Source organism: Ambystoma mexicanum, chromosome 10, assembly GCF_040938575.1.
Source record: "Ambystoma mexicanum isolate Mex_15411 chromosome 10, UKY_AmexF1_1, whole genome shotgun sequence".
In the NCBI taxonomy this organism is placed as follows: domain Eukaryota; kingdom Metazoa; phylum Chordata; class Amphibia; order Caudata; family Ambystomatidae; genus Ambystoma; species Ambystoma mexicanum.
The window spans coordinates 1,093,175,210-1,093,247,298 of record NC_090932.1 but is presented as its reverse complement, the minus strand read 5'-3'; the positions used below and the strand labels follow the sequence as shown (position 1 = coordinate 1,093,247,298).

The 72,089-nt window shown below is 42.8% G+C and overlaps 1 protein-coding gene across 2 annotated transcripts; it reads left to right on the top strand.

Moving 5' to 3' along the window:
- Positions 1-31,554: 31,554 nt before the first annotated feature.
- On the top strand, positions 31,555-59,654 carry LOC138492009 (actin, gamma-enteric smooth muscle). 2 transcript variants are annotated; one of them, XM_069618920.1, is made up of 9 exons: positions 31,555-31,654; positions 37,624-37,783; positions 38,510-38,638; positions 39,425-39,535; positions 42,645-42,729; positions 42,926-43,087; positions 51,164-51,355; positions 55,334-55,515; positions 59,416-59,654. In XM_069618920.1, the coding sequence occupies exons 2-9, from the start codon at positions 37,658-37,660 to the stop codon at positions 59,557-59,559; spliced, it is 1,131 nt and encodes a 376-aa protein (XP_069475021.1). In that variant the 5' UTR covers positions 31,555-31,654; positions 37,624-37,657; the 3' UTR covers positions 59,560-59,654. The 2 variants fall into 2 exon arrangements, with proteins under 2 accessions (XP_069475021.1, XP_069475020.1); XM_069618919.1 differs by lacking the exon at positions 31,555-31,654 and adding an exon at positions 31,662-31,791.
- Positions 59,655-72,089: the final 12,435 nt, after the last annotated feature.

Here is a 72,089-nt window from a genome sequence, read left to right as displayed (position 1 = left end):
CATTATTATGAGTTCTAATAGACCTTTATCCATTCCTAGATCATCAAGAGTCCTCCACAGTATATGTCTATCAACCTTATCAAAGGCCATGGAGAGGTCCATTGATGCAATATACAGGGCATGATTACCTTTCGTCTTAGTCTTCTCCTGCAGACTTGTTACTATCAAACCTCCCATATCCGTTCCCATTGATTGTCTAAAACCTATTTGTCTTATATCCAGGATATTATTGAGGTTAATCCATTTATTTATTTCTTCAGGACTATTGCAGTAAATATTTTTGATTCAACATCTGATTGCATAATTGGTTGGTAGTTTAGAGGGCTAAGTCGGTTACTTTTTTTTGAATATTAGGATTGCAAACGACAACTTCCAAGATATCGGAATAGTTTTATCCCTTATGGTCTGGTTAAATAAGCAGTTCAATAGGTTGGCCCATAAGTCACTATTATGTTTTAAAGTAGTGTATGATGAATTATTTGGTCCAGGGGTGGACGACCCTTTTGCCTTTCTAATATACTTCAAGATGTTCTTTGTTGAAATGTCCAAAACCCATGGATGGATGCTATTATAGTTGATCATTTCCTTCACATTCGAACAGTTATATAAATTCTCAAAGTATTTCACCCATACGTCTCCAGCTATCGGATTCATTGAGTAATTTCAGTGCCATTTATGAGTGACCAGATTTTGCGAGTACTATTACCTTCCATAGCTGATATCATTGCTTCACCATCTCTTTGAGCCATATGTGCTCGATGGGATATGATCCAATTTTTATATACTTGTTTACAGTGTTTGATTTTTTTTATAATTTCATCTGAGGTATACTTTGATTTTTTTATACTACGCACCTCTTTACGCAGTTGTGACTTTCTTTCTTTTATTTCTTTATCAAACACATGAATACTCTTACGTGCTATTTTTTGATCATATATTTTCCTTACATTTGTTCTGTCTAACGTTTGTTGTATATAATCTTTGAAAGTTCCACCGGAATAAGTTACCAATTTTCACTCAAGCGGATAAATCTGATAGTCATGTAATAGTAAAGAATTAACCTTTTCTAGGTTATGACTGGTCCATTTAACCAGATTTCCTGCTACATTAATTTCCAAGCATACATCACATAAATCTGTCATCAGCTTTTGTTTATACCAGGGAAAACATGTTGATATCATTGCATGATCACTTTCCTTAATATCATGAACTTTCAGATTACATCTAACTTCAATAAAATGATTGCCTACTATTATATAGTCTAGAATTGAATTAAACCTCTAGATTGCCAAGTACGAGTGGTGTTGTACATTGGTTGCATTCCCCAATTTGAGGCAAATTCCAGCCATAGGCAACCTCTATATACTTTGTTTGTTGCTGAGGTAGAATTAGCTCTTAATGATGCTAACACCCAAGTAGCGTCGGGAATCTCTAGATTGCAGTCAGCGTTCAGATCACCGGCTAATAAAAGTGCCCCCATTGGATATAATTCAAGCCAGTCCGCTATCCTGCAATTTAGGTAATCCAACAGACCGATAAGCTGTTCATTCGTGCGTGACACTGCATTCCAATAAATATTAATTATCATAACATCTATATCTGTTGGAATTGTTTTTAATTTAAAGGTTCCAATTATCACGCAATCCATTATCAGCTGATTGGACATCATGGTGATATTTACATCCGATCTGTACGCCATTAAGAGACCTCCACTGGGGCGACCAGATGAGCCTTTATTCGCTTTCAGATTTATGGCACCATAGCCATCCCACAACAAATTTCCAGTTGCCCATGTCTCTTGTAATAATACAAAGTCGTACTCCTCTAGTGAACTCACAGGTTCCTTATTTGTAACCATTTGTGAGTAACCCCTTGTATTCCAAGAGACAATGCTAAAGTTCTCATATTGGCTAAAGCGGTTTCTTCGCCGATTTTAAATTCTCTATCGATTCTCTAAGTGACATTGCTAGAGACCTCCATTCCTGCATGTCGATCAAGTGAGACCTTGCTTCCACTAGTGCTGTTCTATCGTATTCTTTATCTACCAGTATCTGGGCTCCACTTCTATCATTACCTGAGACCACTGGCACATGTGTGTTAAACTCCTGATTTTTAGGAGCGTCATTATGCACAACATCCTGAAATTGCAGTACATCAAAGCCTCTCTTCTGCAAGGCTCCCGCCTCCTTTAATATTAATGTCCTTACCAGTGGTGAGTTTATAATCAATCTAACATAATCATATCTCTCATTATGAATGAAATCCACAAATTGGATATCAGCAGATGATATTAATCTTAATTCAGGTATTTCGCTAAAGAAAGATAAGAGGTAATGTCTGTTAAGTGAGCTCGGTCCTCCTTCATCAAACACATAGTATATTACAAGGCTTGGTACATTTGGAAAGGCAAGATGTCTTAGATTTTGTATTACAGGTCTCTTAGCATCTTTGTTCCAATAATTGGAATCATACTCTGATGCAGATGTATATCCACCATTTTGCGTGGAGTTGATTACAGGCTCCTTATATAACAAATAATTGTTTGTTCTATGTACATCTGCAGAATGATTTAGATTAGTCACCATGCGTTTTGCTTCACTAAGTTTCTGATTCAAAATATCTTCTATGAGTGTACTTATGTCAGCACTATTTAATTGTGGCAATTTTGCCGCATTAGGACTAGACATCTCACGATGAACACTTGTTTTTTTGTTTGTATTATTGTCTATTGCCTTTTCCTGTACTTGCACAATATTAAATACTTGTGAGTCATCTAGTCTGCCTTCTAAACAGCATTCACTAGTGCTGTTCATACTATGCACATTGCTTTTTGGTGTTTGCATCGTATTAGAATTCTTGCTTTTTGCTTCGTTAAATTTTTGTTTCAATAGATCTTCAATAATTGAGCTTATAGCTTCACCATTGAGTTTAGAATCTTTCATGACAATATTATTCAGAACCTCCGTTGGTATCATTACACCATTTATTGTTACTTTGCTGGAATCTTTATTTACTATGGAGTTACTGCATTTAGATTTAACCTCTGATTCCATAGATTTATTTTCAATTATCATTGAAGAAGGGCAAGTTGATACGTTTACACTTTTATATAGGTGTGGAATGTCATTTCTATTTTCAGTGTTAGAGACCAGCTGAATGTTGGTTACCATGGCTTCCGAATTAATTTTATTAACTGGAGTGTTTGGTCTGGATGAAGCCTCTGGATTTTTGAAGATGTCAAAGATATCTTGCACACCTCTTTCAAGCGCACATAGATTAATATCTATCCTTTCTGAGATAGCTTTATTCTTCATTACCTCAGAAAGCATAGATGTCCCCTCACTGTACCCAGGACGGGGAGATAAACCATTCTCATCAATGATACCAGTCACATTTTTAGTAGAAGCGTCATTAGTGACAGTAACGCTGTTCTTACTTAGGACTTGTACGTTCTTACTTTTATTTGTTGTTTGGCATTCCGGCCATACTTTGCGTATATCCATATTTCTCAGGAATTTACGCAAGGTCACATTACTAGCCTTTGTAAGTTTAGCCTGTTTTTTTCTTTGTTTTTTCTCTTTTCTTTTCGATATTTTCTCAACAAATGTTGAGTTTTCATCGTCACTTATCACAGACACACCACCATTTTCCATGTTGCCAACTCCTATATCTTTCCCAGATACATCTAGCACTTGTTTTATATTCGCTTCAGGGATGGTGTGTGTTGGATCTTTTGTTACATACATGTTTGTTGTTGATTCATTTATTTTTAAGGACTCGCTTGCCAGTGTGTCATCGTACTTATTTTCACTGACTGCTCTACTGGGATTAATTGATGAGCCCTTGGAAACATGCATATAAGTTTGCTTGTTTACTTTGGTCACTTCATGTGTTTTAATCATCAAATCGTTGATGAGTTCAGGTAAAGCTATAAATGCCATCACCATTTCTTTTAGTAAATTTGTGTGTATTTTCAATTCCGACAGAATTAGTGAGTGTTTCTCTGTATTTAAAGACCCTACATCAACTTCATTGTTTACGTTACCAATCAAAGGCTCAATCACAGCTTCAGAAATCATACTCTTATCTAAATGCTATGACATAGCTAGCAGAGAGTTTTCAACTGAATGAAATATTTGCATACTTATGAGTCTCACACTCGTTTTTTCCAGAGTTGCTAGCCAAACCTGCTAGTTGAATCATCCCATTCACAACTCCATCCTCAGCAAACAGTGATTGTGAGCTTTCGCTCAATTGAACATTATCGCTATCATCAGAGATTTCATCTCCTAATCTCTCTTCTAGTGAGCATTGTTGAGCACAATCAAGAAGTTCCTCCGTTAAGAAGGGTGAATCAGATTGCGAGGCAGCAACAGCACGCGCAACACTCATGCGAGTAGCCATCTGATTGATAGGCAAAGCTGGAGCCAACTGTTTGCTGATTACTGATTTCTTAACACTCCTGATTTAGATAGTATATATCTTTACCTCATTTAATTGTAAGTATAATATTTGAGTCAAAACAGTGCAAGCAATTAGTATATATCTTCTTTCCAGCCCCACCAGCCCCACAGCCTAAAGAGGCGCGCAGCCTCGTATTTTTATGGGGTCCTCCCCTTCAGTGGGCGTGGCCTATGATAACAGAATATAATCTGTATTAATATTGTGAACAAATTATGTTATATATATATATATATATATATATATAGTCCTTAATATATATATATTATGTATTCACCAAGTCTTTGTCATGTGTTCACTAGAAAATTGCGTTCCTTTCTTCCTGCATGAAAATAGATGAAACAGAAGGCTGGGAGTCACGGCAGAGTCTCCAGGCGAAACAGGCCACTTGCTGAGGAGCGCTGAGCACTCTTAGATGCTGTAGCACAATTGTCCCAGATGCATGCAAAGATGGAAGAAGAATCAAAAGGAACAGCAAAGGATCAGAGCTGGTTTGCCTATATCTGGCCATGGATGCCCTCCTGGCTGGCTGATGGCCTGAAGGTTATAGTTGGAGGACGGGTAATAGGAGCAGCATCCTTGTGTGGAATAAAGATCTGCATTGGGCGATGCAAGAAGACGGCGGAAAAGGTGGCGGGAATGCAGCTGCTCATGGAGAGGGAGACAGGAGGAGCAATGGGTGACATTTTGAAAGAAAGAGAAAGACTACGACAAAAGATAGCAGAATCGGATATGTTCCCACTTGGAACGAAGGTAGAAAATCCATGCAACCCAAAGAAGTACGTGGGGAAGTTGGTCTATTGCAAGCCAGAGGGCGGGTGCGTCTACATGTACTGGTTCTTCGAAGATCATGTCAGCTACTACAGACACTTGGCAGGAATAACAAAGGCGTGGTACCTGATAGACGACAGAGGAGACAATGGTGGTGTGGTCAACAAGTCGACCAGAGGGGGACTGAAGATGGAAGGTCAGAATCAGCCTTCCGTCCCGAGAGACCCTCCAACCGGAAGAAGCACCAAAGGCAATATGGCCACCAATCATATGAGCGAACATCGATTTCCAATGCTCCCAGAATGAACAGCTACCACAAAAGATATCCCTTAAGCAGGCCCTACAACCCTGCAGCAGTACGAACTCTACCCAGGGTGAACGAAGGTGCACAAGGAGATGGAGATGGCTACATGGACAGAATTGATTGACGTACCGAGAAGCCATGCCACAAGTCGTTAGAGACATCATGACGACATAGCTGCATTAGACAGGAAGCACATGTGCCAGCTGCACATTCGGGACTTTCACGCACCCAACTACACGAAGAACACCCATCTACAGCTCTATGAGTTAGAGGACAGTGACATATACTTACTGTCTGCATGTTTATTATTTTGCCATTAGGCTTGCTTCAGCAACGCAGGAACGCAAGAAGCAATGAAGAGCTTGTGCAAATCCTTGCAGATGCTTACATGCAAATAATCACAATGGTATGACAGGAGCACTCGAGGTACCTGACAGTCGTGACTCACTAACCTATGGACACTATGGAAGACGCATATAGTAGAAGCCAGACTATGGCTTAATAGATCTAGTAGTCCCAGAGGGTCTTAGAAGAAGCCTAAAGCCTCAATGAATGCTGTGTAAGCAGAGCCACTGCAGCGGGAATGAAGCCGCTGCCAAGGTCGCAATCTTGCAAATTACATTCCACACCCAAGTAACATGAACTGCAAGAGAGGCCCACTCCCAGCGCAAATACAGAATAATTCTGAACTCCTGTGCTCCCAAACGTAGTCTACAAGCACGTGATACGGCAGAGCTGATGAAGTGCCAAGATCTGGTGGCTGGTAAGAGCACACTGTTTCACGGACCAGACAACAGTTGCTACAAAATTGTTACAGCCGAGCTACAGTTCTGCGCTGGGAACGGAGTGCGCTCACGGCAGTAATGGTCCAAACACGGTTATGATGCTGACACATAGTTGCACCTTGCAGACACATAATTGCACATACAACATTCACAGGTGCCTTGCGGGCTGGGAACAGAGTTTGTCCCAGGCAAGGGGGCCCGCAGCTCGTCCAATCAAAACTCACGGCCCAAGTGGTGGATAGTGGGGGTCACTGACCAACAAGGGAAGGAGTTAGGCCTTCCATGAATTCAGTATCTGTGGACTCCTAGTACGGCTCTGCGTGCCTGGGGCTCTATCCCTAACAAGTCTAAAGAATTTGTCTTGATTTTAAATGTACTGCAACCCAGTCCGTTCTTGATTATTGTATGAATTTGAGTAATTTAATGTTGTTTGTCTTGATGTTGTAGATTGGGGAATACATGTAGAAGTTGCAGGACGATAGTTCTGTTCAGAATCTATCCATCCTCCCTGTCCAACAATCTTTCAATAACAATAACATTGGAATTGGAGATGGGACGTGGATATTCGAATATGAGTAGAGTTTGGTGGGCCACATCCTGTTCCAATTGTCGGATGTTTTTTTTTTTTTTCTGTTCCTGGGCCTTAGTTCTCGAGTGAAAAAAGAAAAGGATTCAACCTAGGAATCTTCCCGTCCCCTGAGTGTTTGGATCAAGTCCAATACTGTTATTTTTATACATCAACAGAATGTTTAAGGAGTAATACTTCATAAAAAGAAATGTCAATAGACAAAATTATACAAAAACATTTTTTATATCACAAATAATGTGATTCAATTCTTTTGACATGAAATTTACAACATAAAGAAGCACAAATGGTATCAAAAGATCACATCAAGTTTGGAGAGAAAAAAAAATGAAAAGCGAAAAAGGATTTTTTCTGAAGAAAGAGATGTATACATATGGAGTCCAATTCACTTGGCGACGCGTTTCGAGGATACTTTACTCTTCTTCATGTGGCCCAAATTGGATTCTTAACACAAAGAGAAAACATTCATTCAGTTGCTTGACATTACTCCACCTGCCTTTCATCTGGAGTGATCTACCTATTAAAATGCCCTTGTGGAAAAGTCTATGCAGGCCAGACTACACGACCGATCAAACTAAGATTGACAGAACATTAGTCGAATATCAGATGCAATAACCAGTGCTGCCACTTGAATTCACAAAAGCATTCTATTGCACAATTAAAATTTCAGGTACTTGAAGTCGTCAAACGACCCACAAGAGGAGGTGATTACCAGTCCCTCCTATTAGAACCAAATGTGTCTATTTATGTTTATAATTTATTATGTAATTGGGTTATATAGTATTTTTTACTGTTTCATATTGACAAACTGTATGTCTGAATCTATGTAGATACTTAACTCAGTGCTGCTGGACTATGTCCAAAAAAGGTTACATATGTTGCGGAAATAAGGTACATAGTATGATGAATTGTGCTCTAACTTATCTAAATTGAACTTTGAATCAGCCACAATTTTCAATTTTGACTCATGATTGGCTTGACTACTCACCGTTCTGACGGCTTGACAACCCTATTAGAGCTATCATTTTCCTATTTCCCCCACCGCCTCTACTTACGGGAGGGGACATATTATTTTCATCATTTTTTTCAGCCCTATATTACTTTTTTAACATTTTGGATGACCATTTTCTCTTTCTTTTTGACTTCCTTTCATGACCATTTGGTCTATACAGTAATTTATCTTTGCCACTCTTCAGTGAGTATAGCTCCATTCTTCTTTGACCACTTTAAAATGGCCGTACTTTTATCTAGTAATTTTAGTCCTTTCTCTACTGACTTTACTGTTATCCCAGTCCTTTCTTAACTGACACTACCCATGATCCTCCATGGACGCGGAACCGTGAATCTGATTCAGCTCCGAAAATAGATCCCGTACAGATCGTTCTTCCCTGCACTCTAGGTAAGCGTCTCCACATCTTCACTTATGCTAGACACGTATCCGTCTCTAGGATATTTCACTTTTTAAACCACATTCCCTTACTCTGCAGGCGCCTTTGCACGCTTGTTGCAGCGCTCACTGTGACCTGGACTTGCTGTCTCTACAGCAATACTGCTGAATTGATATTCCTCCACCTGTCTACTGAGCTAGACGCACCATTGAGGTACTTGTTATAGCAACTTCTTATTTATTTACCAGAACTGTCTGTGCCAGTTTCATTCACTGACCTCTTGATCCATTTCCTAAACCCATATACATAGGTTGGACTTCTGAATGCTGCCACCATTCGCTGGCATGACATTGAGTTATACCGTGACCCTTTCACTGCTCATCTTTATTTCATCACGTTTCATTTTTTGGTACGTCTATTCGTTTAGTTTCCAGTTAATAGATTTGCTCATTAGTTTTTTGTTTTATACAGACCCTTTGTTCCCCCTTCTTTTGATTTATTTTCAGACATAGTGCATTGTGCGCGGCTTTCTGAATATCGACAATAGTCATCCCCTCCTAACACTTTGTTTGCTTGAGATTGGAACCAGTAATATACACGGTTAATTATATATTTCTTCTTTATATTTCCTTTTTTTATCATTCCTTACTCTATTCAATATTCATGCTTCTATCACAACCCACGGTTACTTAAAACCGGTGACCCTGAAAACAGCAATTGAATGACTCTGTTGCCAGTCCCACAGAATGATGAGTATCCAGCCAATGTTCATGTTTTCATGAACATTATACTAACCTAATCACTATATAAGAATAAGCTATGTAATTTTGAATTTCGGTTGACGAGGAGATTCAGTATTATCAAAAGTCATGGAGTATTACATATGTACATTATGTAACTGTATAATACACTAAAATTGAATAATAGTTTTTGTTTTTTACAAGCAACAGAATGAATGTTTTCTCTGTGTGTTAAGAATCCAATTTGGGCCATATGAAGAAGAGGAAAGTATCCTCGAAACGCGTCGCCAAGTGAATTGGACTCCATATGTATACATCTCTTTCTTCAGAAAAAATCCTTTTTCGCTTTTCACTTTTTTTTCGCTCCAAACTTGATGTGATCTTTTGATACCATTTGTGCTTCTTTATGTTGTAAATTTCATGTCGAAAGAATTAAATCACATTATTTGTGATATAAAAAATGTTTTTGTATAATTTTGTCTATTGACATTTCTTTTTATGAAGTATTACTCCTTAAACATTCTGTTGATGTATAAAAATAACAGTATTGGACTTGATCCAAACACTCAGGGGACGGGAGGATTCCTAGGTTGAATCCTTTTCTTTTTTCGTTTTATGTGTCAGGGTTTTGTGCCATGACTCCAGTTCCTCCCCAACACCTAAAATTATCTGAATATAACTTCAAATTACCTAACAATCTTTATTGAACCAGAGGTGTGCACCTATACTCAACCTTCTTCTATTTTGTTCACTAGTTACCTAGTGTGGAACAACCCATAGGTTGCACCCCAAACATACGTAATTCAAATAACATCCGTCTAGAATGTCCTTCTCTAGACTTAACGAACTTACCGACAAACATGCCACCACGTTAGCCTTCAGTGCAGAAGAAGCAACACGTATCTTAGGACTCATTAAGGATACAGAAAAAACACTGCAAAGTGAGGATAATCCTGAAAAAACTATCCAAAAATTAGAGAAACTTATTAGATGGGAGATTTCCCAAAAATTACACGCGAGTACACTAGTTGAATACTTTAAAGCTAACAAAAATCCCTAGAGGCCTACAAGTCTATTTAAGACCGACGTTGTGCAGTGAAAACAAAGCATTTGTACAGAAGTGGGATCAGATTTTGAATAAGTGTTCTCTGGACCTAATTCGTTTAACTATCGGGGAACTTTCAAAGTCTCTTGAAAGTATTAATCTTGACATCAAAACCCTTCAAGATCAAATAGCAAAATTTAAATCTGCTAAAGATCTCTCAGAAATTTTAGAGGATATTAATTTGAAACTAGCCAACTATAAAACTGATATAGAACAAAGAAAACTACGGAAGTTTAAGAGAGATACTTTCGACTATCCTAACGACATAGTATACAACTGGCAGGAATATTACCGGCAAAGGAACTTTAACCATAGTAAGCAACAAAACACGGGTTCAACAAACTCTGGCAACAGCAGCGACAGTAGCGTAGGTGAACCAATACAAAGACCCTCCGCGGATCAGACCAGTGGAAGCGAATTACCTGAGGACACCACCAGACCAAGAGCACCTACATCTCCAGCTAATAAAGAAACTGAATCCAACGCCTCTGGAGGGTTTTTTTTAGGTACAAGAGAAAGACCAGGAGAGGGAAGAAAGTTACAAACAAAAAAGAGGAACAAATAAAGGGAAATAATCTGGTAGTCAACATCTCCAGCAAGACTTTCACAACAGAGCAACTTAAGATACTGAATAAAGGATTATCTTTTGTGCCCACGTGCAATACCTCATTGTTCCAAGAAAAAATCTGTGTTCACAGGTTATTGAGGAAACTACCATTAAAAATGTTCTTTGACGTCCAACCCGAAATGGATCCAAGACCAACTGAAGACACCATGCTAGAGATACGGCCTAAGAGCACGTTTGACCCCCAAATACAAAATTCTATTCTGAATTTATTTGAGAAAAGTGTTTTACAGGACCTAAGCAAAATAAATTACAAGAGGAAAACACCCATCAACATTAACAATCGTCAACTAGATTTAATAGACGAGCTTGCCAAGAGCGAAGAGATCACTATCAAACCGGCTGACAAGGGCGGGGCAATTGTGATTATGGATACACCATTCTATATTCTATCTAAAAAGATGCACTGAACTTCTCAGTGACACTGACACCTATGCAATACTTGATAGGGATCCACTACCAGAAATCAGAATACTAATTAATAAGACTTTATTGAAAGCAAAGGAGAATTAATGGATTAGTGACAAAACATATCAATTCCTCATTAACTCTCATCCGATTACACCAGTCTTTTATGGGCTCCCTAAGATTCACAAGGACAAACTGAATCCGCCACTTAGACCCATCGTAGCTGGTACCGAGAGCGTGTTTGATCCTCTTGCTATCTACATTGACAAACTACTACAACCAGTTATACAAGCTACGTCCACCTATTTAAAGGACACAACAGATTTCCTGAACGGTCTTAAAGATTTTTCAGTCATCAGTTCCGACTGTATACTCTTCAGTCTAGATGTATGCAGCCTATATACTCCAATCCCCCACGGTGAGGGTATGGAGTCTGTTGAATGGTTACTCCTCAACAATCCTGAGATTAAAGGGAATCCACAATTTATCTTAGAACTACTTGGCTTGATCCTATACAACAGTTACTTCAGATTCCAGGGCAAATACTTTTTACAGACCTCAGGTACATAGATGGCACCCGTCTATGCGAATACTTTTATGTTTCAGTTTGAAAGTCAACACGTACTGGAACACCCAATCTGGTCACCTTACATCATAACATGGAAGAGGTTTACTGACGATATTTTTTGTGTCTGGTGTGGCACACAGGAAGAACTAAATAGGTTCTTTGAATACATCAACCTTGTGCATCCAAGAATCAAGTTTACCATTGAAATTGGTAACCCTTACCTACACTTTCTGGATGTAAATTTGAACATCATTAACAATAAAATTGCTACATCTATCTACCATAATCGAACTGATGCCAATAATTGGTTGCACTATTCAAGCTTCCATCCAAGAGCTATGCTTCAAAGCCTACCATATAGTCAAATCTTGAGACTTAAAAGAATTATCTCGGATCCAGAAGACCTGGACAAAGAATGTACAAACCTTGTCAGCAAATTTCAAAATAGAGGATATCCCCTGAGATCCTAGAAGAAGCCAAAAACAGAGCGGCAGAAATTACACATACTGACCTACTTAGAACCAAATCAAATGCGAAAGACATTCCACTGTTCTTTATATCTAAATTCTCCAGACAAAGCTTTCAGATCTCAAGATATATAAAAAAAACATTGGAACATATTACACAACGATCAAACTCTGCAAAAACTATTTCCTACTCCACCGATGATGTGTTTTAAAAGAGGAAAGAACATCAGAGATAAGCTTGTAAAAGCAGAAAAATTCCCCAAGGATAATCAACAATTCTTAACTACTAAAAAGTTGGGAACCTTCCCCTGCTTGGGATGCAGACACTGGAACAACGTGATTAAAGGTGATGTGGTGACTCATCCAAGAACTGGACAAAAGATTAAACTTAGACATTACTCCACCTGCCTTTCATCTGGAGTGATCTACCTATTAAAATGCCCTTGTGGAAAAGTCTATGTAGGCCAGACTACACGACCGATCAAACTGAGATTGACAGAACATAAGTCGGATATCAGATGCAATAACCAGTACTCACCAGTGGCTCGCCACTTGAATTCACAAAAGCATTCTATTGCACAATTAAAATTTCAGGTACTTGAAGTCGTCAAACGACCCATAAGAGGAGGTGATTAGCAGTCCCTCCTATTACAAAGAGAGGCATACTGGATCGATAAAATTCCTAGGTTGAATCCTTTTCTTTTTTCGTTTTATGTGTCGGGATTTTGTGCCATGACTCCAGTTCCTCCCCAGCACCTAAAATTATCTGAATATAACTTCAAATTACCTAACAATATTTATTGAACCAGAGGTGTGCACCCATACTCAACCTTCTTCCTTAGTTCTCGAGTGTCGTTTTTGTGCTAGAGTCTGAAATATCGGGCCTTGCGAGGCTGCAAGTATGTCATGCCGTTCCAACTGGTCTTTCATTGCCAGTGGATCTCCAATTGAACCATCCAATTATGTATCCGATATTTCTTTCCATGTTAGATCTCTCTCTACATTATAGGTGATCTGAGCTTCTAGGTCTTCATCCGAAATATGTATTGTGGGATCTTCACATGAAAGGTCCATCTCTTCTCTTTGAGGCTCCTTTCCTGTCTGATCTTCCTCCGCTGTATAAACTGAGAGATTCATCAGGATGTCACGTTGTTCCAGCTTGTCCTTCGACCAGCTGGAATGTATTGCCTCTTGTCCTCTCTCAGACTCTATCTCCAGTGGTTGTGATTTTTTTAGTGGGATTTTTTGGAGCCTGATTTATCACAGGAGGAGGCAGATTTAAAATTCTTACGAAGTCTTGAGATCCATTCATCCTTGATTTCGGTCTCTCGGATTGATTTTTTTCCTTTTGTTCTTGATTTTTCTTGGCCGTGATGTAATTTGTTTTCTGTTTGTTTTTCACAGATTCAAAAATGGCAAAAATATCTTGCGTCTGCTCTTTTTGTTGCATTGATTGCTGAAGAATACTCCTGCTTTGAGGTCTATTTCCTGGGGCTATTACAGGAGTTTGGCTCATGGTCAGTTCAATTTGTTGGCAGGTTTTATCGGACAGTCCTTGTTCCACTTTTTCTTGATCGCTTTAAGTTGGTCTCTTAGATACTGCCTCTAATTCGTCTAGGGAAGAAGAATGGTTTTCAGGTCTCTTTGGAGGTCTAGCGGGTTTCTCTTTTGTGGCCCACCTTGGCATCATTATCAATTCTAGATCAATGGTTTGCTGAAATCAGGGTATTCCCTGTTTAGCTTGTCAGTCTTCTTGTTAGTTTTTCTTTTGTTTCTTTTGAGGTTATATCAAGGCGCCCCTTAATAGAATAACTGTTTTGGGTGGTCTTCCGCCGTAATATTTTCATCATGTCCATCAACGCCATTGTCATGCAGGCTTTGTCAGTATGATCATTCCTTGCAATATCAAACAGATGGGCTTGCCGTTGTGCTGATGTCTCGGCTTCTGTATCCAGTCTAAGTTGAATTTTATTTATGCAAGCTTCCATATATATATTTGCTTGGTATGGATAAGTACTAACAGTGTTGCTTCATCTTTCATTGTGTTGCTGTAGGACTCATAATTTGAGAAATGGGGTGAGGGCAATTGTGGAGGCTACCATAAGAGAATGTTGTAGGTCCATAATTGTAGTGGAAATTGATGACTGAGGTTCTTGTGATTTTTGTTCGCGTTGAGGTTGCATGAGGGGCAGTTCTCTTTATTCATTGCCATCCGTTAAAGACTCAGATCCATCTCTCCTCTCACTCTTTAGAGATGTATTGTATTGAAGTCCATTCTGTGCCATGTCACTGTTTTTCTGTGGTGCATTGGAGACAGTTTCAAATATTGTACAGGGCGCATCCTGCAACGGGATAGACATCATGTCTATTTTATTGTTTCTTGGTAAGATCGGAAGAGTGTAACCAAATACTGCATTTCTCTTTTCATGATTAGACATAAGAGATTCAATTTCTGTAAATCCAAGGATAACCGCGCTGCACGCAAGTTCTCCGGGAGTGGGGTGGAATCCATATTCTTTGTCGCACTACTCATTGAGCTGAAATGTTGCTGCCATATAAGTTTAGCTCGTGCTGTCCTGTTCCTTAATGTCGTTAACGGAGTAGTGAGATTTTCGATTTGCTTTACTTTCGTTTGATTGGGTATTCGTTTTGGTACGCAGTCATCCTCTCTGTCAGGCTCCGAGCCACTGACTTCATGTGAGTGCCCTAGAGAAGGCACCTCTTCTATAGACAGCAAGTCTGTCTGCTGTGGGGATGTGTTGCCTATTCGGCTATGGGGAATATCAAGAAAGAGCTCACTCTTTCCGGTGTCTTTATTGTCCGCAAGCATGTTAATCTGGACTGGCGGCTCATATATTGCTTCGAGTTCGTTCAACCCCTCTGTGTTATGCGGGAGCCATGCAATTTCTTGGGCATACATTGGGAGGGACGTGCCGGCAGAATCATACTTGCTCATTTCTCTGTCACTATGGGTCAGCGAGTTCCTCATTGTCTCCACTGCCTCCATTGATTCCCTCTCTGGAAAGTCACGCCACACATGCACCCTCACATGTTGTGGCGTTTCTTGTTGTATCTCATTCTTTGTTGCGGATTCATTCATTCCGCAGTCTGCCGAGGGCAGGACTAGGCAGCTTGTAGTTGGTGCATCAAGTAGTGTTTCAATTGAAAGTATCTTCTTTGCTTGATGCCGCATCCATGGTCCCATTGAGGACACCATTGTTGCCACTCCGCCAAGCTCCAACCAGCAAAATAAAGTTGATGAAGTCAATAACAGGATAGCAAGATCTCGCCACAACGCCACTCCACAAACTCCTGCGCCAAACACTTAGAATTGAATCAAATATTACTTGAAAGGGAAGTGAGCTTGATATTGATTCCAGAACAGTTGTCAATGGTGAAGCGTGTTCCTTTATTTAATTTATATATTGATATCAATGGTCAATAGAAAATATATATTAATCATAACAAATAGACAATTGAATGCACTGTAAATCAGGTGTATGTCAGTAGGACTTAAACTTTTGAATATTGGAGGTGCCTGTCGTTTCCTCAGCGGTAATGGTCTGGACCTTAATCAGTGTGGTCTACGTAATGACCGACATTGTAATCAATACATTGTAAAAATAACCAATTCACAGATACTGCTATTTAATTTTTAGAAAGGCTCACAGTGCAGTGAACTTTTAGTGTATCCCATGAGGAGGTTTTTCTTCAAGGACAAAGTCTAAAATTTAAATACATGTGTAAATTGTAACATAATAGAAAAGTTGACAATTAAATATCTATACCATTATTAACCAAAAAATGCAATCCTTTAATCCCATTACCTATTGGCACACAAGTTCAATAAATTGTGTATTTATAAACATACATTAATTATGCATGTTCACTGATCACCTGTGTGCTGAAATACAGTTGGAACAGCATTGGGAAGTAATTTGCGAGTAAGTCTGGGGCAATGCTGTTTTATTGAACTTTGATAGATCATGCATATCTTCCGAGAAGAGAATGCTGCAGATGCGGAATGTATTGTCCCTCGCGTCCTCCAAGACATGCTTGGCTCTGCTGTCAATCGCAGATACTGGAAAACTACAATTGACCAACCCTGTTCATATCGACGAAATATTCGTGAGGAAAAAAGTGCATAACTGTATCAGGAGTCTTAACATGGCTGATATTAGGGCACCCAAAAACAATACAAGAATGTATTGTTTTATGCTCTGGGAGATCTATTAAAAATGTACAACAAGAGACTAATTATTAAAGTATGACAATGATTGATTCACCAATAACATCCTTGCACAGACAAAGCGTTTTTAGAGTTTGGTACCTGGCAGTAAGCTAGTCTGATCTACCAGGCTAACCACCAACTTTTATGTCAGTCACCTTGAACATCCATTGTGCCACAGAAAGGAAAGAGGGATGACAAAACATTCTACGTTTAAAAAAGACACTATCATGTGATGAATGCAAGATATAATAATACATAGGTTGATAATGGAGAAGTCATTGAGATATAATGAATAGAAAATGTGGATGAAAATGGAGTGAAATGCACTATAACTGTAACAAGCCGAAAATGAGAACACTGTAATAACCAAAAAAGCAATAACCTGTAATAAGGAAAATCTACGCGACTATTCAGCAATGAAGATAAAAAGCAGTGCGATGATGATACCTGTAGTAGACTGCAGAGATGTTTTCTTGCTAATGGGTTCAATTAGTTAATAAACACTTGAAAAAGTGGGTATGTGAATTTGTCACATGCAGGGACTGCCCCTAAATTTTGTTGGTCATTTTTTTTGGGGGGCAGGATGTAGAATCGTTAGCCATATTTGGGTGCGTGTAAAGATTAATGGGGGTGAAGGATGTCAAATTACAAAGAAGAATGTGGGCACCTGCAAACAACTATTGCGAGAGCATGGTCCCAAGTGAGAACTACCATTGATATGGGAGGGAGGGTGGATGTGGATTAAGTGAACGCAATAGGCCTGGCACCTTGTGAAAGGACACAGATATGTTTATTGCAGGGATGGGGTCTTCAAAGGGGAGCATTGATACACTGGGTATGGGGTTTCCAATGGTCCCTAGGGGCCAGATGCCTTTGAGTTTTACATGTTATTTGGCACCTTATGCCTTGCCATCCACCCAGCCCCATTGCGAGTACATGGTCCCAAGTGAGAACTGCCATTGATACGGGCTGGGATGGATGTGTATGAAGCGAGCGAAATAAATAGACCTGGCAACTTGTCCAAGGACACAGATATGTTGATTACAGCGAATGGGGTCCTCAAAGGGGAGCATGGAGACACCGTGTCTAGGGTGGCCACTGGTCCCTAGAGGCTAGACCCATTTACGTTTTACATGGTATTCGGGACCCTGGGCCTTCCCATCCACCCAGCCGCATTGCAAGCGCATGGTCCCAAGTGAGAACTTCCATTGATACAGGAGGGGGATGGATATGGCTGAAGCAAGCACAATAGGCACGGCACCTTGTCAAAGGACACAAAGATATGTTGATTGCCGGGACAAGGTCTTCAAAGGGGAGTACAGAGACACCAGGTGTTAGGTGGACAATTGTCGACAGATGCAAGAATACGTTGAGTTGTACATTCACTTACACTCTGTTGAACCTGCTGGGCCAAAAACAAACAAAAGAGCATTGAAAAAATGATAACAGGGCATTGATAAGGGAGAAGTGTTTGTATAGATCATGACTGAGTGAGAATGATATTGAAAATGTATTGATGGCAGCAACAATCATCTTTGTTGATCTGGATGGTATAGCATACTATTTTTATTAGTATACTTGGTGGTGTAGGTGACTTGCACAATCACTTACATTCACTTATCATACTACTTTATTGCTTTTATTTCCTATGACTGTCAAAGTGTGATTATTTAAAAAAAAAGAGTTGTGTATTCCTAAATAGAATCGAAGGAAATCTAGAGTACCTGAAGCCAAGAAGTAACATGGGAAAAAATTATAAGAAATGCAATTGCCCTTATAATGCAATTACTGAGTATTTTGACTTTAGGGTTCGTGCCTTGTTGTATGTTGTTATTGAAAATATGAGAAAACTTGACATTCACAAGGAAAACTAAAAACTTCAAATGAAACACACTAAATTGAAATAATTAGAAAATAAATGCAAAATGATTAGATGCATATATATTTTTTGAAAGTAAACAATTTAATAAAATGCAATTTAAAAAAAATTTTGATGTTTTATACTAACTACAAATTATATTTATCTGGTAGTGGTACTGTCTGTAAAAATCTTTGTATTGTCCGGAGGAACTAGGAAATTGTTCACGTATGGCTCGAACCACACAGGCAGGTATGTCACGATGAAAGCAGAATCCCAGTCTTCCATGAATACATCATGTAAACGCTCAATACTCCACAAGCATGTACCATCTGTGTAAAAGATAGAGGAATAGTTTTGTTGAATGAATCCAATAATTGCATTTATCTTGTTTGGCCTATCTTGTAAAATACAAGGCATTTGTATGAATTAAAATATATACTTTTAGTCTGGCAGGAAATACAGAACAATACATTTTACTATATATATATATATATATATATATATATATATATATATAGTGGGTGAACTCATATGTACTAGGAGAACAACATAAAAGGCTATAGTACTAGCTTGTCACAAATGGAAACGTACAGACACAATATTTACTCATTGCTAGAAGCCTGAGGGCGAACAGTTACCATAAGCTTGGGCATCTGCACCATCAGCATTCTCAACACGGATCTTGCAAGGCAGGCTGCCCTGAAGTCATGCAGCTTGGTAACGCATAGTGGTGGAGGCTCTGCTTCGGCTATGTAGGCCAAGCAGCCTGAGTATTCTAGGCAACAACTGTTCGTCATCAAAGTTGGCATTACCTCACATCAATGGCAGATACACCAAGTGGAAACATCTTTGATGCGATGAGGATCAGGATCCTGGGTGAGATCGTCACAACTTTGACTCAATTCTCCATATTTTCAGCCCCTTTAGTCTTTGGTATACTCTGACTCGTAAAGATATGGCTAAATGTATGCCCAGTGGTCGAAGTGGGTGGGAGCGGTCGGGAGAGGTGCTCCTATACTTATTTTAATTAGGTTTTACCGTTCATATACTTTTATTTTAAAAAGAAAGCGTTCCGGAGCGATTTCGTTTTCAAATAAAAGTCTAGGAAGAAGTTAAAACTTGCACTTTCAGTGCACTGCACAGGACGTTTTCTTAAAGAGCAGGCACATGTTTTTTGGGGTTTTTATTATGCATGGGAGGGGGCACGGCGATGGGGTCTGTGTGGAGCGGTACAGGCCAGTAGGGCACATAGTTCCACTACTTCTTTTCGTACACTTCGACCACTGTGTATGCCATAATCACTGAGAATTGAACAAGTAGAAATTCAAGTAGGAGAGAAAAATATAAAAAATGTGTTATTTGGAGAAAGTAATGAATTAAGGTTTTGTTTAGAAATTCCAGGTATAAAAATGAGGAGAAGAAACAGACATGTTATAAAACCCCATAGTGCAAAGAAAACAGGAATAGGCCCAAAGTTGGAAAGTTCTCATTGGCACACGGAAAAAAGAACTGATGTTAATATACAATTTAAATGGTTTTTTTTATTGTATTTGGTTTATCAAGAAACCTTTACAAAGGAGTTACAAAAGGAGTTGAATCGGGGTTAAACAGGTCTGCAACCTGGCGGTGGTCCTTTTTAATTTATATATATCAGATCTGGATGCAACTTGGAGTAATGCCATTGTCTATCTCGTGAAATTGAGTTCTCTTATCCTTAACTGGATCGGCTTTGCGGATGACTTATTGTTCTTTGATAGAACACCCTTTGGGCTACAGCACAAACTAAATATGTTTGCAGCTTTTGCTACTAGTCACAATCTCCGTGCAAATCCCCTAAAATCACACATTGTAACCTTTGCAGATGGCAAACGTAAATCGGCAAGATTTACTTGGACCCTTGATGATGTTTTCATTGCTTATTCACCTGCCATACGTTACCTGGGTTACACTCTTATGGATAGGTACTCATATGTGATGTGGAAAGAGCTGTTGAACATCAAAATTAAACCTCTAACCTCGCAAATGAAAATTATTTTGCGAAAATACTGCATGTTTTCCCTCCTCCCGCTCATCCTAATTTTACTTACTAAAAGTGGAACCCATTATTCTATATAGCCTTGACATATGCCTAACAGAGATTGATACATTTCTCGATGTTCTCGAGGGTAGACTCTGGAAAAATGTACTAGGTCTTGCGCTGTCTGTTCCTAATGCGGTGCTTTGTCATTAGATCGGTCTGTTAGCATTATCCACAAAAAAGAATTGGCGTTTAATGAACAATTATATCAAAATTCTAGCGCCGCCAAAACATTCTCTGTATGTGGAGCTTCGGCAAATAGCCATTGAGTCTAATGTACCCTGTATGGAAAAGCTGATAGCTAAAATAAATCTTATACTTGTGGCCATTAATGTATCTCCTGAGGAACTATGTGCATATTTGCCAAGTTGTAAAAAGAAGTTTCAAAGATACTACTGGTGCATGGTGTCAGATAATGTTGGATCCTACCAGTTCTTTTCTGAACACAGTAGATTTCCGAGAAAATGGGGTGTTAGAGCATCATATTTAATGCAATTTCCCTGTTCAAGAGCAAGGAAGATGTATATTTGCTTTGAGCTGAATCAAATACCGACATATGAAAGAATAAAACATTGGGATATCCCATGTTGGGCTGTTGGATCAGGGTCATGTTGTCTTTGTAAAATGCTTCACGTGAATGAATCCCTGAAACATCTTGTCATGTATTGTGCATATTTTGAAGAAAAAAGGCTTAGTATATTTGAGCTATACCTCTCAAATCAATCTGTACTTTCTAGAGAATCATTATGGAACAGTTGTATGTGGGGGTAACAGCAGGGACTCATTTTGAGAGTGGTTGAGCTATTGGGTGTAATTGAGGTGAAATTATTGGAAATGATGATTTAAGGGCAGATGATGCTTACGCTTAGAGTTAATTCTGATCTATTGTAAATATTTATCGTGCTTTGCCATGTTGCAGGCCCCTATGAGTTCTTTGTATGTGAACCTAGATTGGTCTAAAAGTACACAGTGATTTATATGTATTAGTTTATTTATGTTCACATTGTGTTCTAGTGCTTTTATATGTTTTATATGTTTTATGTATTTTATTCTTCTTCTGTTTTTATAGGAATTTTTTTAAGCAATTCCAAACTTGGGTGTTTTCTTTTGTAATGTCATTATTCAGGTTTCAGGTGGGTATGGGATCTGTGAGTGCATTGTCGCGATTATGTCTAATTCTATAAGTAGTATTGACATGCAACATCACGATCATCGCCACCAAGTTACTAGGAAAACCAAGCTTTATCATTTTCTCCTGTAAGAGTTCCCTTCTTATTGTATCAAAAGCTGCTGTTAAATCTAGGGCAGCCATATAGACAGGCCCCAATTTGGAATGTTTAATTTGGGCTTGCAAGTGTGACAGGATAGTCGCCTTAAGAGGACATCCCATGAACTTGCGAAAACCCACCCGATAGTGGGACAGCACGTCGTCCTGATCCATATGGTTTTGCACCTGGTTCAACAACAGGAGGGAAAAGATTTTAGATGATGCATCCATTAAGGCAATTGGTCTAAAATTCTCTGGACGATTTGCAGACCCCTTTTTGTATATAGGTATAATATTGGCAGAGCACCATGTTAATGGAAGTTCTCCGGATTGATAGATCAAGCCAAATTTTATTTTTAAAATTTGAGCCCATTGGACCGGATCGGCTTTATCCAAACATGGTGGTAGCCCATCAGGCCCGGCAGCTTTTGAACTCTTGATCTTGTCGATTGCACCCAAAATATCAAGAGTCCATGGAGAGACATTAGGTCTCGCTGTTTTTGGATCAACACCCTTGATTAATGCAAACCTACAAGGCAGATGATATTTTTCCATTACATACAAGGTCCATTCCTCCGCTGAAATAGCAGGTTCCATAGGGCCATCGCCGGCAGTGGTTATCGTGCGCAATGTAGACCAAACCTGTCTAGTATCATGTTTTAAAAGATGATATATCATCTGTTGATTATCCGTAATGTAAAGCGCTCTTTTTAGAAACTTAATTTTGTTTTATATGCTTGTTTAGTGGCTCTTATTTCTTCATTCAAAGCCATGAAAGGAAGGTTTAGCCTCTTTAAGTGACTTATGTGTTGGTTCTTATCTTTTTTTTAATTGATCAAGACTAAGATTAAAATAGTGCTTATGACCGATTTGTAGCCGCCCTGGCCCGTTACACTCCTTGGTAAGGGAGTACATATGAAAATGAATACGTCTCTCATTCCTTGCCTCAACATCTACTAATATTTGTCCCTCATGACTCACACAGGTTCTGATGTCGGGGTCGAGTCCAATGCGCCTAAGAAACCTTCTACAGACCACAGGGTTCCATCTAACTGTCAAACAATGGTGATCAGATTCTACCAGGTGCAAGGAGACTTCCTCAATGTATCTAGAATGAGATAATTTAAGCACCAGTTTAATAACCATGTGATCGCCATAGGCAGGTTCTATAATAGTCACTGGCTCTAGATATTGGTATAATGCAGTAGACACAAAAAAGTAGTCGATAAGAGAACTACTGTTTCCTCGAGTCCAAGTATAATTGTACGAACTCTCAACTACATTTATCATTTGCATATCCCACTCGAGAAAGAAGTCAATCCATTTTCACCCATTTTGTATAGCACCCCAAATCTCTCCCGTTAAGGGCGGGGGAGACATAACACAAAGAGTTGAAGTCCCCTCCAACCACAATTTTTATGAAGGGGTTAAGAACAAGTGTTTCTTCAAATATGGAGTTCAATTGGTCAAGTATGTTGGCGAGCTCTATGGCCACCTTATTCCAGTATACACAAACAAGTAACAAACAAGTCTTAGGCTCGTCATCGATAGTCATTAGAACAAGGAGCAACTCATCAGAGTTATATATCTCAGTTGAGAGCACTTTACAGGTAGCGTTTATCAGAATAGCAAGGCCACCAGAAGGTCGACCCGCTATGCCTTTATTAGCCAAATGAGTCTATGATTGATAACATCAGTTTTCCCTTCTTTCTCCAGTGGCGTAAACCATTGCTGGAAACTTTTCAAACCACATGAGTTCCAGAACACAATGGTAATAATTGCAGAGCTACGCTTCCGATGACAAATCTTTCTGGGTTACAGAATTATTCATAAGTGGTTCTAACCAAGTGAGCCCCTTGATTGCCCCTTGAATATAGTCGAAATGAATCAACTTTTTCAATGAATACATTCTTATCATTTCTGATATCAATATATTCCAAGAGAAAAGACATTTTTATAATTTTTATAGGCTTATTTGATACAAGCACCATCTGTATCACATAGGCTGGATTTCCTGTGTCTAAGGTTTGATCTATGGCCGACGAGGGAAGTAATGAGTAGGCATGGACAGATTCTGAAAATGTGAAAATGTTTGCCGGATTTGTCTGCAAAAAGACATTAAAGAAACCTTGTACCATCTAATTGTTAGATGTGAAGGGCTTGCCGATCTACGCTTGTTGCATTTTAAGAAACTGCAATCAATATACCTGGCTATAACATATGATCAATAATAATTTGGCATTTATATAGCGCTACTAACCCTCTGCTTATTATTACCCACTGTGTGTGGTGCTCATTTATCGACCTCGGAAGGATGAAAGGCTGAGATTGGTCCAGCCGGGATTCGAACCTGCGTTAGCAAGCTCTGCACAGATGTCAAAGCGAGCTTGACCAGCTTTGGATCAGACCCGCCGCTACTAATAATAAACGCATGATTTGCAATTATAAATCCCAAGTTTTCATGAAATTGATATGGATGCAAAGGGAGGATTTTCTATATATTGGCAACTATGGCAGATCCTTTTTTCTGGATATAGAACCTCAAACAGAATTGCAGTTATTCAATTTTTATATGCCTTGAAACTAAGTGAATAGAAGATTCACACTGAGCATGTAACACAAATTCAAAAGTGAAGCTTGATTATCTATTTGATTTTTAACAATCATCTTCAACTCTGAATTTTATGAAATGAATTATGCATTTTAGCAATACATGATTATGAAATCTTTTATATATTAAACAAATGTTGAATTAGTAAATGTTTTGCTTTTTATATGTTGAAAGTTTATAAATTGTAAAAGTTGATTTATCAGCAAAAACATTTTTTTTAAAAAGCAGTTAGCTGTTTGAAAATGTCCTCATTGATATGAGGAGACACAGCAATCATGGCAGAACAAGGTGAGACCTCCACAGATGGCAGGGGCTTTTCTACAAAAACAGTTGCATCATCAATGGATTTAAAAATGTAAGGGGTCAAGCCAATATATAGAAAATCCTCCCTTTGCAGCCATATCAATTTCATGAAAACTTGGGATTTATAATTGCAAATCATGCGTTTATTATTAGTAGCGGCGAGTCTGATCCAATCAATATCGTCGGATCTTAACGTTCTGAGGGAGGGTATGGCTTGAAAGGCATCAATCATAAAAGTCCTATTTAGCCGGGCATTCCCATTACAAGCCGCGTCACTTTCCCATCCCATAATGGTTGGAGTATCTGCTGTAAAAGTCAGTGACGTAGAGTCACTTGAGGAAGTCTTTCCCCCGCTATCCTGACACCTCGATGAGGGGGGAGTCGGACGAAGGAGAGACCTTCATCACACTAGAGGATGGTACGATCTGAATAGTGCGCTCCTCAAGCGCGGGAGCCCCTGTGGAAACTCGGGGCGATGCTACTTCCTTATGCCCACTAGGTCTTATTCCCAAGTTAACACCCGTCACACCAGGCCTCTGTCCTGTCGAGGCACCAATAATGACATTGGTCGTTCTCTTTAGCCAAATTAGGGATAGAATTTGGATAACACTGTCTGTTTATGCATGACCTTAGAGGGGGAGGCAGGCCCCACGAGGGCCTCCTGCTCACCAGTATTTGACTCTGCCACGTGTGATTCAAATGTTGGTGTTTTTTGTTATTTTTTTCTTCGTTTTTCCTTTATTTGGCTCTTCCTTGCTTGAGCAAGGTCTTGAACCAAGCCCATTAGGTTCATTAAGGTCAAGTAAAGCTTTCGACTCCTCATTCAGTTGGTGGAGATCTATGATCGCGTAACTGTCAGGAATGTTACATATACCTATATTGGTGTTATGTTTGTCGATCTTGAAAGCTGCTTGATTTTTTTTCTTTTTTTCAGTCTTCTCATACATTCTCTTATCAAGGGCTTTACGTTTTTCTGCTCTAACCATTAGTCTTTTCTGTTTGCGTGTCAGCACCACCACAGGGGCTGCAACGCAGGGTGCCTCAATACAGATATTCATCTTAATCTCCTTCTGACATGTAACCTCCTTGGATAAATCGATGAGGTCAGTAAGGGCAGAAAGACTGTCGGGAGCTTTGTTACCATTTACAATACTTGAACCCATCACCCTCTCCTCAATGGGCTGACTGACCAGGGCGGGGATTTGAGACGAACTGAGCTACTTAATTTTCTTAATAAGTTCTTCAATGTTTACTGTGTTGTTGCAAACCATTTGCGGTAGGAGCGCATCAGCCCCTGCACAAGAATTAGGACTCGAATGGGGTTTGTGCGCTACCACCTCGGCAAAAAAAGACTTAGTTTGCGTGGCTATAGAAGTTACACTAACCACTTTAGATTGAGTGTGAGCCGTGATTGCATCATAAGTAAACAGAAGACCCTCAATTTAGTTTATTTTAGCAATGATCTCGATCAAAGAGGACTGCATGGCTCTAACTTCCCAATGGGTCTGTTTGTGACCCTTATCTAGTATGTTAAGAATTTGTGATTACTGGAAAGGCTTTGTTAGGCAAGATAACATCAGCTTGGGCATGGGCAAGTGGGGATCTTAACTGTGAATCCCTGGGGCCGCGACTCTCTGCCAGGAGGCCTGAGTCATGATCCAAGGCGCTCAACTGCTCACTAAATTTAATATCAGCGGTTTCAGAAGTAGGTGACATTGGCTTCTGTGAAACTGCACCTTCAATGGGTCTTTGACCCTTCGATAACCCTTGCCCGACACTTCCACTACCATCAGAACCATCTGTTTCGCAAGCTGAATTGATTGAGTATTTGGGCAAGCTATTGAATAAGAAAACATTTTTGATCCCAAATTTTCATTGCATAACTAGAGTGGATGGACCATGGGCAAGCCTAATATGCTTCCCTAGTTCTGCTTCGATTGCGGGGGCCAACATGGAGAAGTCACATATGTAATTATTAAAGCATTCAAGCCCCATCTTTCTTCTTATCTCCTCTCTATCTAGATTTTCTCCCGAGTCCACATGATCCCTTACCCATGCTTCAAGTACAGTATTGTTTGCTTCTTTAAGCGAGAACGTCAAAGGCGGTTTATGAATGCTGACCACATTTGGACAAAGGGCATCAGGGGCAAGCACCGGCTCAACTTCCACCACATTAGGGAGCACCTCGCAGGGATTTTCGCATAACATTTGTTCAATTGGACCATGGGTAGACCCATGCCCCGAACCTCCCTCGCCCTCATTGGCCATCACCCTTGATAATGTTTTTTGCTCGCTAACTATAGGAGGCTGATGAGATATGTGCGCTTTGGACCTGGTATTAGGATTCCTACCTGAGACGAGGGTAGGATTCATCAACTCGGGAGTCATCATGCTACCCAATGGCTCATTAACCATAGGGTTTGTCAATGCAAGATTAGTGTCCATTTCCAATAGGGACCCCCCCTCCACTGCCTCAATCTCAGAAGAATTCAACAATCCCACCACCGCCAACTCAGGATTAAGGCACGACATATTAGAGGCAGGTGCCACCGTTTCCTGCTTGATAATCAGCTTTCTACCACTTCTTAGGCCATTTACCATGATCACTGATTACACTTTACCTCTTTTTTTTTTTCCTTTCCACTCACTTTGATGAATTACACAAGCACTGTCCACACTACACACTGTACAGAGTCACAATCAGTACAGGTCAGACAAATGCAATTACTTTGTGTTAGATGCTAATCAGATAACAATAGATCCACTAGTATACAAGTACAGTCTTCCCAAAGATTCGTTCTCAAAGGAAGCACTACAGAGTCACGATCACAATCCATACAAAAAGCACCGTTCCCATCTTGTGGAAAACTGAAGAAATTCGTACAACAGGGCTGTTGGCAGTCCACCAAAGCAACAAACACACGTTTTACACGGGTCCGAATAATTACTGAAGAGCAAGTTAAGTTTTAACTGGAAACTTTTCACGAGAGCTCCAATTCTTAATCCTTAATGCTGAAAGCGATAAGGACCACCTCCCACCCCACAACCTAACAGCCCAACAGCCAACACACTTCCTCCACACTTCGAATGGTAAATTGATGTGTTTTTATCTGTGATGCGTTTTATCTGTGTTGATTACAAAAGTTTTAGGATTTGATATATTGATGAATTATGATCTAATCTGTTTGTAAAGGTTTGTATAAACCATATCAAATAAAGTTAAAAAATAAATTAAAATGCTGAAAGGGATAAGGACCACCCCCCACCCCACAACCTAACAGCCCAACAGCCAACACACTTGCTCCACACTTTGAATGCACACGCGAAATGCACGTACCCCCTACAGTATGTAGGGATGCTGGGAGCACAGGGGGCGTAACCAAAAAATGCAAGGGATTTTGGTATATGCAGTCCCAGTAACCCGAGCGGCGTCTCGCCTCAATAGAATTGGCAGTCCTTCATCTCCTCCATACAACATCTCAGTGCAGGCAAAAGACAGTCCAGCAGTGACAAACAGAATCCTCAGCCCAACAGCCAACACACTGCCTCCACACTTCGTTTAGTAAAGACATTTGTCAATGATGTAATAATTCTTGAAATTGAAAGCGCTTACAGAGTAAATTCATTTCAGCTAGTGTAAGTTCCTTTTCAGTTTATTTGTTGTGGTTGTTAGGTAGCTGAACAGAGCAAAGTTAAGTTGTGGAGGCTCAAATGAAATAGGCAGACACTAAGGCAGCAGAAACTCCAATGTTGTCTGATCAGAAAGGGTTTGTTGATGCTTATCGAAGAAAGAGGAGTCTTGGAATTTCCATGGAGACACGTTGATAGATTGCACCCAGAGGACATTCAAATGAGACTTGCACTGCAGTTCAGTGGCGTAGCCAGGAATCAAATTTCTCCACTAGCGACGCCACTGCTGCAGTTGTGACAATGGGTGTAAGCATCTAATGATATCAGCTTGATGGGCGGGTGATCTGATTCACTGCCATGAGGGGACTTGCACTTAGGGTGATGGATCAACGGATAAGATTATCACAAGAGGGCAGTTTCCGACCTGTGAGTTTCGCATGTGCAAATGTCAGAAAATCGAAGGTAAGATACATTGGGAAAAAATTCTGATTGGGTGATAAAAATGCTAAAAGAATACATGCCCTGTCCATTAGACCCATACAATTCCTGAGAGAACTTCTCCTTTAAAGATGGTCGTGTTGGTTTCACCAGCCTGCCCGCTTTTTGTCTCACACATTTTAAAACAACACCAGCATTTTAAATTAAAATGGAGTTTGATTTTGCATGTTGATCCTGCCAGGTTCGCTTTCTGGTAAATCGAATACCTAAGTAATCAGAAGGAGACTTTGATTTTAAAAAGAAATCTTGAATGTATTACTTTAGCGGGGAAGGACGTCCCGTGGCGAGGGCGTCCCACGTCATTACATCTGGTTCCCCGTCTCCATGCACGCTGCGCATCATGATTTGTAGGGCATGCAGCCGGTATTGCTGGTGGGCCCATGTTCTGTGTACAGTACACATGCTATTGCAAGTCATGTAGTCAGCAGGTCTGCACTGAGGCCCAGTGGAAAGACCCCCCAGGTTGGATGTTTCCCCTTATTAGGCGTGCGTTGAGAAAACACTTCGGCACTTAAACCTTTCCCTGCCACACTAAAAAAAAATGGTTTATGTCCAGCGGGAAAATATGATCGGAGACTGCAGTGAAAATGGGCTATAGCTCAGCAGGCCAATGCATGTGGTGGAGTTCACACTGTCCCTTCAGCCTCACCAACGTAGCCTACATCTCTCCCAGACTACCTACCGACTGGCGTGAGGAAGGTTACCAGCCCTACCGCATTTCAGCTGTGGGCCCGATCGTCACATGATGCGACCGAGTCTGCCCCAGCCCTACCGGCCTTTGAAAGGCACTGGTTTTACAGGCAACTGGCTCCGTTGTAGCCCTGCCAGCATTTCAGATGCCATCCGGACCGGTGACGGGCTGCATCCCGAACTGGACCTACGCGTATCATCGCTCGGGGCTTCCTAATACACTGGTCCCAAGAGACTGTTTCGGCCCCAGTCTTGTCAGCCAGCGAGGAGCACTTTGTTGTATAGCTGCGTTGTCCGAGCCTGCAAAGCCGAGGGATAGCACTGCTGTCCGAGGCCTGGGACACGAATAGCTGTGAAACGCATGAGCTTGTTCAAGAACTGTGTTCGTGATGCATCTGTGGAAACGGTGTAACCCGTGGCACAGCTCTGCTATCTGAATGCTCATCCTGCGCGAGTTGTGTGAGCCGAGCACAGCGATGCTGCCTGCATAGCCTGCATAACCAATGGGATAGCTCTGCTCCCTGAGGCCTGAGCCTATAGGATCTGTGTTACCCAAGAGATGGCTCTGCTTCCTAGAGCCTGACAGGCCTCGCTGGTAACATCCATGCCACCCCAGGGTCCGATGCCTTGTCTGAGCCCTGAGCCCGTGTGGAGTCTGCGCAGTATGTGCGATTGTAAAGTATATGTACGTGAGAGGTAGTTCTGCTGTCGGAGGCCTGCGATGCCTCGCGCTACCTCCTCTTGGGGGTACATAAAGGGAGCGCCACTTTAGTTTGGTCCGCACATACTTTGTAATTGCAGTTGGTCGGGAGCATCCACTCACACGTACTACGCCCTAAGGGGGGGGGAGAGACCCCCACCTGACAATCGATACCCCCTCCTTCCCTCACGCCTGCCATGCTCTGGCCAATAAGGCGCTGGGTGCCCATATTTAGGGCACAGGTTGGGTGTCGGCCACACTTTACCCACTTTGTTCTCCTCCAATTGGAGCAATGAAGACCATGTGGGGTATCGGAGCCTGGGCGTCCCCTTTCTTTGCCCTGCCCCTCCTCAGTCCTTCCAGGAATACCCATGTTTGGTGTTCCAGTGTGCTGCCAGCACCCCCCCTCCATCTGATATGCCTGTTAGAAATATACCCCCCCACACCCCCTTCAGAGGCAAGCAGCTTTCTTCTGGCCTGGTTCAAAACTCATTAATTCAGGATGTGTACATTCAAATCTCGCCTCCGCCGTTTTCACCCAGTGTGATCTTGTGCAGGAAATAGATACTGCAACACTGTAGAAGTGGCATCTGATGGAATCCCTCGCCTAAACACCGTCACCTCACCCCCATAATACACCGCCCTGGTACTGCAGCTCTCTGTATTGTCTGGATGTTAGCTAAATCTATATATGTATTCCTCGTGTCTCAGAGCAAATACATAATGTTGAACTGCTGATCCCTATGGACCTGTTGGGCTCATATAAGATACGTCTTGCTGGCAGCGACTGAATGTAAAACCTATAACAACGAGTCCTTTCTCTAAAATGGGGTGAAATACAACCAGAGGAGTAGTGTTGATACCGAGGGGGGCTTTAAATAGCTCAGTTGGTTGAGCATCAGCTGCAGAAAGCTGTGTGCATGCTACATGTCACATGTTCCGTTTTGGGGTCGGGGGGAGTCTGAGAGTCCCTTTCAGAATTCTCAGGACGATCTCTGTACTTCTCTGTTGAGTATTCACAAAGTATAATTGTAAGGGCCAAGAGACAATTCATTTTGTACAGTCTGCTGCATAAATGGTCGGCATTTCACATAGTAACTCAACAGCCATTGTTTAGAAGTTGTTTTCAGATGAAATCACGTGGTGACTGGTGTAACTAGGGCGGTTGTTTTAATGGTGGCGGTTGCAGATGTTCTGGGAGCTGGAAGACTGTGGAGGGGTGCAAGGCTGACACCCCAAGGACCAACCAACGCGAGTGAAGAAAACGAAGAATCGAGTGCGAGAAACAGCTCCGAGGTGAGGAAGCGGGCGGCATCTCTCCCTCCCTGGGGCTTCTCAAGTATGTATGTTTATAATTAATCGTGTGTCACCCTCCTCTCCCAACCCCCTTGCTCCGTTCTTGGCAAGGTGCCTCGAGGCCCCTCCGCCTTGCATCCATCGTATAAGGCCTGCTCGTGGACTTTGTTTACGAGAACTTGCCGGAGTGGACGAGCCTTGCTTCGCCGTGAGCAGCACCCCTTTGGATTCCCCTACCCTTCTCGCCTCGCCTCGAAATGATGAAATAAAGCCCCTTTTATGGTAAAGCGCCCAGTGGGTCTACGGAAGGCCATTTTTGGGTGTATGTTTTGAGAAGCGTGGCCCAGTATTCTCACCAGTATTTAAACCCGGTGCGTACTGAGAGGCGCGTCCCAGTGGAACGCAGCACTCTCGTGAAGGTGAGTTCTGGGCACTCTGGGCGCTACATGGGCAAAGGGCGCGACACGCCATCCTCGGGCTCAATGGAGGCCATTCGTGTTTGTCGCGGGAGGGTTCTGTCTGATTCAGTGACGCGGGTTTGAGGAGCCTACGCAGGGCTTCCTGGCTTCAAATGAGCCGATAGTCGCAGGCTGGAAGGGGCGAATTTGTTCATGGGCTGGGACCGGACTTTCTCATAAAGCTGCCCGTACCCGGACTTCTCGGCAGCAGGGCTCTCACACTGTCATGGGAGGGGGGCCGCACTTCTTAGCAGGCACGGCCTTGTGTTTAAGTGAACAGTCGCCCACTGATCTACACACAGCTACACGTCAAAGGAGACTGCACGAGCAGTTATTAGCATGATTGCTCTGGTGATTATAGGTTTAATCGGACAGAGCTGCACTTTTCTCCAGGGCTGTGGGGCGTTTGACTGGTCCTGAGCTCGCTTTTGTCAGGCTGCAGTTCTTTAAGTGGGGTGGTGTCGGGAGCTCTTAGTATGACAGCTATATATTTCATAGGCCAGTCCTGGCCCCCCACCCCCTTTCTTTGCCCTCCTCCCTCCCGCGCCCTTCTTTCCACCTGAACGGGGCGTCCTCGAGAGGTCCTTCTAATTTGGGGGTTGTGATTGGGGGTACTGCGCATAGTGCAATTATATATGGTTTGATGTGATGCAATATCATTTCTGGCACTGTTTATTGAATGGATGGCACGCTTCTCTAATTTTAGCTCTTGTAAAACATTTGTTTTAAAATGTATTCACTTTTAAATGAAAGCTTTGGTAAAGCAAAGTCCGATCTGGTTATGTGCATGTGAAAACTGTTTAACCCTAGGTTAACTGGCTTTGTATGTTATACTTCATATATGTAATGTTGACATTTGTCTTGTACTCTTGTTTTTTTACATTTTGCTTGACTTGGTGGACGTTTTTTTTGTTTAACACTTTCATGGTCATATACCTATATAGACGCTCCTGCAGACTTCCTGCCCAGGCAGGGGCGCTCCAGCGGGCCCACGTCTCATTGCTTGCTTCCCATTGCGCCCCGCCTGATGGGAGGCAGTCACTGGTATGGCTAGGTGTGCAGCGCTGCAGGTTCGGATAGGGCGCACTGTCTGAAGGGCCGCGACAAAATGCTGGTGTGGGCCAATGTGGGTCCATTTGTACGCTGAGTTCACTTGAGCTGGTGTTTTTGCCAGTGTTAATGACCTTTGTTTTTTTAAATGCTCCAATTGATACACATGTTATACTAAAATGCATGAAAAGGTCCTACTCAGTTTATCCTGAAAAAAGATTGTATTGCAGCCTGGGAATGTTGGCCATTTTTCCAAGGCATGTTTGCCTGGCCCTGGTCCCAGCCAAGCTGTGGGATGTGGCGACCACAATTTCGCATGATCTTGGGCAAATGCATTTTCTTCTGCGAGTTTTAGGGTTGGCGTTGGACCAGGGATGGGCCTGCAGGAAAGGGAGGAGGCACTTTTTTGGGGCTGTGGGCATTGGTGTGGGAGGGGCCCTCATGTTAATTTTTTCCGTTTCGGATGGATGGCACGGCATCTTCCAGCCATAGCTACTTTCTTTAAGATGTGGTTATAAAATGCCTGTGCGGAAGAGTGAAAGCCTTGACGCCCTGCTGCTGGTTTACCTCTGCACCCACAAGCTGCCCGCTCCCCCCTCCAGCATCTCCCCTGTGTGATGATTGATGGACGCCTTCTGGGGCAAGTCCTGCATCGCCAATCCATACCAGCCCAACACCCGAACAATACTTCCGGTCCCAAATCAATCCCTCTTGCCACGGGCGATGGGCCGCTAACACCAGCGCACAGGGGCGTGCGGTAATACAGGGCCATTGAACCACAAGGCGTTGTGGGTTCACGTGTATCGTGAAATGTTAAATCTTGAACGTGCACGAAATATTGGTAATGCAACTGGCATCGTGTATCGAGGGACCCCCGGAAAACCCCCAGTGTGGAAGCAACACAAGCTGAAACTGCACGTGCCATGTAATGTGCAAATTTGCAAGGGGCAGACCGAGTGTGGGATTACGGTGCTGCAAGAGGCGGTGATGACGTCTTCACGTAGCTGCGAAAAATGCACCCACTTCAGCTATGGAGCCATGCATTCAAGTCCCGACTCTGCAGGGTGACCAGACGTCCCGGTTTTGCCGGCACTGTCCTGGAATCGGGTGCTTTGTCCCCCTTTCTCGAGATCATTTCCCCATTGGAAAATGCAGGGGGCCTGGTTTTTGGTAGTGGGTCTTCATAGCTGGCAGGCAGCAATGCACAATCTCCCACAGAAGAAATGCTACACTTTTACAAATTAAGATAGTGGTAGTTTGTGCTAAATTATTCCACGAGTAAACCTTAAACCACCTTTCCCCCAACCTCTTCTGAAGTGTAGTGCCTTGACAACCATTTTCAAGAGTTAGTCCTACTATTAGGTTAGTTGGAGTGCCCGTTTATTTTACGTTTTACATCTGGTCACTCTCCACTCTGCCGCAGTCAAACAGAGTGATCTTGAGCAGAAGCATCTACTGTACCATTGCAATAGTAGCATTAAGTACTACGGGTCTAGATCAAGTTTGGAGCTTGAGGGTGAATGAGGGAGGGTCTACGGTGGCACTGGGAAGTGAAAACTGGGGTATGCCAATCTATAGTATTTATTCCAGGCTGTGAACCCGAAAAGGCTTTGGTGGTGATGTGCTTTTGAGATGAACCTTTGATTGATAACTTATTTGGGTGGTTTGAATGGTGTTGAGTGTTGCCTTGCGGTCACTACACAGTGATTGCCCTGCTCGTGGACGGTTCAAGAAGGAAGTTTGGGCTTTAGCGAGCTGGGCGGCGCGCATAGTTTCCTACAACAGGCCTGCCCCAGGGCTGAGGGTAGGTCGTGAGGAGACGCTGATCCATGATGCGGAATTGATTGGCAATCCTCGGAGTGTGCACTTATCGATTATCGATCGATCCGGAGCTCCTGGAAGATGAGGCTGGTTCTTGCCCATCATGCTCCAGGTGTTTGTTGGTGCCAGTGGGCGCTGTTTGGTTCTAATAATGTAGCACCAGCAGCGGACACTATGAAGGTCAAGGCGTGTGGTCATGGCGCCTGAGCGATTATTTTCCCCTCATGTGATGATCGCGAAAGCCCCTGTAGGTCTGGACTGAGATGGCGCAGTACTAAGCCTCTGACAACTATTGATCTCCAGGATATTGTGAATTACTGATGACTTATTTTGGTGTTTTCTTGAGCACCAAGGTTATCCTGTGGCCATACCAGAGCACCTGCCCCTCGGGTGCATGTCACAGTGATGGGACTTGGTTCTTTGGGCGTGAGCTGGAGCTGGTTATTATCTGATCTCTGATGGGTCTTTCACAGGAAGTTGGGGTCAGCAGAATGTATTCCGGGGTCTTTGGGCCCCGCCTATCAGCAGAGGGCGGCGCACCGCACCGTTGGGCTCCTTTAGATCCCCTGTCTACAAAAACCACGAGCCCTTAAAAGAATGTTAAGTTACACAGAGAGCGCCAACCACTAGGCCAACTTAAGTGTCGCTCGGCGCGGCCCTCAGGAGGGAACCTTAACTGCACTTGCTGATCGTTTTTTTTTTTTTTTTTAAATGGTTGCATATCTTTCCAGTTCCCTCCCTCTACTCCCTGTGCCCAGAGGGCATATCTTTCCAGTTCCCTCCCTCTGCTCCCTGTGCCCAGAGGGCATATCTTTCCAGTTCCCTCCCTCTGCTCCCTGTGCCCAGAGGGCATATCTTTCCAGTTCCCTCCCTCTGCTCCCTGTGCCCAGAGGGCATATCTTTCCAGTTCCCTCCCTCTACTCCCTGTGCCCAGAGGGAGGCTTTTGCACATCCAATTGCTGTGGATTCCTCATTTAGCTTCTAAGACGTGAACCACAGAAGGCAGAGGAACTCTGCGTGTCCCTGTTCCTTAATGTTTACTTTGGATCATCTCGTGCAAGTCCTTTGCCCCCATATTTTTTACGCATCGAAGTAGTTAGACTTCCAAAGCAGCGTGGAATGACTTCCGGATCCCGTAGGCAGCGTGACCTCTCTCCCCAAGAGTTAACTGAAGCCCTAGCTGCGGTGGGCGCGGCTAAAACTGATAGAACTCACGCCTCGGAGATAAGGAAACTGGGGGCACTGGCAAGGGTGCTGGCCCCTAACTGGGGGAGCAAAAGGCAGCTGGAGTCTTTTCTCCCCACGTGCAGTCTGTAGGCCCATCCCTCCTGCACACCCTCTCACTCCTTCACTGATGGGTGGGTGACTGTGTATCGATTGCGATGCAGTGAATGTTAAGACGGAGTTCCTCTGATCTGCAATCATCTTGTGTGGACTTTGTCTTGACACAGAGAACCTGAAAGGAAGCATTGCCAGTAAAACACAATCTTTACTTGGCCTTTTGGCCCGAGTGATTTGTTGCAATTTTCTTGTCTTCAATATGCATCAAGTTGCAGAACTTGTACTAAAACTAGACACTGGCGTGCTTGTGCCTTGGCCTACTTGTAACGAGTACACGTCTGCATCCAAACTTGTCTTGTACACTTTCTTCAATCATTTTTAAGATCAGGAAGTTGCATTTTTATTTTAGGACATGAAGATTTGATTCATTGTCCACAGAGCAACTTAACTGTTTTATGTGTCAATTGTACAGCTGTGTAAATGTGAATTCTCTTGTACCTGCTGTAAATGCAAAGCCATTCGGCTGTATGTATATTCAATTAAATTAATTAATGAATCTTTTAGAGTAATATGAAAGCAGCCCCCCAAAAGAAAGGGAAGCTTGGGTTCGCAATCCAGCTGACGCCGCTTGTCTACATCACTGGCATCTGTGTTTGGCAGCAGTCTATAAAACGCACACAGACATGTTCTGTTATTTTGATTTATACCGCACACCGCTATCATTTGCAGTGGCTCTGTAAGAAAGTTGGGGGGTACGTTAGCGAGGGAAGAGGAATAGGACTGAGTTGTGCTCTTCTGTTGTTGCATGAAGAACCAGGATAAACTGGCGCCTGTGCATGTAGACTTTTTGAGTGTGCTTTGATTGTGTGCACTGGGCTTGTTGTGTCCGAAGGGGTAACGCCCAGTATCTGTGTTGTTTGTGGCTGGGTGTTCTTGTGGCGGTTGTGTGCTTTGTGTGTAGCATAGCTAGCCCTTTTCGGCGTGGGCGGTACGTGGGAGAGGAGCAGGGGGTGGTTAGTAGTTAGCAGCGTGTGGTTGTTTTATTGTTGGTTCCAGATTCCGTACTGTCCCATGATTGCCTGAGGTTTGGGCGTGAGTTGTGGGAGGTGCCCATATCATAGGATGTTAAACTGTCTGTGTATCGAAACAACGCTTTTAGGTGCTATAAACTATGCTTGCTGTCCACAGACGCAATAGACCTTTATTTTGTGTGGCTTCCTGAAGCGCCAGAGAATAGGTTGTCATTGGCAGGGATTTCCTGCCACACTGCTGAGTCTCAATGAACATATAGATTGGCATCAGTGATGCTGCATTCATTGTGATCAGGTAATTGTTAGCAGTGAGGCGTCATGGAGTCTGAGGAACACTTTGTCTCAGGTGTCAAGTGTTTTGATACTGTGAATGCCACGATAAGTGCTGACCCGTGGTTATGTTGTATCGGTAGCGCTGCACAGACCTTCGTGGTATGTATTCAGTTGGAGCTCTGTACAAAATTGATTAGTGATTGTTTAGCAATGAATGACCTGGTAAGTGTGGATTTCTGATTGGGGCGAGGTAGTGTTATTTCTACCCCACGCTGGGTGGACGGACTTGCTCATCTCACAGATCATTAAAGTGTTTGTTTCTCCACTTCTTCCTCAGGTCTCCTTGAAACCTCCCATCTCACCAACCTGCCATGTGTGACGAAGAGACCACCGCCCTGGTGTGTGACAATGGCTCTGGCCTGTGCAAAGCGGGCTTCGCAGGGGACGATGCTCCCCGGGCCGTCTTCCCCTCCATAGTCGGCCGCCCTCGCCACCAGGTACGTGACTTGTCCCTGCCCAGCTTCTGTCTTCTTACACCCGCCACCAGCTTTCAGACAGGACAGTGCATCTAAAAAGTGTGGCCAGGGCTGGGCCAGTGCCACTTGCATTTCAGGCATAGCTAAGTTGAGTAAACATATATTTCTGGCCCTACCGTTTCCTGTTAACTGCTAGCAATAGTGGCAGAAACGGCCGTTTAACCTGTTGTGGTCGAGAAGCATTCTACAGGGGCTCCCTCTGGGCCCTCAGCTGATGCCACACCACCACTAGACGTCGCTGTTGCACACGCAGCAGCTCTTATCCCTTTCTAGGAACTCTGCTTCGGCTATACTTTAACTGGCTATTGGGCGCCATTTCCGGACCCGCCTTACTGTGCACAGTGGACGACTTCAGCCAATGCCATACTGCGCCTGGCCACTTGGGGCTCCCTGCTGCACCCGTTGCCTTTCTGTTCCGAGGGCCCCAGCTAAAAATGCGCACTCTTACTGGCCACTGTGTCACTGGTGACTATACTCCTTCTCCAAGGGCTGCACAGATATTTTTGGGTGTAATGCACTCAGTTTTGCACCAGGCAAACGTTCAAACTGCTATCCCTCTCATTTGCGTTGCATGGGTCTCTTGAATTCTCCCAGGCCCCCAGATAGCGGGCGCCTTGTGTCAGCAAGCTGGACGTGGGTACTCCCATCAAGTGGCAGTGTTGGTAATTGGTCTCATTCCTTTCACAGGGCGTCATGGTGGGCATGGGGCAGAAGGACAGCTACGTGGGAGACGAAGCTCAAAGCAAGAGAGGTATCCTCACGCTCAAGTACCCCATTGAGCATGGCATCATCACCAACTGGGACGACATGGAGAAGGTATGAGTGTGTGAGGTGATGTGCATCGAGGTGGGAGGCTGTGGGAGGCACCTAACACGAAATGTGAGCAGACATGAGGACCCCCTATCAGAGCCCTTAACCCAGCGTTTTTGGCAGACTTTAAGAATATTGCAAATACCCTGTTGTTGACAAAGGAATGAAATTGGTTTGCTCCATCATCCAATCCAAAAATGGTATGGAGAAGATCATAGGGTTGCTGCATAATCTAGTCCTATCCTATCCCATCATCCACTGCCTAGAGGATGACATGGCATTGGCTGCATTTGAGAAGTACTAGTGCCATTTGAATTGGAGTTGCATCCATTAAACTGGGGATCGGCCTGATAGACCCTAGGGGTGCCTCAGCCATCTGGATAGAATGGGGTTTCTATCATACAGCCTCAGCCACTCAAGGAGGAGATCTGACTGTGATTCTAGTGCTGAGAAGTTGTAGTCTAGTGTCTCCTGCTCTGCCACCCCAGCCAGGAAGGGGCTGGTTCCACTATGCACAAGCAAGGAGCATGTATAGTGTCTGACTGGCACACGTGTGGAGTAGTAGATGGGGGTTCAGGCCTATTTGGGGAAAAACAAGCCTCCATTGTTTGTTACTCCGTTTGTAAATAAATGAGCGGGATTTTTATTTCCCCATTTAGTTTCTGAGATGTACATAAATATGACTTCCAAAATCTTGCAGTCGAAATCCGACCAGCAAACTATTACTTTTCCTGTTCAGTCTCTGACCCTGCGAGTTAATGTTCTTGTCTCCTTTGTGCATCTTTCTGATAGATCTGGCACCATTCCTTCTACAACGAATTACGAGTGGCCCCAGAGGAACACCCCACCTTGCTCACAGAAGCCCCCCTGAACCCCAAGGCAAACCGTGAAAAGATGACCCAGGTAAGGGAACAGCAGAAGGGATGTTTTTGGAAAGATGTGGGGACTGGAACTACAAGCTGGTGGCGATGTGGTGTGGTGGCTGCTGTGGTGATAACCCAGGCCCCTTTACCATTTCTCCTGCGGGAGGGGATCACCTTCCCCTCACGCCCATTTAGGACAGAGGCATTTATTTATATATTTATTACATTTGTATAGCGCACATACAGCCCGAGGGCATTGCGGCGCTGTTACTTGTGTCAGGCTTAGTTACAGAATTACAGAGGAATACGATACATTGTCCGAGCATACTAGTAGAGTAATCAAGATACATACATTCTGGCAACCCTAAACAAGTGTAGGGTTTTGGTCAGTTTTTGGTCAGTACGTTTTTCGGGCAGGATTTAAGCGAAGAGCAGAGTTTTCATAGCTTTGCGGAATGCTAGGTGGGAGACTTCTCCTCGCAGGGTTGGTGGTAAAGCGTTCACTTGCAGAGCTGATAGGTATGGGAAACAAACACCTCCGGCTCGGGCTCTCTTAACTCTGGGGACTATGAGCATCTTTGCGTAGGGTGTTCTGGTCGGTCTTGTGGAGACTGAGGGGTGAATTCTTTCCGAAAGGTAGGGTGGAACAGTGTGGTAGATACACTTAAGAGTGAGGGCAAGCGCTTTGAAGAGGACTCGCTCATCATGGTCCCACTCCTCTAGACATTTTTCTAGCTATTGACTGAAATCTCTCCGCAGTGGGCGTCATTTCCCTGGACGGACAAACATGCTGAGAATGAGAAAGTGTGTTGCTATCAGATTTACCAACTGCACATAAAACCTCTGGGTTGTGCACCCCTGGGATCTCTGCTACACCGCTCAGCAATGTTGGTCTGTCTGCGGTTTTTCACTCCAGTACTGGTGGGAAAAAGTGGACACTCGGCTGTGGAGTTCAACGTTAGGACTCGTCTGCACTCACGCTCAGAGTTAGAGTTACAACCTCCTGTGGGAATAAGGAATTGTGCATGCTAGGGAGAGGGGTACTGTGCGCTGAGGCTGAACGGATTTTGGAAGAAGCGATGCGTTTTCTTTAAAAAAAGCCGAACTCTTCCAAAGTAGATCCATGGGATGCATTTTCGGCCTCAGCATTCTTTGCCAAAAGTAAGATATGTTCCTGAGCTGCTAGTTGGTTTCGGCTTATAGGTGGTATAAGCGAAACTATTGCATTGGAGTACGGGTAGGAGAGAGGGAGACCCGATGCGAGGAGTGACACCAGGGGCGTTGCTAGGGGGGGGCTAAAGGGGCTATAGCCCCTGATCTTTTGGTTGTAGCCCCGGATAGAATCTCAGGAGCTACAGCCAAAAGACTAGCTAGCCCACAGTCCCAACAGTTCTGACATCAACTTAGCCCCGGGTCTTTTCCAGCCCTAGCAACTCCCCTGAGTGACACACAGCTTGTTTACTCACCCACTGACCTCCCAATGACCATTCCAACCCACTACCCGCTCCTCCCCACCCACTATACACCCTTGCAGGATCTCTCTGATCCAGCACTATCACACAGTAACATCAACAATTGTGCTGTATAGGACCTGACAGTGTTACTTTTAAGCAGCCTTCCCGAGTTAATGGCTTAATACCAGCTGTAAATAAGCTCCTGCTTTAATAAAAATGTCTTAACCAAGTTGCTTTCAGCCACTTGATTTATAAACAATACACGTGTCCTTCCATCTGTACCATGCACAGCCGCCCTGTTAAAAACGCTACCCATAGGGAAAAAAAACAATTAGAAAATAACGAAGTAGAAATGACCGAGGTTTTTTGTTCACATTTTTTAAATGTTTGCACATTTTTTTAATAAAAAATATATGGGTGATGGGGTAAAGGTATATCTTGAGGTAGGGGGAAGTGGGTGGAGGGAGCGGGGATCACCTTGCACATTATTTTAAAAAAGTGCAAATAAACAAAAGTAATTTTTTAGTTTTTCGAACCAAAAAATGAGTTCATTTCTACTTAGTAATTTTTTTCCAGTTATTTCACAGAAATCCGTTAAAAACAAGCATTGACAAAGCCAACAGTTTTGGCTTGTTTATAGCTGTTAGATGGGCTGTTTGCCAGGCACTATCATCATATGTCCAGGTACTTACACCATTTTCCAACTAATGCCTTTCTATGGCCACCTCTGTAAGTAAGGTTTGTTGTTTGGACTGTCGAGCTTGCCCACCACACAACACATGCAAGTGGCAAAGTATAACGACCACTAGAAGTAATTGTAATCGTCCTCTGGCCTGCAACAACATTGCAAGAATTGGCCATAGTGCCTTTTTAACTTGCAGTTTTCAAACGTTATTTGTGAAGGTAGATGGTGACCTGAAAGGAGGGTATGGAAAACAGATCCCACTGCATGACGTCAACCTGGCGTCCACCCAGAGAGAAAATGTTTTCACGCTGATTAAGAACTGCCTCAGTTGAATGGTTTTACTAAGCTTGGACTTCAGAGAAACTGTCCTAACAGCTTCATTTTGTGTTTTTAAAGAAAAATGCCCTGATGAAACAAAAGCACATTTTCTCTGCTGAAAATGATTGGGTGGGTGAGGGGGCAGAAACCAGTCCTGTGGCCCCTGCCAACGATTGTTTACTTTCTCACTTTCAGCTAAAAAGTTCTGCAACCCACATTTGAATGTGTATGCTGCGTTTTGGGCGAGGGCGTTTGTACTGTATTCATAATCGGTCCACTTTCGTATTGCATGGAGCTCATTAATTCAACACGTGCAGCAAGAAAATAGATGAGTTTTGTTAACAATTCAGTAAAACTCAAAAGTGCAAATTAAGTGGCTGAAACCAGAAAAAAACCAAAGGAAGCTACAATGCTTAGCAGCAGAGGCGTTGCCAAGGGGTGTGGGGAGGGCTACGGGGTTATTTCCCCGGGTCTTTTGGTTGTAGCCCCGGATAGAAGCTCAGTGGCTACAACCAAAAGGCTAGCTAGCCCCGAGTCCCGACACTAGCATAGCCCCAGATCTTTTCCAGACCTAGCAATACCCCTGCTTAGCTGCACTTACACATTTCTGTTAGGCATTCCCATAGTTATTAATAATGTCTTCGTTGATTAAGTCGCCTCAATAAACTGATTTCTCTCAATTTACTTTGTAGATCATGTTTGAAACCTTTAACGTTCCTGCAATGTACGTCGCCATCCAAGCTGTGCTGTCCCTCTATGCTTCTGGCCGTACAACAGGTAAGTTGCAGACATCTGAACTATGCTCATCAGTTTATCCCTGTGCCTTTAAGACAATGGATTGTTCCTTGATAACAAAAGAGAAGATGGACTCATCGTATGCCCCAAAACATGTCACACGCTCATGGTCAACAGACTAATAGTAACAGCCCTCTATCACCTTGCTAAAGTATACTTTTTGCATTGTCTTCTCCAGGTATCGTGCTGGACTCCGGCGATGGCGTTACTCACAACGTGCCCATCTACGAGGGATATGCCCTCCCGCATGCCATCATGCGTCTTGACCTTGCAGGTCGTGACCTCACAGATTACCTGATGAAGATCCTCACAGAGAGGGGCTACTCCTTTGTCACTACAGGTACGACAACATGAGATTACTGGGTAGGGCACAGACTCGCCCGACCTCCACCATTTCATTGTTCATGCTTGACCCAAATGCATCCATCATATTTCTTTCCCCGGCCTTCCACACGCATTCCCTGGCTGAATTACATGGATCCTAGAATCATAGGTGGGGCTCATCCTGTACCCATCATTCAGTAACCACTCTTCTATCAGTGAGCCTTCACAATGACTGCAGCAGCCCAGAGCTGGACTTCAGGACTGTTGCAGAACCCAAGCTAATGCTATTCTTTGCCAACTGGGCATGACTACGTCACCAGGGCCATCTTCCTCAAAGGACTAGGAATAGGCCATACTCTGACTCGTCACAGAATGCCACTGCTGCTTTCCCCTGCCCAAACAATACATCTCGAAACCCTGCAGGCATATATTTTCGGTCAATCAGCATGGTCTCTGGTGGCCTTGTTTGCATCGAGTCTACATATTTTACATACATCTTTTTGTTTCGGTTTGTAAATAAATTGCTGTCTATAAATAAAAAAAAAACCTTTCTCAGTATATACACAACATTTTAGTCCATGAGTAACTCACCCTCGTTCTATCAATACATCAACGTGAGTGTGGAGGGAGACTTTGGCCCCTTTGCATACAATCAAAGAGCATGTTGTGAGCTTGACCAATATAGTCTAGCGGTCGTCGCACTATAGTTAAGGTGTGTAACTAGTTCCATAAGAAACCCGTAAATTGAATTGCTAATAACTTTTGACTTGCAGGATGATTTGGCCAATATTTATGCAAACAAAAATTAATTCAAGGTCCCCCCCATCCCCGCCCACTGGACATTTTGGGAAAGATCTGTTAAAAAATGAAAAAGTTATTAGGAAAGCAAAAAATACTGAGAGATCACCTCAGTTATACTATGGGTTAGCCAAAAACAAAAAGTGCAAAAGAATACAGTTGGAGGAATAAAAAGGATGACATGCCATCAGGCAGAGGTGGGGAGGGGGAAAGAGGACACCATGTGAAATTGGGGAGTTGAGGGTGGTCAGGAGACAGAGGTACAGTTGGAACGTTTTCACATAAACTGGGTTATACCCAGGGATAACCGCGGTTTTAACCACGGCTATAACAGAAGACGCTAGCTGGAATGAACATGTGTTACATGAAACAAAGAGTGATAGGGTATAATGGGAGTGGGTTAGGGAGGTCAAAAAAGCACCTGAGGGATCTGGGGGGACCATGGGAAGAGGAGTGGGGCACTTGATGAGTGCCTGTGATGGTGGGAAAGAGCTTTGGATTTTTCAAACGTTTTCGTATAACCACATGCAGGTTATGGGTAGTTCAATGGCATAACCCAGTACATCAGAAAATAGTTAGAAAACTTATTTTTAAAAAGGACATTTTTCAGGTACTGCAGGAATGGACAAATCATTTTTTAAATAAATGGCAGAAGGTCTTGGCTAGTGGGCCCTAAAGTAATCTGTTGGTGGAACATGAACAGTGGCACTGCCAAAGGCCCTGGCTAGTGACTATGAATAAAATATGGTATAGCAAAACTTTTGAAAATCAGTGGAAAAAAACTTTAGTTAAGGGACAGTTAAGGTGATCAGATTTAACGCAACAAAACCGTTAAAATTCAGCACAGGTGGGAAGTGATGATCATCTTAACTCGGCATCCCCTTGTTGCAAAAATCATGAACACGTACATGACCGATGGGATTCACAATGACAAATAAGAGGCCGGCAAGATAGCTCAGTGGGTTGAGTGTTTGGTGCTGCAATTTGTGTGTGAACACATCATTAGATTCTAGAGTTAATCAAGGGGGACACGCTGAGTTAAGATGATCATCATTTCCCACATCCATTGAATTTCAAGGGTTTTGTTGCATTAAATCTGATCACCTTCACTGTCTCTTAACTAAAGTTTTTTCAGTGAATATATATTGTGAAGGCATCATGAAGAAGGACACGGACAACAGATTCAGAATTCAAAATAAACACTTTTATTAACTTAAATGTCAGGATGGGAAAAGGCTTAACTTGCCCTGTGATAAGGTGGGATTTATCTACCTAAAGAAAACTAAGGAAAGTCTGAGTCAAAAAGTTCAACTGAAGAATCTCTCTTTGTCCAAAAACCTATTCTTGCCCTCACAACTAAATCTGTACAATGTGTAGGGATGTCAGCAACCAAAAAGAATACTTGTGGTGAGTGAGCAGAGCTTCTGCTTTGATTGTTTTATAATCAATGTGTCTTAAAGACAATCTTCTTTGATTGAGTATAAGTAAGTGGGGTGCAAACCCACTAAGAAGTACCTCTCTGTCGGGCCCACAATATAACTGAACAGAAAAGACCAACGCTATCTAGCCTTCGGTGTGGGCTGCACTCCCTAACATCCACTATGTGGTTTAGTAGAAAACATAGTACAGTTGTATTGCCGTATCTCCTATAAAGGCTTATTGAAGTTTAAAGAAAATAATGTTCTGAAGACTCTTGATCGCCAGAAGATGGCTTTGGTTTATTAATTATAAAGTGAGTGCAGATGTATCAATCGCTGATGCTTTTCATACGATCCTAAGTCCTTCTTCAAGGCATAATGCAGTTATCTGATCATTTATAACAGAAGTCAATACGTCAAATCAAAGTTCATAAGATCACACGAGTGTCATCGATTTGTCACAGTGCTATCCCCCAATCCCATACACCGGAAAGCAGGTTAGTTGGATAACCATAGAAAGAAACAAGTAAATCAAATTAAACAACAATTCAAGTAAATAAATCACAAATGAAAGTGATCATAGAATATCAAAAACATGGTAATCCCCAGAAACCATGGTAAAATTCAATAATCCATGAATTTCAATATTGCATTCAATTAGTAAGAGCGTCATTGTGTTATGTTCATTGGGCCACAACACACAAACAAATAACGCCAGAAAAACAACATGTAAAGAAAACACATGAGAGAAAACATTAATTTAGAAACAATTGTCCAATGATACAGTGCATGTAATTATATTACTTTTAAGTTCAACTGGTGCGTGCATGCAGACACTTAGCGTGCATGATAAAGCCTGTGCAGATGCTCAGGACGCGGGGTTCCCTTCCCCAAGATTTCAGTAACACAGTTTAAAAAGCAAGGTATCCTTATTAAAATCTCAAAATTTAAGTTGCAACATCTTTTGTTTGTAGGGTTTTTAAAGTCACATTCAATTTAGAACTTAACCTGCTGTGGCTTGTTTGTTCTTTAGAGTTGTATTAATTTAATTATTTAATATACCATATGTTGTTTAAATTCGATGTTCTGTTCTCTGTTTGCCTTCAAAATGTCTGATTTCTGATTAGTAACAAAGTTTTGATTCAGTTCGGCATTCAATATTCATTAGTATTGCTTATTATTCCTTTGCGCTTTATCTTTTGTTCAATAAGTGTTTATTTCCCTTTAATTGGGTGGCCTAGTGTTTGGAGACCTTTGAAAATGTTTCTTGCTACACGCAACCACTCTGACACAAAGTATCCTTAGCTCCCCCCCCTGCTCTTCGGCTCTTTGGTAATTGACAAGGAAGGATTGGAGACTTTTGAAAACATGCCTATTCAAGGCATGCGACCACTCCGAAGCAAAGTATTCAACGTACTGCAAAGTTCACACACTTGCACACCAGGTTTCCCATTCATTAGGCGTCACACTAGGGCTAGTATTACAGACACAACCTGTTGACATCCCTTTACAACATTTTGAAAACAAGTTATGCAATACTATGCACTAACCACCAGATGTCGGCCTATACAAAGCAAGTGATTCTAAGCAGATCCACATGCCAAAGAAAAATATATATTCAGTGAAAAACCTTAGTTAAGAGAGACTTAAGGTGACCAGATTTAAAGCAGCAAAACCCTTGAAATCCAGAACTCGCATTTGATGCAAGTCCACCATTCCTTTGCACCCCCTGTTGGGCAGCATATGACCACAATGATGGCATCACAGAATTTCAAAGGTTTTGTTATACTATAGTTTCTTTGGATTCCACTAGCCATGGCCTTTGGTCTTGGCCATTGTACTTGTTACATCAATACGTTTCTTTGGGGCCCACTAGCGATGGCCTTCCACCTTGGCCACTGTACTTGTTGCACCAATACGTTTCTTTGGGGCCCACTAGCCACAGCCTTTGGCCATGGCCACTGTATACGTTGCACCAATAAGTGTCATGGCCAGTGGTACAACGACCCATCACCCCCTGCCTAGTAGATGTGATCACTGTAGGTGTAAAATGTCCTTTTCTTTTCACTCTCTCCCGATTGCCATGATATTCTTCCGATAATGGCAATGGACTACATATACAGCGTCAATGAACTACCCATGCCCACGGTATTCCCCCGATAATGCGAAAAAGGTTGAAAAATCCCAAAAATTTCCCTGCCCTCACAGGCACTCACCAAGTGCCCCGCCTCTTTCCATGGTCACCCCACTCCACTCAGCTGCTTTTTCCTGCCTGGCCCTCTCCCATTACCCCCTTTCACTGTTTGGTTCGTGTGATGCATTTTCTTTGTCAAGCACGTCTTCCGTTATGGCCACTGGAACCTCGCAAGATTCCACTGGCATTACCCTAATAAGCCAAAAAAGTTTTAACTCTAACTGGCTCCCTAGCCTACCTACCCCCAACTCTCCAATGTCATGGTCTCCTCTTTCCCTCTCCCCACCTCTAGCCTGATGCAATTTCATCCCTTTTCCTTCTCCAAATAGCTTTTTGAGCACTTTTTTTTTTCGCATTCCCCAGGTATTACTGCGATAATCGCTTGAGTTGAGCAAACAAAAATGGCTGCTTTTCATTGCTAAAAAGCCTCTCTGCTGCAAAGCACCATGGGAGACATGGCTATTGTTTTGGAAGCAATGCCCCCTTCCCCGTCAAATATTTAATAACCCCAAACCTGTCCCGGAAACCAAGTCAACGCTTCATGCCCAAGTTGTTTCTTATTTGGTCCAAATCCACCCATTAGTTTTTGTGCTTTGGCTGTACCAAATGTTGACTTTTTCTCTATGGGAAAAATAAATGGGAGGAGCCGAAAACAGCATCTTTTTGCTTTCTGAATAACTTAATAAGCTTTTAATATTTTAACAAATCTTTCCCAACATTTTCACTCTGGGTATTGGGGGGGGGCGTGACAAACATTTTGTTTGAAAAAAATCTGCCATATCTGTCCTGCAAGTCAAAACTTAGCAATAGAAGTTTTGGATTTCCTATGACTCATGGTTATCACATATGTGAAACTCGGGACTGGCTTAATTCGGCGCGTTCCCGTTGACCTCCCCCTAACACTATATCTCCCATAATGCCATTTTGTATGGCATTGTACATTCCTTCTCTTATCATATATATATGCTCTTGGTCTTTGCAATGGTAACGTGCCGAGTTAAGCTGGTCCTGAGTTTCCCAATTCCCTGAATATCAAAGGTTTTGTTGCATTAAGTTTACTCACCTTAACTTGACTTCAACTAAAGTTTTTTCCTTGAATTTCAAGAGTTTTGTTATAGTTCTTTTTCATGCCCTCTGTATAATTTCCAGTACCACTGGCCATCAGCTGTGGCCACTATATATTTTCCAGTGCCACTGTCCATGTCCCATGGCCATGGCCATGGCCAGTGGCCACATCCGTGCCCACTCTATATTTTTCAGCGCCACTGGCCATGGACTTCGGCCATGCCCACTGTATATTTTTCAGTGCCACAGACCACACGCCCATGGCAACAGCCTTTGGTCCATGCCCACTGTATAATTTTCAGCATCACTGTCCATGGCCAGTGGCCACGGCCTTCGGCCATTCCCACTGTATATTTCCGTGCCAGTAGCCATGGCCTTTGGACGTGCCCACTGTACATTTTTGGGCACCACTGGCCTTCGTCAAGGTCAGTGGCCACAGCCTTTGGTCGTGACGATTGTATATTACAAAACACTAACTGGCTACTAACCATGGCCTTGGGCCGTACCCACTGTATTTTCTAAATCACTCCCTGCTTACTAGACATTGGCAGTGGCCACGGCCTTCAGCGGTGCCCACTCTCTATTTATTTTACCATTACGACCTTCGGCCATGCCGACTCTATTTCTTTTAACACTAACAGGCCACTTTATATTTTACAACACTACCAGGCCTTCAGCCGTTTAAAACGCTACCAAGCCACTGCCCATGGCAAGTGATTTTTCACCCCCGACATCACTGCAGTTCTAAAAATATATACTTTTTTCAAAAGCACTTTTTTTCTGTAGCTGCAGTTACATTGTAATGAACTACAAATACTCATGGTTATTTGTAGTCATTATATTGGTGGTTATCGGAAAAAAATGGCGAGAATGAAAATGCTTTACTGCCCTCCCAGACGCCCACCAAGTGCCCCCTCATGTGTGCCTGCTCCCCCCACTCCCCTGCAAAATGTCGGCCAAATCCGTTGCACGTAAAAAGTTAATAGCGGTTCATTTTTTTGGTTTCCTATGCAACTCTGACTCACCTTAACTATAGGGCGGTGACCCACCACCCTATAATGTATACATAAGCACATTTTTCTTTGAGCATGTAAAGCACACTGGACTTGGTGCTCGTTTCATTTGTCACTCACAGCACGCACACTAGCAGTCAAATATCTGCTAACTATGAGCCAGATATACTACCTTAGAGAGCTTTACCTTTGGGGTGTGGGGCTTGAGGTGCTCTGAACGGAGAACAGCATCTCGTCCCCGAAATGCGTTCATAGCTTTTCAACAACTGCGGGACACTGGTTCCCACGCACATTGCTCTTAAGGCACACAACCTCGGATGCTCAGTCAGTGAGTGGCAGAGGCTGCCCTGGCAGCACCCGCAGATTTTTGTAGACTACCGGGCCGCCGCCCTGCCCAGCCACAGCCCACTTAAAGCCCTGCTGTCCTCTGTAAGTCACTGCAGCATCAGTGTATGCGACAGATCCTACAGTGACACCTGTGCTGAGAGGCAGAGAGGCAGGGTCCTTCCTAGGCCTCAGAAAATCCGGTTCTTTGACTGATCCAATGATGTTGCTGGTTTGCTTGCCTGCTCCTTCACTGTTGTCCACCGCACTGTGTCATATGTATTGTTACACTACAAGACTCAAAAGCAAACGAGCTCCTCAGTCTCATATTTGCTAATTAATTCTAAGTAGATGCCCCAAACAGATCACACGGTTTTGTTGCTTATGTGCTATTGAGGGCTAGGCGATACAGCTGAATTTTGTTCTGCAGAAAACATGGTGTATTCTGGGCAAAATCCGCTGCTTCGCCATTTTGCTTATGCAGCAAAATTGTAATTTTTTTTAAATGCCTGACATTTTGTTGTTTGGATGGTTTTTGCTTCAGGCGTGCAAATATTTTGGCAAACAGGGGGCTGGGAAACATTTCTGCCCTAAATTGGCCAACATATTCATGTGCCCAAAGGAAAACGGCACAAAAGCAAAGCAATGAGGATAAATTCTGCTCCTCCAACAAGGGCTTATTTCACCCATTTTGCTTCCGCAGCAATTTTTCAACCAGCCAGGCCTGTTTGCTTCAGGTGCCTTCCTCTCACACTGCGCTTCTCTATTGGGATTTTGTCATGTTTATTTTCACTCATTATATCCAACCTCACTAGGTGGCTGTTTTTAAAAGCACTGCCCCCTAAGTGCTAAGAAGGCTGTATTTAAACATAGTCGGCATCCTTCAGAACTGTTTTTATCTTAATTAACAATTGATAGACGCCCATCATCAATGATTGGTCAACACTATAAGAAACTTGGAAAGGGACGGCACCTGCCAGACCACAGTTTGGGCAACTATCTGTGGGGGAAAAAACATCCTTTAGAAATCTTTATTCATTGATTTATAGTAGATTTATACGGTGCATTGTTTGAAGGCAGCCATATTACTGACTCACAATCACTGTCCATGCTATGTCGAAGCTTGCTGAGCAATACAGTAAAGAATGATGCTGGAGGAAATTCAGAAAGCAACCATGCCTTAATTAGCATGCAGGTAGACTAATGCGCTCACTCAGATGACCTGCTAAATTGACTGCTAATTTTGGTACTGACTGGAGAATGCCTTCTTTCCCTGACAGCGGAGCGAGAAATTGTGCGTGATATTAAGGAAAAGCTGTGCTACGTGGCCCTGGACTTTGAAAACGAAATGACGACGGCCGCCTCATCGTCCACCCTAGAGAAGAGCTATGAGCTCCCTGATGGGCAAGTGATCACTATTGGCAATGAGCGCTTCCGCTGCCCCGAGACAGTCTTCCAGCCCTCTTTCATCGGTGAGTTCTAAGGATGTGCAATACTGCCTCCTGAGGGGCCATGGTGTGGGAGAACAAACTTTCAGAACTCCTCTAACCTATCATAGAAACCACAGCCAGTTATTTTTCAGAAGATTTACACTACCTTTCAAATGTATACCCACCATAACTTTGATGGTGTTTGGTACACATGCCCCAAATCTCCAATCACAATGTCAGCCTGCACCACACTGATGAGCCCCAAAGAGGGTGAAATGTGTATTTCATTGTCTGCAAACTTGAGAACTGCCTATTCTGGGTGGATAAAGCTATGCATAAAATAGCACTGTCCTTTAAAACAAAGACACTTTTCTCAAAAGGAGAAAATTGGATGCTTTTCAGATAATTTGCATACCCACAATGCACTGCTGAGAGGGTCTGAACTGGGGGTGAGCTTCCCGGGGTGGAATCATGTGACATGTGTGCTTGTTGGATGAAATTGACATTTCTACTGTTGGATGCCAGGTAGAAAGGTTTTTCCCTGACAGTAGAAAGGTTTTTCCATAATTTGTTTAGAACCACAATAACTTTGGTTATATATAGACACCTATGCAAAACATGGGCTAGTAGAGTTATGATTGGAAGATAGTTTGGAGTGTCTCTTGGTTGAGTTTTCAGAACTACAGTCAAATAGTGCAAATGTTTAATGACCATAAAAGGTTATGTTATGTTGATTTATGCTGCGCACCGCTACCACCCAGGCGCTCACATGGCTCTGCAAGAAAGAGGAAGGGGTTGGTCAGTGAGGGTAGAGTGATAGGAAGAACCAGGAGAAACTGGTTTTGTGTGTGTTGGCTTGCAGATGGTTGATTGCAATCACTAGCTTGATGTATCCGTACGGTTAAGGCCCAATGCCTGAGTTGTTTTCTATGTGAAGGTTTGTTATGTTGTGGGGGGGAGGGTCTCTGTGTTTTATGTGTAGATAGACTGGTATCTAAAGGTTGTGGTTGTGCACACTGGCTTGTTGTATCCCTTTGGGTAAGGTCCAGAGTCATGGGTTGTTTTGTTCTATGCAAGTCTTACTTACATCGGGTGTGTGTTCGTGTATAATTTGGCTAGCCTACCGGGCGTGTGTAGTACTTAGATGGTTTGTTGGAGGGGAGTGGCGTGGTTATTATGTTGGCTACTCTCTAAGTTCTTCTAGGTGGCTATTCTACACAATTCTATCTTATGTGATGCATGACTAATCTTCACAATCCTATCTAATGATACTCACGGTTAATTTTAAATTTTGCAATCTATCTAAGTGTGACTCGTGGCTAACCTTCACAAATGTATCTAAGTGTGATGCGTGGCTAGTCCTTGCAATTGCAAAATGTAGAATATTGCTACCGAACCCAATTAAGCCAAATACAGAATATGGCTACCTTACACAATTAGGCTAAATGCAAAATATGGCTACCTTACACAATTAGGATAAATGTGAGGTATGGCTGACTAACACAAATGGGCTAGCAAGGTAAGGCTACCTTACACAATTAGGCTAAATGCGAGATATGGCTGACTAACACAAATGGGCTAAAAGCAAGGTAAGGCTACCTTACACAATTAGGCTTAGTGCGAGATATGGCTGACTAACACAAATGGGCTAAAAGCAAGGTAAGGCTACCTTACACAATTAGGCTTAGTGCGAGATATGGCTGACTAACACAGATGGACTAAAAGCAAGGGCTACCGTACACAATTATGAAAAGGAGTGCAGGAGCCCCTCTACGTACACAATTATGAAAAGGAGTGCAGGAGCCCCTCTACCGAGAGCAAACATGGGTCAAATACCCTGTTCTATGGAATTTCTTCCACTCAGGAAAATAGCAATCTCTAATGGACCACAAACCAAAGAAACTTTGGCACCAAAAGCTAATGGCCGAACATAGAAAGGGAGACAAAAAGAATATATGTCTTATCGCTAGTCTCTAACTAGATGACTAAACTAAAGAGGGGACCTACTCATAGTTTATAGAGGACACAGCATATCACTGAAAAATGGTAAGTACAGTTATGTAAAAGGCAGACATCCACGGTTGGCAGTGGATTTATTGCCCAACCAAAAACTGCGCACATTTATTTTGCTCTTTTTTTTTCTTGAATGTTACCATCAGAATGTGGATGGTGTGTTGGCGTCAGACAACATTGGTGGGGTCGTTGTGGAGGCATAGCTGGAGAATGCGGGGGGGGGGGGAATTCACCCACATTCTGTGCTAAAAATGTAAGGAAAAAAAGGCAACAAATTGTGAGCATTTTCTTCCCCCGAAAGATAGACATGCACCCTTGTGGATAACATTATGTAATCAAAACCTTTGTATTTAAAGGAAAACACGTTTATTGAAGAGACCTTGTGGTTAGCCTTCTGTGATAAAAAGAAAAACCTTTGAAATTCACTGCAAAAATCTTTAGCTAAAATGACATTATGGCTGCAATGCAAAACCTAATAACCACAGAAATGTGTCAGTTATGGTTAGTAAATCACCATAACTAGCCCCCTGCTAGTTCACAGATGACATACACACACCCAAGTTCTCACAGAACATGAGGGAAAAACACCCCCTCCTCACATGCTTTTGTTGAATGTTTTGTTTTCAGGGTCAACTCAAAAATAGGCCTAAAAGGCTTGTAAGCTTTATTTTCAAGATCCTTTTTCTCGGATCTATCAATTTCTGCCAATTTTCTATTTTATAGAGACGTGGTTAAGAACTCTCTTTAAAAAATGTCCTCTCTTTTCTCCACCTGACTTTTTTTTATTGGGGTGGGGACCCCATGATCTCTGCTTTTCACCTTGACTCCTCCTTTTCCCCACACGCCATAACCCTTTTTTCACTTATTTCATTTTTCATAATTGCATTTTTGTGACCATGACGTCTGTTATGGGGAGTGAGTATATCTTAACTACCCCACGATTTGGTTTGAGGGCAATGTTTCCAGTATGAGTCTCCTGCAAGAGGTGCTATTCATTACTAATATAGAAGTTTTTGGTTGGAACATCCATCTGCTTCATGAGATCACGGACGGTAGCCAGTTCGTGATACATGGATTTGCCTCATTTAAGCAACTCACAACCAAAGTCAACATATCTATAGCTGTGGAAACGTGAAAGACGGCCTTAATTAGCTTAAGACTAAGAAAAAGCATCGAGAATTTGGAGAAACCATTATGGGAACTTGGTTTCCAATGATATCTTGATGCTGTTTTCTTTTGTGCGAGATAAAGAACTTAAAAAAATTAAAATTACATTTCAACCAAATACTCCCTTTTGAAGGGAGAGGTGCATGTACTAATATCCCACTTTAGTGTAGTTGTAGGAAAGTAGTAGACCTCTCTAACAAATGTATCAACTGGTTGAGCAATGTTAATGAAAACAAGGTTCAAAGAGCAACTCTTGAAAGGGGATCCTGAAATGGAAATCAAAAAGTGGGTTTTGCTGCCCTTGTATGTTGCCAATGAACTATTAATAAGTTGAAGTATAATTGTGAGACACAATTTGTCATGTTGGCTTTTAATGTATTCTTTGTATTTTTGACATTGCTTTTATTATTTTTAATCTTCTTTTTAATGTATTGGAGGATGATAATGATTATTTAAAAGAAATATATCAACTCTCCAGTTATGAGTAAATTACACTCCCAAAGGAAACGATGATTTGGAGAGGATTGAAACGGATTCCTGACGAACAATCTGCATTCATCTTTAAAATAAAACAAAATACATAGCCCTCGGAATTTCTTTTGGAACGTTTGTTTTAAGAAACAGTTTTCTCCCCTTTGCTTGCTTAGAATTGTGAATAAAAGTGATATTATGAAGCACACACATTTTTGCTGGTGCTACAGATGTGCCTGGGTGGAATTTGTTTGCACCAGTGTGCACAATGAACTTCTATAACTGTAATCAATTAAAAAAGTAAACTGGCAGAATTGCAAAGTACACATTATTGGGTAGAAATCATTCTTTCTTACTTTCAATTCCCAGGCATGGAGTCTGCCGGCATTCACGAAACCACTTACAACTCCATTATGAAATGTGATATTGACATAAGGAAGGATCTTTATGCCAACAACGTCCTGTCCGGAGGATCCACCATGTACCCAGGCATAGCCGACAGAATGCAGAAGGAAATCACTGCACTGGCCCCCAGCACCATGAAAATAAAGGTATGGAGGGCGGGGAGAAGGGAAATAGAAGATATTGTTCCCATCTAAGTTCATTCCTCTTGTGCTAGAAGTTATCTCCCACAACAACACTCCTGAAATAGGATATGCTTTAAAGAGTCACCCCTCACTGCTACAAGAGGCCTGCAAAACCATACTTTCTTCAGTGCGAGATACAACATATTACTTTCCATACTTCTTTCTAGACCATACTTTATGCACTCCAAGCACCCTCCTAAACTACCACTCCTGCTATAGGTTCTAATTCTGAGAAACTACCTACTACTCTTCACAATTCCTTCTAGACCACAAATTCCTAAGCAGAAGATAAATACTGGATCACAACTCCTGCACCATAAGAACCCTCAGGCATCTTCCTGAGCGCGAATCTACCTCTCAGACCACATTCAAGCATCCACAAGACCAGACCACATGCACTAAATATCAGTGGTTAGGAGGAGAAAGGGTATCCTCTGAAAATGTAGCCAAAAAAGGTAGTCACTGAAAGAGTCGTGGTGAAAATACCTCTGCAGTGAAAAAGATGCCAAGCAAAAAGTAATAAAAAAAATGTAGTTGAAAAGTAGCCAAAAATGTAGTTCTACTAGGGTAACACCTGGTGTTAAGAAGGGTCTAATGGGCTTGTGATTGCCTGGTTTAGGGTAAGGATAGGGGTTAGATTAAATAAGTTGGGGTGCGGTTAGTGTTAGGGTATGGTTTATTGCAAGGCTAGGGCTAATAGAGTAATTGTTTGGGTAAGTGTTAAAGAAAGGGCTAGGGAGGTTGGAGAGGGCTGGTGATGTTGGTGATGTTGGTGTAGGATAATAGTTAGGATAAACCTAGTGGTTAGGATAAAGTAAGCATTACGGTAAGTGGTAAGTGGTAGAGTTGCAGGTAGGGTAAGTCTAGGGCTAGTATTAGAGCAATGATTTAGATTAAGGCAAGGGCTATGTACTTTGTGGCGAGCTGGTAATGGGGTTGGAGATAAGTTCACTGTTACATTTCTATTTATTTTGTATCAGGTAACATACAAATAAAACGCTTTACCGCGCTGAAGGCTTAGTGTTCTGTAAGAGTTCGGGTTGGAATAAGAGTTGTAATGAGAGTTAGTTGGACGTTTGGGAATGGAGTTAGGGTGATTGTGGAGGTTTTGTTAGAGGTCTGGGCCATAGTTAGGGTTACAGCCTTGTACATTTGTGTATTTAAAAATAGCTTTTTGACAACCTTATTACTGGCAACATTTTCACTCATTGGATTGCTTTTATTGAATCACTACATTTTTGGAAACTACTTGTTGCTGACTTCATTTTCACATGACTACATTTTCCTGGGGACATGTTCACATAGAACCGGAGAAAGGCTTCAAGCCCATAGATTCACCTTTCCACTATATCAGTGTCCAGGACAGACTTGCGTCTTGATTGGACTGGATTGTAATCACATTTGCAACATTTCATTTGAAACCACAGAGCTGCCGTGGGAGTTGTGAACTTAGTGAGAGGAATGTATGTAGGTCACCTTAGGATCATTAGGCTGTGAAATGCACAGCCACCTGCCCCAAAACCCTGCTCTGTTCACCCTTCCTCCCCTTTCACTCCATCTGCTATCACTCTTCCTGACCCTCCTATACAACCTTTTCTCTCATGTGCACAGTCTGCTGATCTTCTCATCCACCTGCCTAACTTCTTTATTTCCGAATCCATCCCATATAATGACAATGATAATGATTTGTTATTTATATAGCACCTTAAGCCAGAGCGCTTTGCAGAGGACCTATTTACATAAATGTATCATCCCAACCGAAGTTGGTACTCATTAATCGACCTCGGAAGGATGAAAGGCTGAGTTTGGCTTGCCGGGATTTGAACCTGCAACCTGCAGATCACACATAGATCGCAGCGGCGAGCGCTCAACCTGCTGAGGTATTTTATCAGCAACGCTGCTTCACTGTGACCCAAGCCGCCAGCTTCCTGAAATCACTAACCCAAACCAATGCCCTTACCCCAACCAGTCCTGTCTGTGAAATGCAGGTACATGCACAAAAACACATATGTTCCCTAAAATAGTAATTCATAAACCACCGCCACAGCCCACTTTTATTTCCCTCAGTGGACCAACCTTGCCTCTTAAAGCCATGGCCCAAATTTCACGAACACATGGGATAGAGTCGATGCCATGCTCAACAAAGCCCACTCTACTCCCATCCTATACCCTACACCCCACAATGCTGTTTTGGAAATCAGGGTCTGCCTTCCTCCCCCACACCCTCCCTCCTTAAATCTCTCCCTCCTTCACAATCTCCTAGGACTGTGAAAAGGAATCTTTGAAGTAGAAGACCTCTACCTCTACTTTCTTTCCTCCTTTAGCCCCTTATCTGTCCTATGAGACTTCAACTCAAATCTGACTAGCAGTACCTATGCTCTGGCCCTCGGCTTACTGCTCGGAGTCCTATCAGCACACTCTTTGTTACACCTATTCCAGTGAGAAGCCACTTGACTTCGTCCATTTTTCCAACTCACTTGCCCACCAGCGTGTTAGCATTGATCCCTCAGCATCCGATCACTCCCTTTTCCACAGGACTATCTCCTGCCACCACAGCCCATCAGAAGAAGCAAATGAACATCGGAATAAAAGGATAGTACCTGCTAACAGTCAAATAAGCCTGTCCTTCCCACAACTATTGATTATTAACTTTCAGAGCCTTTGACTCCTTCTGGGAAGCATTGTCTACTGCCTATAATGCCTGGTAACCCAACTCCCAGTCCTGGATCACAAGAGCCATCAGCAAAATGAGAACCACATATAAGGCCTTAGATGCTCGCCTCAACCTCTTCTTCCCCTCCGTATCTGCAGTTGTAAGAATCTAGATTCTAGCAGTACCTCTTCTCTGCAACCATCACAAACGTACCAGCACACAACAGTCTCTCTTACCTTCCTCACCATTCACCTCCTACCCAGTGAGGAGACTGCTTTATCACCTTCTTTACTGGTAAAGGTACCTATGTGTTTTGTAACGTGCAAACACCAGTCCTCGATCCAGAACGTACCACTTTCTGCGCTACTCAGACTCCTCCCTTCTGGTTCCTTCTCTCTGCTTAGTTGTGTCTCAGCCACTTCGCCACACTCCTCTGCACACTGGCTACACCAGGACTCTCAGGCTGGCCCTCTCCAGGCTCCCCTTGTAGCTCTGAAATATCCTACACCATCCCATGGTGCTCTACCATGACATCAGGGCTACCCCAAGGCATCGCCCTTGCCCCCTCATGTTTTCCCTCTGCGCTACCTCCACATGTTTGGCTTTCATTACCAGCTATATGCTCAAAATGCTCAAATACTAATTGCATTCCCCTCCCTTTTTGCCTACCTCTAATTTTTCATGTGCAATTCTATATTCCCTATCCGCTGCTGGATGTCCAGCCACTGCCTCAAAAGCAACACAACTGAGAGCATACACTTTCACTCCTCGATGCACAAGCCACCATATTTTTTCCTCCCACCACTGCTTTCCTACCAACTCCCCCGAGCCTGCAATCACGGCATCCACTGACCGCAAACTCCAGCTCTGTACCTTTTGTCGCAGCAACTATTTACTGTCCACCCTCCCATTACCTTATCTACACCCCAACTACCCAATCAGTACTCAGGTGTGAAGAAAACCAACGACCAAAACAACATGCTCCTTGGTTGCCACCTCCAAAAGACCCTCCACATGTCCAATCACAATCTTCCCAATCCACAGCCACCTTCCTCTGCAGTAACCATGCTGGTTGGCTGAGTACATTGAAAATCTTACTCATTTCCTAAAAAGGATTGGATCCTTGCAAGGATTTTAGCACTTTCAGCCACAAAAAAACTGTGATGTACAGCACATGACAACATCAACCATTTCTTTCTTTTTCCATCTAGATAATTGCACCTCCAGAACGCAAATACTCGGTCTGGATCGGAGGGTCTATCCTGGCCTCCCTCTCCACCTTCCAGCAGATGTGGATCAGCAAACCAGAATATGATGAAGCTGGACCCTCCATAGTGCACAGGAAATGCTTCTAAGCACCACGCTTGCACTCCTCTCAAACCCCACCGCTTGGACCCATTCTCTTCTCTCTCTGTAACCTAATCAACATTAAAGCTGTCAAAATACCATACTGGGCATTCCCTGTTGTCTCTTACTAGTCAGTTGCACTGGTTGTTGCAGTAGGTCCACAACTCAACCAAGGGAGAGTTCAAGATAGTGGTGCCCAAGGGCGTTTTTAGGGAAATTTATTTTATTTATTTATTTTTGCATTTATATCAGCGCACAAAACCCTGAGTCATGAAGGCACTGGTTAGAGAAAAAGCATAGGACGATTGGTGAAGCACAAGGAACCCACACATTGGGAACACATAATTGGCGTGAAACATATGGGAGAAGATCGGCGTAAGTATACAAACTGGGAGAGCCTCACCTCATGTTATGGGGGGGCTGCATCAGGCATGCACACAAACATACTGGGCAGGATCATGGTGAGTAAACAGACTGGGAAAGCCCCCTCTCATGTCACGGGGGCTGCATCAGGCATGCACACAAACATAAGTCATATGTATTATACATGGATGAATACGTCATGTTAGAGCGAAATGTTTAGATTAGCCGAAAGATAGTCAAGAAGCAATCCCAATGCTCTAAATCAGCATACATGAGGGAGCTTGCCAAACATTGGGTAAGCAAAATCATTTGTTTTTTGTCCAAAATTTTAAAAGCTTAAAAAATTTGAATTGAATATCAATGGGACAGCCCTTGATCAAGTGCGATGTTACGATTACCTCGGGGTAAGATTTAATGACCAAGGTAATAGGACCTCACAGACGCTCAAATCCAGTGTAAAAAAATATGGGGGGTGGCAATATGGAGTTTTTTTCTGGCCCATGGCAGGGGTGCCATCTCACCAGCCCTTGCAATGTAGGCTGAAATATGCTTCCTTAAACGATTGCTTGGGATGGCAACAGGGTGTGCGGGTAGTTCTCTTTATCTAGAATTGGGTCCCAGGCCAATCCATAGTGATGTCATACTTAGGCCGGTAGTTTATTGGCTTAGATTATGGACAACTCTTGAACAAAAAAATTCTCAAGAACTAAACCAAACAAGTGGCAGAAAGCTGTTCTGGAGCATCCCAATTCAGATGTGGAGGCAAACATGTCCAGCTTGCAAACATACATGTTCTGCCCGCTCACAACGGTACAATCCTGGCATGCTAGGAAGAAGAAAGGCAATCCAATACAACCCCAGCATTCCAATACGTATTAATGCCTCTTTATTTTGTACCAACACTGCCTTCCATCTTTTCACACGCCCCACTTACACTCTGGTCCACAACCCTAACCTTATCCCACCTAACACCGTGATGAGGTTAGGCTCAAGTAAAAACACTACAACCTCCTCTTGACTTCTATAAGACACCTGTTACCCTATTTCTTCAATCCATGTATGTCTCTTCTTGACGTTGCTTGGTGATGAGGTAATGTCAATGAGATCATTCCACCTTTCGATGTCTTGATTCTCGCTGTGTTCATTGTCACCCGAGTATCTTATTTCTAGATCGCTGTCTCATTGTTTCCTCAGGGTAGTATGTGCCCTTTTACAGAAAGACAAATTCCTTGTTGCTTCTCTCGTGTCATTTTGTGCAGTCACTTGCGAGTCCCTTGTTTGCATAATTGTAAGGGCATACAGCTGAATTGAGGGTGCCATCTTGTGTGTCCTGGGTTGTCGCACTTGGACAGTGTCAATGACACTAATGTCTGAACTCTTTGCTCTTCTCTATGTGTCTGCATATTGCTTCATGGCTTCTTTAGCACTTTCATTGTTTACCCTTAATGATCAATTTCTGTTGTTTGCACCTGTGTGTGATATGTGCAATGTTGTCTGTTCCAAATATGTTTGAATGAACCTTCTAAATATCAATTCTGTAGGACAGATGCCTGTCATGCTACGAGAACCGTTCCTGTGGTTTCTCAATAGATGGTCTAATGTCTGTTCTGTTGGCGTCTAGTTAAGATGTGATATTTGCACAGACCTTTTCATGTTTCCCATAAAGCGCTCAACCATGCCATTTGCTTGTGTCAAAGCTGTGTGATGCACTTATGGTGATACTGCATGTAACTTGCAAATCGCTGAGTCATAACATGCAATCGGAGGTCTGTTGTCTGATTTCACTACTCTTCAAATGCCATAGGGTGCAAAGATGTTATCAAGTTCTGGGATGGTGTGCATACAGCTGTCGAGGCAAACTCTTGTAGTTCCAGGTATTGGGAGTATTCATCAATTGCCACCAGTATGTCTGACCCACATTGTAGTGTCCCAAATAAGTCAATTGCAATTTCATCCCAGCTGGCTTGCGGTAAGGGTAACATACAAAGAGGTTCTGTGCTTTTTGAGGACCTATTGTTTGACAAATGTGACAGTTCTTTAGTATGTTCTCACAGGTTTGTCCTTCTAAGAGAACCATGCTTGTTTAGTCTCTTGGTGGATACAATGCCTCTGTGTCCTTCATGTACCATTTTAACAATCTGCCCGCTCGCTGGTTTTGAAATGCCAGTTCTGTTTTCCTTAAAATGAGATTAGATTCTTGTGGTGATATGGAGTCTCTAATTAGAAGATTGTTCTTCAGCTCTCTGGTGTCTAGCATTTCCTTTTCTCTTGCCACGGACATGGCATGTTTCCACTTGCCTGAGAATAAAGTCTTTGATTATTAATATCATGTAGTCGTCTCCCGATTTGTCAGTGTTCTCATCAAGAGGTATGCACAGGGGCTTTGCATGGTGTACCACATAATTTATGTAGCAGTATTCAATAGACTTGCTAGCATCGGATTTCGGTAATGGGTGGCTTGATAGGAAGTCTGCAATATTTGTTTCTTTTCTCCATTTGTGTATGATTCAGAACATTTAATCTTGCAACTGTAAATCCCATTGGGCAATCCTTGGTGGCATTCGTACTTTGGGGTTTCCATATATGGTGATGAGTGCTTGACGGTCTGTTAATATAGTAAATTCCTTGCCATAAAGGGAGGGATCTAAATGTTTGCAAGCCCAGACAACTGCCAGGTTTTCTTTCTCGGCCTGGTAGTAGGCCTGGTTTGTGTCCGCCAGAATTCTGCTGGCATTTCAGATTGTATGTTTTGGGTTTCTGCATTGGGGTCTGTCTGTGCTAGGACGGCTCCTATTCCCACTGGGCTGGCATCTACTGTCAGTTCCATGTCTAAATTGGTGTCAAAATAAGAAGTACAAATTGATGTTGTAATTCTGTGGCGAATTATGTCATACGCTTATACGCACTGTGGCATTCATATGAAAGCATGATCCTGTTTTGTGAGCAGTCTACGGAGTGCGCTAATAGATGCAAAGCCCTTCATGCAGTTTGTGCAGTTGCTTGTTCAACCCAGAAGTTTGTCAATAGTTGATAAATTGTGAGCTCCGTTGGCCGAGATAAGCAAGGAGACTTTTTCTGGGTCAGGTTGAATACATTTGCCGGAGAGTACATGTCCAAGAAATGTGTGTTCTTTTACTGAAATCATACTTGTCTTTATTGATGGTCAGATAGGCATCTTCTAATGCCAAGCATACCTGCTGTAGTTATTATTATTAGGGTGTTTATTGAGTGCACACCTAGCTCCGGGAAGCAGCATAGCGCTTTACATTCATAGGGGGAAGAATAAGGTTAGGGATCAGGGAACCAAGGGAGTGGGGATATAACAACAGGGGAGGGAGGGCAATAGTCAACAATGGATCGACAAGTAACCAGGGGAGGAAACACTGGGGATCAGATTACCCAGTCTCAGGTTAGGTGGGGAGTGGACGGTGTATGGACCTATGTGCTAGGAGGGTGCATCATCATCTTGTTCTTGGTTGATACCAAACACAAGGATATTGTTGCTGTTCTTATGGCTGCTCAAGATGGTACAATCCTGGCATGCTAGAATGAATAGAGGTAATCAAATAACGCACCAGCACTCCAATACATATTAATGCTTGTTTATTCCATGTAGCAAATCTGCCTTCTTCCTTTTCACACTCCTACTCTTCCCCCTTCTCATCCTGTCTTCAGCCCCCAACCTGATCCCACGTCACACAATGATGAGGTTGGGCTCATGTATAGAAACTAACATACATATATAAATATATACAAACCAATAACCGTATATGAACACAAAGCTAGCAACGGGTATTATCCTACATTCTTGGAGGCCATAGGAATCCTACGAGCTGTTTCACAGACGCAGAGCCTAGTTTACTCTCACAGCAGTACAAAGCCCATTTTAGGAAGTTTGGATGTCCTAAAATGGATGCTGTATAGCAGCAGCAAAGTTAAAGGATATTTTAACGTTACATTTGTAAACAAAACTTGCTGAAAAGTACAAAAGAACAAAAGAAAAGACATGCAGCATTTTGCTTATAAGGATTTTAAATGTTCTGTGGTTGCTGGCTGAATGCGCTGTCAGCTTATATCTTTGTGGGGGATCAGTAGAATAAAAGATGATGGGAAAATGGGGCTGATGGCGTCCATCCAAACCTTAAAACGATTGTGAAATAATCTAAACCAGGGTTTGTTGGCATTCAGCTGTCCAGATGTGTTGGACTATGACACCGCTAATCCCTCACCTTTGCCTGTGTTTGCTACGGCTGATGGGAGCTGTAGGTCAAAATACAAGATGAGCTGCAGGTTGCCTAAAATGGTCCAAGACAGTGGACTCTGGAGTGAATATTCTTCTCTTAACATACTATTAACAAGTGTGTCTACATAAAGTGCTTAGAAGACTAGGACATGACGAGCACATCATATAAACGAAGGCCATTGTCTGCAAAGTAGATGTGGTACAGATGGCTGTTGATCCTATGGTCAGTTAGCTGTCGGAATAGTCTGGTTAGGTGATGGTTTTACTTCCAGGAGATCAAAGCAAAGTGAGCAGTAGTGTATCATGTGGGGGGTGGTGCCTGATGTCTCAGCAGGGGTTGGGCCAGTCCCTTCCCGAATAACTAGGGGGCAGAATCTGTACCTCAATTCACAGTCAGCAAAAGCTTGCAGCACTCAGAAAAGAAAATGTAATTGTCTCTAGGGATGGCCCTGAAGGGAAAAATCTCTCTCAGGTAATTAATCATTGGGCAATGTATGTCAGGTGATTCATCATTTGGTAATCTATATCAACTAATTAACCATTGTGTATTGGCAATCTACATTGTGTGATTAGTTCTTGGGCAATATATATTAGATAATCATTGTGAAATCTATATCAAGTAATTAATAATTGGGTAATCTATATCTGGTAAAATGACCTTTTGGGCAATCTGAGCCCCCCTAGAGTGATGCGGGATTGCTTCAATTTAGCAGTAATATTTCATGTTCATAGGTTTAAATAATCAAAATGTGGTTCTGGTCGATCAACCCAACTTAATTTGAGGCGATTGTTCATGCTCATGCATAATGTAAACCCCGAAGTCCCTGTAGCTGTGGTGGCGTTGGACGCTGAAAATGCCTTTGACTCCGTCAAGTGGCCTTTCCTCTTTGAGGTACTCCGCTGCTCAGGGCTTGGCCTAACATTCATATGATGGATCCGACTCCTGTACACAGCACCCAGTGCAGCGGTGTATACGAACGGGATAGCGTCAGATTATATCTATCCAACGAGAGGCACACGACGGGGATGCCTTTTCTCACCAATACTGTTAACCCTAATAATAGAACCGCTTGCCTGTCACCTTAGAGAACTTCATGCAGACCGGGGCGTACGGATACAATCGCATCTTAACATCGTCTCACTAAATGCGGATGCTATTTTACTGTACGTCAAACACCCTAGATTAAACCTCCCCCCACTAATGCAAGAGATAGGTAGATTTGGGGAACTCTCTGGGCTGAGAATCACCTGGAACAAATCCGACTTACTACTTGTGACATCCGGTGTGCAATGGACTGACATCGGAGCAGACTTTCGCTGGTGTCCCCAGGGCATACACTATCTGGGGGTCCTGGTGACTACCACAGTGGGGGATCTCTGTACCGGCAACTACACGAACACACTGGAACTGCTAGAAGCACAGATTCTACTGCCCATTTCTCAGGCAGCACGCATTGCACTAGCCAAAATGGTGATACTGCCCAAGTTACTTTATATCTTCAACAAGGTACTCATCTTGCCCCGCCCCCAACGCTTCTGGGTGCATACCAAAAGTTTAATGATAAGACTGACCTGGGCAGGCAAACATGCCAGGATATCCTATGACACTCTCACACAGCCATACGAACAGGGCAGGCTGGAATATCCAGATCTATATCTGTACTACCTAGCAGCACAGGTCCAATACATAGCAGAACGGGGATCCTCCACCCCAAACTCCCCTCATTGACTCCTGACGGAAAAGGCGGTGAGCCGAATAATCTAGTGAGAATGCTGTCGGGCACTCGGTTGAGGGCACCGTGGACCGAGGTTCAGTCCGTGGCAGTGACGTGTAGAGCCTGGGAACAGATTGCCCATCTGACCAGCACAGAGGATTCCTACTCCCCAGACCTCCCAATACACAACATACACAGGATTCTGTTCTCACACATGAGGGTGCCTTCCAGACACACTTTCTGAGGCTGGGGATCCAAGTATTAGGAGACTTAGTTCATGAAGGACAGTTTATAGCATGGGAATCCTTACGAACAAGGGGTGAATGGACAGCAGTAACCTTGCTTCTGTACTATAGGACCAAGCAGGATCTAAGCCCCAAAGGGGCAGAATTTCCTAAAACACCCACCCCCTCCCCATTCTTCAATACGTGCTCAAATCCTTATCAACTAAGAAACTGGTGTCAACTAAATACAAGATGATCAGAGAGAAGAAGGTAATACAGGGGCAGATATACAGGAATATCTGGGAGAGCACTCTGGGGACAGCAATAAGTGAAGAGCACTGGAAACCCTTTTGCATGCAAACACGTTATGTGCCCATAAACAATCGGTTTAAATGAATTCATTACAAATTCCTTCATCAAGTCTATTATTCCTCGGCCAAGCTATATAGACTCTACCCTGAGAGGTCTTCTACCTGTATGAGATGCAATGAAGAGGCATCAGACTTTTATCATGTAGGGTGGAAGTGTGCACAGGTATGACCCTTCTGGGATGGGATTGAGGAAGCAATGTCTTTGATGTTACCGTTAAAATTGAACTATACACCTGAGTTATGGCTCTTAGCACTAATTGGGAAGGGTCCCCTCAGTGAGAAAAAGCTACTCGGGGATGGCAACTGTGACTGCTAGATAACTGATAGCCAGAAGATGGGGAAAGCGTAATGCACCTGGGTTTGTGAGATGGCTGGAGTTCATGAACGTATATGAACAAAGAGAAACTAGATAAGCACAGACACTCCCGGGCAGTGGCCGACCAATCGATTACTAGCCCCCCCTTCCGGCAATGCTTCTCTGAATGAAAAATACATTGACAGAAGAGGAAAGCTCGCCATAAACGAGTGCCAAGGCAGGAGAGGAGGAGGATCTCACAGATAATAGACCTGGGTGAGATGCATGAAGGACATATAATAAAGTGAGAACTCACTGTGACCTAGAAAGCCAGAGGACAATGGAACAATGTCGCTGAGGCTTTGCAAATGTAGCAAAACTGGACGCACTAAAGTGTATAGAACAGGATATACCGATCATGTGTACAACGCCAACGATTCAAGTGAAGGGTGGAGGATAGGGAGGGGCTTATTTCAGGGGGATGGCATTGCCGATTGTTGTTTAATTGTTATGAAAATCAATAAAGAAAGTTTAAAAAAAAATCAAACTGTGCTTCACATTTAGCATCTGGGAGATGGTATGTTTATCCTGTCTATTTCTCTACCTGTTACAGTTCCTGGATTCCTTATTTAGTCACTAAGCTTTACTCCAATGCTAACTGACCTTTGTATGTCTGTGCAAGGGTTAAGCAAACTGAAGGTTTATGGCTGGATGGTTATAATCAAAGACATCTGGCATTCCTCTGAGCAGCCCCGCAAATAATGGCTTTTCAATCCGCTAAGCTATTACAGAAAGGAAAATACCATCTCGCCTCATGCAAAAGGGATGAGAACCAGCAGTTCAAAATGGAATGTCCCTTTTGAGGTGGGACCAATCCTAATTTGCATATGGTCTTTCCCCTTCTGTATAATAATGTAGGTGGAGTGAAACCGGGCGATAGTTAACTGGGTTGTTTTGGACAGCAAAGGCTTTCTTCAAAAGGGGTAGGACAGTTGCTGATTTGAAGAAGGGAAGAGTCCTGTGGGGAGAGAGAGGATAAAAAGCTAAAAAAAAGAAATGTAGGTTATTGGGACTAAGTCTTTGACTGTTTGAGGTGCAAACAGGTCAATAAGATTTCAATGTGGGCTGGCACTACAAAAGAAGGGTGTTAGTTCGGTAGGGGAGAAATAGCCAAGGGTAGAAGGGGTAAGGAGGTACATGGACAGAAGTGGTGTGGAGGGAGAGGGGTGGAGAGAGAGGGGGGGCTTTGTGAGTCATGAATTTTAGAGGAAAAATAGTATCAAAGTCATTAGCAGAGACGGAGGAGACAAGAGATATTGGACCTCATCCTGACTGTGCCAGTCCGGTAACAACGTTGCTGATAAGCCTACCGGCACCGTTGTTACTGGACCGACACAGTATGACTCTACGGGCGGTTGCCATCCTGTTCGGCAGGGTCAGACCTAGTGGGCGAAACGGCACCCACCCGCAGAGTTTCAAGGAAAGCACCGGCACTGTTATTAACGGTGCCGGTGCTTCCGTGGTCCCCATTCCCATTGAGTCCTATGGGACACAAATAGGAATGGGGATTTACAATTACCAGCCCTTGACTTTCCGGAATGCCAGAGTTGTCATCCCCCAGTGTTAGCGGCAAGCTAGGCACTGATAAATATTGCAAGTCTGGCAGCAACCCGCCGGTAGCACCGGCAGGATTACCGCCGGACTTGAAATGAGGCCCATTCACTTGGGAGGTGTGAGAAAAGATTGGAAGGTAGATGAAAGTTTGCAGGTGTGATTTCGAAAGGAGAAGATTAGGTTTGTGAAGTAGGATTTGGCAGAGTCCAGGGCAGAGATGAGGGCAGCAACTGAATTTCCGTAGGCTAGGTAGGAGTCTGTGATTTGTGCCAACATTGTAGGTCATTGCTCATGTGTGTTTTGTGGGAATGGATCTCAGGTGTGAATGTATGTGCGGGATAATGTTGGTCAAATGAAGCCTTAAGTGCACAGTGAAAGTCAGAAAAAGTATGGTCAAAGGAAAAGTCATGATTGGGAGCGAGAGGCAGGAGAGAGGTCCTTGCATCATTGTAAGGATCAAAAGTGTCCTGCTTGAATTTCCTCTTGGTAATTGAAGGAATGAGGAGGAGAGAGTGGAGTGACCAAGACATTAAAGTGAACAATGCAGTGATCAGAATGAGATGATTCTATGGTGAGGAGAGTGAAGTACAGGAAAAGACAAGGCCAAGAGAGTAACCACCAGAGTGGGTATGCTGGTCATGGAGGTAGTAGGAGTGGTCAGAAAGTCGAGCGTAAAGTTCAAGGCGGGTGACTGATGATGGCTTGGGAAGGTTAAAACCCCCAATCATGACAATGGGGTGTCGGCTGGAAGTGACTTGAGGAGAAGGTTCAGGTCAGGGAAGAAGGAGTTCAGAGCATCCAGGGGCCATTAGAGAACCATGCCAGTGCGAGAATTAGGAATGCAGAAGTATGTACTGGCATATTCAAAATAGGAAGGAGTGATGCCATATGAGGGCTCTGATTTATAAAAGGGGGATTTAAAATTACCATTATTGGCATAAGGTCTGGGCTGTGGCTGTAGCTTTATTAAAATGTTTTAAATTGACAATGATTAGCAACGATAGATTATGCATACAATCTGCAGCCTCATAGAAGTGGTTTACAGTAACCAGTACTGGCATAGAATGGACATAGCCTCATGCAAGGGATAATAGTAACCATTAATGGCATAGATTATTTTGGCTGCAGACTGGTGTAAATTATTTATAGTGACCATTTCTAGCATTGATAGGTTGTGGCTTCAGCCTCATGGTTGTGATGTACAGTGACCATTGCTGGTATAGTTTGGTTACAGCTTCATGGAAATGATTTACAGTGACCATTACTGTCATAGATAATTGTGGCCAACACCTCAGGCAAGTGATCTACAGTGACCAATATGGGCATAGGTTGGCTGCAGTATTGTGCAAGTGATTGACAGTGATACTTACTGGCATAGACAGAGTGTATATGCCATTTCGAGAAGTGATTTACAGCAAACATTACTGCCCTAGATAAGTTGTGGCTGCAGCCACATGCAAGTGATTTACAGTGAGACTAATGGCACAGATGAATTTTGGCCACAGCACACCCTCATGCAAATGATTTACAGTAGCCATTAATGGCATAGATTGATTGTGTCCATAGCCTCAGGCAGGTTATTTCAGGTGACCATTACTGGCATAGATTGATTGTGGCCACAGCTTCATGCAAGTGATTTACAAAATCAATCTATGCCAGCAATGGTCACTGTACATCACTTTCAAAACCAAAAGAGATAGATTGTGTGTGCAGGGTCATGCAAGTAATCTACAATGACCATTAGTTACATACGTGGATTGTGGCTGCTGCTTAAGGAAAATTATGCAAAATGCTTCTATGTACTGTTGGTGACATGGAATTATTAGATTTTGTCAACTGTAGATTGTATAGTGTTTTACCCCTTTTTCTTTTTTAAAAATGGTGTGTGTAAGGCACCATTTATATACATTTAAAATAAAAAAAATGTCTTTGGGGATTGTCACAGCCGAACTCATGTAGATTATTGTGGGCTCCCTCACTATGCTTACTCACACACCAATTTGTGGATATATGTAGGCCTCTCCACCGAAAATATAAAATATTCTCCAGCTGCGACTGACCATTAATCATTTAGAATTCCTGGTGCCCCGTCAGGAGCCTTCCCGGACACTGCAACAAAGTGTAAAAGTATAATCCCCCCTGTGAAGACAGAAACTGACAGTGTGCAAGTTAATGAGTGACAAATGTGTCTTCACTTTGCTGTATCTTGGATATGCTCACTAGGGGACTCGAGGGGGATGTCCACATTTAACAATACACTATTGCCCTCTTAAAGGACTGAATGCCATTTACCTTTATTATTTAGTTCAGTGTTTTGTAGATTGCTTCATGACGATGTGTGCTTGCCCACCTTGTTTATAGTGTAATGCTGGTCCTATTGTTTATTTGTCAGTGTGAATGTCTGGCTGGCCAAATGTGTATTACATCCAGGGATGAAGATAAGCGTACTGCTACAGTGTTCTCCTTTTGGTGGGGAATGGTCCCTCAGCTGCTGGCCCAGACATTTGGGTTGTCTGACTCCAACATCGAGGTGCACTTAGACAAAGGGCAGTTGCCAGTCGAGCACTAAGAGGCTAACAACCTCTCTCTCAGGTAGGAGAAAATAGCCTATGATGGGCTCTTGCAACAACAACAAAAAAAGTGGAGTAAATACCCATTCTCACTCTTTATTAGCCTTGTGTGGTCACCAACAGCTAGGTTCCTTGGGCAGCCTATCTAGGTAGAACTCATGGTATTTGTGCATACCAGCGCATGACTTTGCATAATTGAGCAACAGTATAACATTGCAAAGCATATTAACCTCATTCAATGAAACATACCAAAACCACATAGTGCAGAATTAAAATAACAATATTTGAACACATCAAACAGCATACAAGTAATGTAGCACAACACGTCATACCATGGCATAGCATAACTGAACCCAGCACAAACAGATAGTGCAGCAAAACATGACCTAACAACGTAGAACAATACCATATAGATAACAGTATGCATAACATGAATGGAGCTACAGAATCAAGGCCATACATGCTATGATAGGAGCACAATAAATGATGACAGTGACACTGTCACAGATGATCCTACAGACAGACTAGCGTAATGATGTTTAGATATTTATTTGATTCCAAACAGTAAGTGTATCGGGAGGGCTTGGTTATTCTGGTTAGGGCGATCCTTATTGCTTGCCCAACCTTCACGTGGGCTCCTCCACCCTAACCCAGGCATTACAAAGCCACAAGCTCCCGGAGGTTTTACTTATGGAACAGTAACCCCTACTGCCTCCATCTTACTTAACTGGTATGGATCACCCATAGGCCGTGGCCTTCTCTTGCTAACTCCCACTGGGAATTTCCAAGAGGTTGTCCAACTCATTCAGATGGCTGACGTCGCAAACTCCTTCCACTCTCACTTATATATTTCTAAATGTTGTAATTTATATATACATCATTGATGTTCATATTCCTATCAATAAATAACAATCACGCATTTCTTGGATGATATGTGATCATTTTCCAACAGAGAGACTGTCTAACAGACATTACATCGCCTGAAAAAGGAATGATCTGATGATACTTTTTGACTTGATATATGGAATTGTTTAAAAGAGATATTTGAAGGCAATAGTGATACACTGTATACTTTCATAATCAATCACACAACTTAATAGATTTATGAATATTATTTGTGGATCCTGAGGCGCAAGAGCCATT

Excerpts from the sequence above, each read along its gene's own strand:
- LOC138492009 (XM_069618920.1), top strand. The coding sequence starts at position 37,658 with ATGTGTGACGAAGAGACCACCGCCCTGGTGTGTGACAATGGCTCTGGC. Across the intron at positions 42,730-42,925 it reads TGCTTCTGGCCGTACAACAG|GTATCGTGCTGGACTCCGGC; the intron begins GTAAGTTGCAGA and ends TGTCTTCTCCAG. Across the intron at positions 43,088-51,163 it reads CTACTCCTTTGTCACTACAG|CGGAGCGAGAAATTGTGCGT; the intron begins GTACGACAACAT and ends TTTCCCTGACAG.